Source organism: Glycine soja, chromosome 1 (genome assembly GCF_004193775.1).
Source record: "Glycine soja cultivar W05 chromosome 1, ASM419377v2, whole genome shotgun sequence".
NCBI classification, from domain to species: domain Eukaryota; kingdom Viridiplantae; phylum Streptophyta; class Magnoliopsida; order Fabales; family Fabaceae; genus Glycine; species Glycine soja.
Genome location: NC_041002.1, coordinates 53,351,093 through 53,421,291, shown reverse-complemented (window position 1 = coordinate 53,421,291; position 70,199 = coordinate 53,351,093). Strand labels below are relative to the sequence as shown.

General features: G+C 33.3%; 7 protein-coding genes and 1 pseudogene across 11 annotated transcripts; 5 read left to right on the top strand and 3 right to left on the bottom strand.

Annotated features, from left to right (window-relative positions):
• Positions 1-6,823: 6,823 nt before the first annotated feature.
• On the top strand, positions 6,824-8,136 carry LOC114405807 (annotated as a pseudogene).
• Positions 8,137-9,437: 1,301 nt separating this feature from the next.
• LOC114422484 lies at positions 9,438-15,806 on the top strand. The gene is made up of 10 exons (XM_028388867.1): positions 9,438-9,607; positions 10,337-10,559; positions 10,855-11,012; positions 11,228-11,373; positions 12,294-12,356; positions 12,445-12,537; positions 13,231-13,392; positions 13,492-13,595; positions 14,828-15,003; positions 15,132-15,806. Exons 1-10 carry the CDS (start codon positions 9,505-9,507, stop codon positions 15,377-15,379), a joined length of 1,476 nt encoding a protein of 491 aa, XP_028244668.1. The 5' UTR covers positions 9,438-9,504; the 3' UTR covers positions 15,380-15,806.
• Positions 15,807-19,417: 3,611 nt separating this feature from the next.
• On the top strand, positions 19,418-26,693 carry LOC114422471 (probable amino-acid acetyltransferase NAGS2, chloroplastic). 2 transcript variants are annotated; one of them, XM_028388847.1, is made up of 10 exons: positions 19,418-19,854; positions 22,189-22,276; positions 22,522-22,730; positions 22,845-22,996; positions 23,578-23,998; positions 24,357-24,454; positions 25,056-25,167; positions 25,271-25,430; positions 25,919-25,991; positions 26,343-26,693. In XM_028388847.1, exons 1-10 carry the CDS (start codon positions 19,507-19,509, stop codon positions 26,497-26,499), a joined length of 1,818 nt encoding a protein of 605 aa, XP_028244648.1. In that variant the 5' UTR covers positions 19,418-19,506; the 3' UTR covers positions 26,500-26,693. The 2 variants fall into 2 exon arrangements, with proteins under 2 accessions (XP_028244648.1, XP_028244656.1); XM_028388855.1 differs by lacking the exon at positions 19,418-19,854 and adding an exon at positions 21,537-22,053 and having other exon boundaries at positions 26,343-26,646.
• A 3,347-nt stretch (positions 26,694-30,040) lies between these two features.
• LOC114422465 (telomere repeat-binding factor 2-like) lies at positions 30,041-37,312 on the top strand. Its single transcript, XM_028388833.1, has 7 exons — positions 30,041-30,262; positions 30,983-31,257; positions 31,434-31,660; positions 32,166-32,250; positions 32,634-32,717; positions 33,171-33,520; positions 36,956-37,312. Coding segments are annotated over exons 2-7 (897 nt in total). The 5' UTR covers positions 30,041-30,262; positions 30,983-31,107; the 3' UTR covers positions 36,957-37,312.
• A 1,736-nt stretch (positions 37,313-39,048) lies between these two features.
• LOC114422446 (ADP-ribosylation factor-like protein 8a) lies at positions 39,049-42,218 on the bottom strand. Of its 3 annotated transcripts, none has more exons than XM_028388803.1 (6): positions 42,018-42,218; positions 41,109-41,190; positions 40,982-41,014; positions 40,742-40,863; positions 39,697-39,858; positions 39,049-39,537 (listed from the first exon to the last, which is right to left on the bottom strand). In XM_028388803.1, the coding sequence occupies exons 1-6, from the start codon at positions 42,053-42,055 to the stop codon at positions 39,420-39,422; spliced, it is 555 nt and encodes a 184-aa protein (XP_028244604.1). In that variant the 5' UTR covers positions 42,056-42,218; the 3' UTR covers positions 39,049-39,419. The 3 variants fall into 3 exon arrangements, with proteins under 3 accessions (XP_028244604.1, XP_028244622.1, XP_028244614.1); XM_028388821.1 differs by lacking the exon at positions 42,018-42,218 and adding an exon at positions 41,742-41,763; XM_028388813.1 differs by lacking the exon at positions 42,018-42,218 and adding an exon at positions 41,714-41,734.
• A 9,700-nt stretch (positions 42,219-51,918) lies between these two features.
• Positions 51,919-55,977, top strand: LOC114422440. The gene is made up of 3 exons (XM_028388790.1): positions 51,919-52,311; positions 52,841-53,456; positions 54,818-55,977. Exons 2-3 carry the CDS (start codon positions 52,902-52,904, stop codon positions 55,667-55,669), a joined length of 1,407 nt encoding a protein of 468 aa, XP_028244591.1. The 5' UTR covers positions 51,919-52,311; positions 52,841-52,901; the 3' UTR covers positions 55,670-55,977.
• Positions 55,978-58,279: 2,302 nt separating this feature from the next.
• On the bottom strand, positions 58,280-60,590 carry LOC114422433 (protein SHORT-ROOT-like). Its single transcript, XM_028388777.1, has one exon. It carries the CDS (start codon positions 59,993-59,995, stop codon positions 58,565-58,567), a length of 1,431 nt encoding a protein of 476 aa, XP_028244578.1. The 5' UTR covers positions 59,996-60,590; the 3' UTR covers positions 58,280-58,564.
• Positions 60,591-64,237: 3,647 nt separating this feature from the next.
• On the bottom strand, positions 64,238-68,965 carry LOC114422419 (peptidyl-prolyl cis-trans isomerase CYP65-like). 2 transcript variants are annotated; one of them, XR_003668687.1, is made up of 11 exons: positions 68,610-68,965; positions 68,464-68,526; positions 68,276-68,379; positions 67,538-67,629; positions 67,364-67,453; positions 67,190-67,265; positions 66,693-67,066; positions 65,696-65,952; positions 65,304-65,615; positions 64,726-64,836; positions 64,238-64,637 (listed from the first exon to the last, which is right to left on the bottom strand). XR_003668687.1 is itself a non-coding variant. In XM_028388762.1 (11 exons), the coding sequence occupies exons 1-11, from the start codon at positions 68,735-68,737 to the stop codon at positions 64,428-64,430; spliced, it is 1,794 nt and encodes a 597-aa protein (XP_028244563.1). In that variant the 5' UTR covers positions 68,738-68,964; the 3' UTR covers positions 64,238-64,427. The 2 variants fall into 2 exon arrangements, 1 of the variants encoding a protein (XP_028244563.1); XM_028388762.1 differs by having other exon boundaries at positions 65,327-65,615; positions 68,610-68,964.
• Positions 68,966-70,199: the final 1,234 nt, after the last annotated feature.

Sequence of the window (70,199 nt, the reverse complement as noted above, 5' to 3'; positions counted from 1 at the left end):
CTTTTAAAGGACCCCAATAGTTTTTCTTTGGTACATCTCTATCTCTTTTTGGTAAATGGAGTGTACATTTTCTTGGGTACATTGATTCACCAATTATTATTATTAGGGATGTAAGTTAGCTAAGTCGATGAATAATTGAAATTTTGGTTTGATTTGTGGGAAAAGAAATAGGTGTTTGGAATTTGACTTTTTTATTTTATGCGTATTTCACTTATTTATCTAAATGAGTTTAATTAAAAGTGTGAGCTTGATTTATTTTAAAAAAATTAAAGTTTGGACCCTTATTTAAATAGTTTATAACTTAATTATTTTTAAATTTGTGAAATTTTTTAAATTTTTTTTAAAATTTATCAATTTAGTATTTAAAAAATATTTTAATACTAGATAAATTTTTATATCAGTTTAGTACTAGATAATAATGTAACTAGCAAAATACTAGAAAGGATTCTACATATTGAAATATATGTTAAATGATAGTGTAGAATCTCTATACTGTTAAATCTTTTTATGATATATATATATATATATATATATATATATATATATATATAAACGAGTTATTTGTGAATTATTAATAATTGGTCTTTGCTCATTTAAATAATTTAACTCAAATTAAAGTTTGAGTTTGTTCATTTAATTAAAAAATAAGTTTGATGAAGCTTTTGAGAAGTTGAGCTTGAATAACTTGACTTTTTTATACCCTTAATCACAAAAACATAAATGTTGATTCACCTTTCTTTTGGATTAACTTCTACATTCACAAGTTTTGTCTGTACAAAACAAAATTTAAAAATTAGATGAAACAAAAGTATTATCAATTCACTAAGAAATGTGTTAGTAATCCACTTTTCATAAAACATGCTCTACCATTGTTTAGATATTATTAAAAATTATAAATTTATGAGCAAACTAACTTGTTGCCTGTAAACTCAACCCATTAAATAATAAGTGGAATAAAAAAAAGTGTTCAAAATAATGTGTTGATAGTTTTTTCATTTAGGAATCATTGATAGAAACAATTAATCCAAAGTAACTTTTTATGAATGCTTAGTATTGAATGAAGACATTGTTTTATATTTTGAGATTTTATCAAAATTATAGTTAGCTTACCAAATAAATACGACCGATTTTATTGTTTTCTTTCTATTTTTAAGTATATATTTTTTAATTATGATGGATTATATGACCAGGGAGGCATCACGTTACATTTTTTTTATTCATATAAATCAAAAACAAATAATAAAAACTTTTAATAATTCACATACTATTTAATTAAGTGAAGTAGACTCCCTTAATTAAAATTACATTTACATCAAAGAATTGACATTGGTCCATTTTTTGTTCACAAGAAAACACATCCATTTGTTGCTAATTTTAATTTACCATGTAATATAAGGTGTTTAATTCCAATTTTCAAGCATAGATTTCTACACAAAGAATAGAATATATTAAGGTTAGGTGAGCAACGGACAAAATATAATTAGGTTAGAACTTAGAAGGTTTCTTTTGAGGCCTTGGAAGGAAAAATTAACAATTCAATCCGATCTTAAACAAATTAACTCGGATTGACAAAAAAGAGTATCTAAACCTTATCCAAATCAACCAAACTAAATACTAAACAAAAAAAAAAAAAAACCATTCCACACATGCCACCCCTGCAAATTGAAGTTTTTGCTCGGTTGCTACATGCCTCAATCCCTCCGTGTAAGTTTTGTCCTTGGATTTTCTTTTCTTTTAATACAGTTTTCAAGTCCAAATTGTACAACGTGATACCATTTTTTTTGGAGAAAAATTCCAATCATCTCGTAACACTGTACACAGTCTTTCCTCGCATAACAATTGCTTGAATGTACAATTTTTCTTTATTTTCATTTTCAAGATGAGACTCTCGCTCTTCTTACTATCTCTATTACATACTCCGAAATTTAAAATTTTAAAGTTTGATATTTATCATCCGAATATAAAATTAATCGTATATCTTTTTCTTAACAGTTGAACTTTTGAAATTATTAAATGATTATAAGTAGGAGCATGTCTTTTTATTAAGCTTTCCAAGTCAGTGAAGTCACATAAGGAATAGAGTTATTACAAGATCTAAATTTGTGCGCCATTTATGACATACTTTTATTAGATGTGATGGCGGCTGCAAACAACTGAATAAAGTGGGTAGTAGTGTTTATCAAAAAGAAGAAAAATAAAATTGGCTAGTAGTGTATGTGTGTATGGTATGGACTCCTAAATCCTGATCCTAATTCTAATTAATTCGTACCAAATAAGAAATTGTGAAATGTACCGAAAAATCCTAATCAATTTCCGATCAACATCCAGTAGACGGATTAAAATCAACTTTTTTTCTTTACCTTGTTTCCTTTTAACTAAAAAAAACGATAAATGATAGATGAGCAATGTTTTTAAACAAAAATATTTTCTATTAAAAATATAATATTTTATTCATATGTAAATGCTTTATAATATTGACTTTTAATAAATATGTTGTGATTTTATTTTTGGTCGAGCCTTAAAAGTACATAATTATTATAATTTTTAAAGAAAACTTTAATATATATATATATATATATATATATATATATAAGGAAATGATATACTAATATGTAAGTTTGGATTCCTTAAATAAAGTCTTAAATTTTGAGTTTTGCAGCTAAAAATTAATTGAAAAAGAAAATTCCACTAAATGATCTCAATTTTTGCTGTTAATATTAATTATTGATAAAAATAATTAATAGTTCGTACTAATATAATGATATAAACAAAATTGAGGAAACAATTTTCCAATGTTAGCCATATTTACCATTATATTACTCAATTACATTTTATTAATTCTGTCAAAAAAATCAAATATTAAATAAAAAGCTCCTATTGTATACATCAAATTTGAAAACATTTAAAGTAATATAATTTTTTGAATGAATTTAGATATCTTCTAAATCAAGATAAAAATTAATCTCATTATTGAGCCAAGTTAGAGTATATAAGTGAGGGACAATTCTCACTTCTTGAGTTAGCTTTTGAGATTGGATTAGACCTAAACTCACATTCTAAAGATTCTAAGATATATTCACTCACCATGTTTTCCACATACCAAGTCTAAAAAGAGCTAGCCTTTGGGCCAAATTAGAGTATATAAGTGAGGGATAACCCTCACTCATTGAGCTAGCTTTTGGGGTTGAGTTAGGCCTAAACTCACATTCTAAAGATTCTAAGATGATATCATAGTATATCTAAGATTAATTTAAAGGATCACTCACCATGTTATCCACACACCAAGCCCAAAAATACTAGGCGTTGGCATATTAAAAAAAATCCAAATCTCATATCAAGCTAAAAATAAAGTTAAGATAAACTATTTAGTGAGGTGAAACTCTCACCTCTTGATCTAGCTTTTGGGGTTGAATTAGGTCAAAATATCACATTATAAGATTTTTTTTATGAGACTAATCTATTAAGATATTAAAATTTGAAACTAAACAACTCCTTTTTTTAAATAACTTTTTTTTTAAGTTAAAAACTGACTTATTTTTTTCTTATTGGTAGTTGTATAAATCCAGGCTCGAATGTGGGCCATCAATTGTCATCCCATAACCAAAAGGCACATGAAGGCTCCTCTTTCAAATCATCCGGTATTATTATTGGCAATTAACTAACTAACAATAAAGAATTATTGCCCGTAATTGAATTTCCCAGTTGGAGATACGCCAGCATTTTAAAATGAACATGTCTAGCATCGTGTCACGTTAGTGGAATAGTCTCTCTTGACTCGTCTGTAGATAATTATAAAACGTTTCTACACTACTCTTTGTAGCGTGTTTTTTTTTTTTATTCTAATCCCGCGTGCGAAAGTACGAAAATGGATAAAGAAATCAGACATCATTCCATGAAACATTTGTAAATAAATACGTACCGATCTAAATATATGCAAATCAATTTAAATAGCATATTTAAATTAAACAGCGAAAATTAAATATTACGAGCGTACTTCTAGCTATTGCAAATCAAACGCGAAGTAACGCATACACGAACCTGAAGGCAGTTTTGTTCTTCCAGACCCTTACTCACTCTGAATAGATGGTGTATTTTTTCTAAATAGAGGAGTGGATTTAGTGATACAAGACTGAGAGCACCTCATCCTATTTATAAAGTCTGTAGCTCAATCAACTTGTTATCAGAACGTGAAATAGAAGTTATCAGGTACGTGATTTGTTATTGAAGGTGGTTGCAAATATGTTGCAAAGATATGAGTTGAATGTGAATGGAAAATGGATCAGAAATAACAAAATTCCCAAAATAATGTAATGAGAATAAAACAAAATAGAACGTGGAATGTGACCCTGAAGGTGGATCATTCCAACAGCATTGCCCTGATATGGGTTTCCCATCTCTCCCTTGAGAATTACATCAGTGGCTCCTGACAGATACTCAATAGTAGGTTCAAAAGGTGTGACAAGAATGATTATAGTTGGATTTCACCAAATTTAACTTTTGTTTTTCCTGAATCGATTCAGAGTCACTTTTAGACTTATTTGGGTATCGGAAGGACAAATGATGAAACTCATACATGGAAAGTTATATGGGGTGCAATAATGTTTTGTATATGAAAGAAGAGAGATGGTGTGATATTTAATATGGATTCAGTGGATAGTTTTGTGGTGGTGCAACAAATTAAATTTTTGATTAGGTCATGGTTTTTTGGAGGGCCGATCCTGACAATCCAGAACTAAAAATGACTTAACTTTTTTTTAAAAAAAATTATAGTCTTACAATAAAACTTTTTTTTATTCTATGTTGTTTTTATAAATAATTGGAAGTTGATATTTTATTTTATGTCTTTTTTTATTCAAACTAAAACTAAAATGTGTCATGTAATTAAAAAATATCACTCTTTTAGTTAGTTTTCTAATATGTTGGAGTCATAAATTCATATTGAATAAATGATTAGCTCTGTATATCAACATGTAATTAATCTACAACAATAGACTTAAAGTATTTATTTTTTTAACAAGATAAAACACACACAAATTAAAATTATAAAAGAAAAAAATAAAACTAGTATACTAAAAGAACACAACATATGTAAGTTTTAATATAAAATGATATTTTGTTAATGATACATGATAATGATGAAGTCATAATTTTTTTATGGGACTAAATATAAAAAATAAATTAAATCATAAATATAATTAATATTTTAAAACATAAAAATTAAAGTTTTCAAAATAAGTCGAGTTTCACGCAAATTTACCCAAACTTAATAAAATTCAATAAAAGTGTAAATGAATTTAAAAAATATAGTATTGTTTTTTTAAATTAAATGTTTCTTACCTCTTGCATGAGATTGAAACTCATCTCCAGTTTCCTCTTTGTCATGCATGTTTTATACGTAGATGTTTACGTGTATGTAACTTCTTTAGAGATATAAAAATATCAAGCATTAACATAAAATTAAATTATATAAAAAATGATATATCCTTTTTATATTTGTTAAAATTATTTTATTTATTTACTAAAATAAAATATTTGTTTAATAAAATTACGTATCTATTTTTAAATACTTAAATACAATAATATCTTATTTAATATTTGGCTATGGACCATGAAATCTCATAACCAACTCTTTTTATTCCCATAAATATTGAATAACAACGATTTATTTGAATTAAATGTATTTTATTCGAAAAAGAATACTTGTAATTAAAACACAATATTTTTTTTATTTACATTCATGTATTTTGGAAATAACCGCTAAATTAAGTTCTTAGTTAGGTGAAAGAAGCATGACTGCTTTACCAATAATTGAAACGCAACGATGTGTTTCTATCAATGTAATTTTCATTAGAGATGTCCAAATATTCTTATCAACCGGCCTGGGTTTTTGTCTGAAAAGTTCACGTATTCATATGTACAGTGGAATAGCAATATTTCTGCATGTCTCGCGGGTTCATACTAGGGGCATTGTACAGGAAGGTGATCGAGCACCTTATTTTTGGACTTGGGTATATGTATAGTCAGCATTCACATAGATTTGCTGCTAGCAGATTTGTTTTGCGGGGTGGGATGCATATTTTTTGGGTGGGTGTTTTGTTTTCGAGATGGGAAGGTGTTCTGTTCCATTCTTTTGGTGGTTCGGTTGGCAGCCTTGGGTTAATTGGTATTAGATTACTCTGATTGTAATACGTATTAACACTGTTGCTCCAACTACTATTTAGTGTATTGAGACTTTATAGGTACTACTGGTATCAGTTCAATGAAATTGTTTTTGATGATTAAAAAAAAACTCAATAGTAGGTTTCTTATTTTCTTTAAATTTCATTTTCTTGTTTTTCATCCTGTAACAAAAAAAAACATTGTTCGAGCACATTGCTTTTACTATACTTTGGTGGGTTTTCTATTCCATTTTCAATGGAGTTGTGCGGAATTTGTTTGATTTTTTAAGGAGGGTCCCATAGTCAAATGAATCTTTATTCGCCAGAGTTGTGTTACCGATAGACAAGGGAACATGAAGCCCGAAAGAAAAAGCAACCCACCAAGTATTTGGCAGATTTTGTGTAAAAGGAATGAGCTGTGATGTGCTAGCCTCCAAACAATGAGAATAATTCTGTTAGGTTGTAATTTTGTTAGCAGTAGTGCTTTGCTAATAGTGCCCTAGTTTTTTCTTGTTAGTGCTTGTCGTATTGCTTTTTGTTTTGTCTTGTCTTGTAGCTATGACAACATCTATATATAGCTGTATTGAGGTCATGAATGATAAGCATAAAATTATTATCCTCATATCTTTCTTCTTATTCTTAGGAGGTCCCTTAGTCCTCAAAATAAAAGGAACATTTCTCGTTTTTCTAATAATTGGGTTTTTAAATTGAGCTTCATGGCTGATTCCACGTGCTCCAAATCCAGGACCACCTCGATGACATCATTACTAAACTCACTCCAACTCAACTCATCTTTGCAGGTACCCAAGTCTCCATGGCCTCCAAACTCTATGACCTTATCTTGAAAATGAATACCTTAGAGACCAGCCAACATTCTCCTTCTTCATCCACCATTATTCTGTCTTTAAGAGAGCTTTTGTGTGAAGGAAGAGCGCAACAAGTGAGCGTGGAAATGGCAGAGGAGCAAGCTAAATTTAGGAGTTACAATTTAATGACTCAGCAGAAAGAGATCTTCAAAACCAAAGCCCCTGGCAAGGTTTCCATGTACGTTTGCAGAGTCACTACCTACGACTTTAGCCATCTCGGTCACACTTGCGCTATCGTTTCCTTCGATAACCTCTTTGGTGCTGTTCTTCATTATGGCCATGCAGCAGCTCCTAATGGCAATACTTGGGAAGATAGAGACATGGCGTTGTTTGATATGGGAGCTGATTACCATTTCTATGGGTCTGACATTATAAAATTTTGTGCTAGATGCTCATAATGTCATTATATATGCAATGAAACCTAGAAAAAAATTAGGTTTATGTGCACATATTAATAGAAAAAAGTGATCTTGGAGTCATTGAAGAGGGGACACATTTTATTGGGTGATGTTGATGTCATGATGGCCGCACACTTAGGTGTTGCTTTTATGCCACATGGTCTGGGGCATTTCTTGGTATTGACACACATGACCCTAGAGGCTACTTAAAGGGCCTAGAAATAAGAAAGGAACCTGGATTAAAATCTCTGCGGACAATCATAGATCTCCGGGAAGGAATGGTTATCATTGTGAAGCCTGACTACTACTTCATTGATGCTTTGTTACTTGCTGCAACTATTAACAATCCCATTATCTCTTCCCTTGCGATCTTAGACACTCGTTGGGAAGACTTAAGGCATGGTCCGCGTTTCTGATGGCACTTCATGGAGGATCGGGCTCATTTGAAGGACTCATATCACCTCAAGGACAAGGTGTTTTTGTTTGACCAATGATGACAGGCAAGGGAACATGAGGCTCGAAAGGAAATGCAACCCACCCAAGTATTTGACAGATTTCGTGTGAAATGAATGAGCTATGATCTGCTAGCCTCCAGACAATGAGAATAATTATGTTAGGATATACTTTTGTTAGGAGCAGTGCTTTTGCTGTTAGTGCCCTAGTGTTTTCCCGTTAGTGCTTATCGTATTGCTTTTTGTTTTGCCTTGTCTTGTAGCTGTGACAATATCTATATACAATTGTATTAAGGTCATGAATGATAAGCATAAAATTATCATCCTCTTATCCTTATTCTTATTCTTAGAAGGTCCCTTAGTCCTCGAAATCTAAAGAGCATTTCTCGTTTCCTAACCATTACTTTCAAATTAACAGGTTAGTAATACACATACCTTTTACATTTTATGGATAGTTTTCCGTATTCAAGTTCATACCCATTGAGTAATAATTACCTTGACCACCATAAATATTTTTTACTACAAATACCCATAGAGTTTGAGTAAATAAGTTATTCCTAAACATGAGAACATTATTTCTTAAATATTTTCATGCAGTTTAACTTGTATTATTTAATATTTTATGTGATTGTTGAATAACATGACTAATGTAAACACAATATGCTCTTTATTTCATGGAAATGCATTTCTGTTGTGTATCTATGTTATGGGACACTGAAAATGTATTTATGTCAGATCTACCAAGAAATCATCGGTGGAAATACAAAATAATTATGAAAAATCATAACAAAATCATATTTTTATTGAATAAAAAAATTAAACCCCTATAAATATCTTCAATTGCAGGAAATAAAAGAAGTAAGTGGCTCGAAGATGCAAAAAACAAGGTACAATTTAGCTAAAAAAATGAAAGGAGATATAAATCAAAATGTAGTGTGCGTGATAGGGGGAAAGAAAAGAGAGGGAGGGGTGTAGGTGAGAAGGGGAAGAGAAGAGAGAGAGGGGTGTAGGGAGAGCGAAGGGAGAGTAAGTTATCTTTTCATGATTGTTAGAATCAGGTCAGTTCAATTGATAACTAATGACATATCTAGTCGATTTAAGTCTAAAAAATAATGTGCAATTGAACTGATCACGAATCGACAAAATTGACATTTGGACTGGATATAGCAGTTTGACAAAAATCCTTTCTTTTTGTTGATGGATTTTATTTGTTATTGTTAAACTTAAATATTATGATGTATTAGATTTTCTTTGATATATAACTTACTTTTTGTTATATGTTATGACTTATGACACTTTTAAGTAAAGTTTAATTTTGATTATTGTAAATTTATGTATATCATGATATTTTTTGTTTAATATATTATATGAAAAATTAAAAAAGAAGTATTTTATTGAAACCGGCTCGATGCAGTTCAACCCCTATTGAACCATTGAACAAGTATCTTAATCGGTCCCGTTTGGATAACATTAGTTTTTTTCCAAAAGTAAGGGCGAAAATAACATTTTAGTGACCGGGCCCCTGTTTGATTAACAAAATAAAATTGCAGAATTACCCTCATTTTTTGGCGGATTTTGAACGCGCGCCTTTTATTCGTGTCTTTACTTTTGAGTTCCAAAAAACCCTGAAATGGCGATGGCGGGCACTCACACTCGGCAATCTGCTTGGTTTCTTCGCCTGCTCTGTCTATGGGCTTCTGCAGTTCTCGTATTCGCTGATGAACGCTCCTTATGTATGCCTTCTTCTCCTTTCTCCTTAATTTCTTCTTTTTTTTTTGGATTCAAATATAGGGTTTGGTTGCGCTTTTTCTCCCTAGAGGGTTTGGTTACACATTTACTTGTTTCTCTTTCGACATTGTTTGTCTGTCGAAGCATAGGACAGGATAGTAAATGATAATACATCCATAACTGATGGGAAACGAAATCGTGGGAAGAAAGATACACTAAATTCGTTTAAGATATTTAAACTTCGTCTACAAGCTAATAATTCTCATTCTATGTTTCCCTTTCCAATAATGCTATAAAATATAAAAAATGTGGGAGGACTAACCTTAAGATGAAATGAAACATTATAGCCACATAATCACAAGAGTTCATAAGTTATGTAACATAAGGTTAACCATGGAGAAAATTATATTTTCAACATAAGTAACGTTAACCATGGAGAAAATTATATTTTGTGAGCTTGTGATTATCTGGCCATAACATTTCATCTTAAGGTTGGTCCTCCCACATTTTTTATGATTCGCACAAAGTTATGCTGGATGGAATAAATTTTTTTTTATTCTTTCAACATAAAAATCAATATCAATATTCTATGCAAATTGTTTGTTCAAGTAAGGGCACTGGTATATAGTATGAGATTGTGGTTTGGAATTTTGCATTGTTATGTATAACGTAATCTGGTCTCATAATTATGCATGTTGAAATTTCACTTATCGCGCTTCTTATTTCTTTTTCAGGTCTTACTCAAAATGCCACACTGCAGCTATCCCGTGGGTTGCCCATGGGAAATTCTCCTGGTTCTAAGCCTGGTGCTACTGTGGTTGTCGAAAGAGTTCATATACATGGACTGTCAAGGTTTAGAAACTTGGGGAAATTTGCACATTCCTTTAAAGTGAAGGTGTTGCCACTGCCTACAAACTCAATTGTTCGCCTGCCAAACATAGAGGTTTGTTTCCATAGGTGAGTATTTGCACTAGTGCATGCATCATCTATTATACATGTGTGTGCCATGGTCTATGAGTCTTCCTACCACCTTGCATCTTATTGTGTATTTAATTAATAAATATTTATTTCATTGGTGGGATTGATTCTATGAGTCTTCCTACCACCTTTCATCTTCCTACCACACTGCTTTATACATTTGGTTATGCAAGGGCTATCACTTTTGCTTTATAACTGATTGTCTTGTATCAAACTATAATTTAAAAAATAATCACTGTAATTGGTTTAATACATTTCTATATGTTCTGTTCAGGAATGTGTCTCTTGTAGCTGGGATGTGCCCACATGGGCAGTGGGAGAAAGTTACCAAAGTTTCTTGGGCTCGATCGATGTCTCCTTTTGACCACAAGATCTTAGACATAAGGACTACTGGTTCCACACTGGAAAATTTTGAGGTTTCTGTTGAAGAAGGTAAGTTCTCTTATGTGCATGTTTGTTTCAGCTTATTTTTGTTTGTTTCAAAATCTCTTTTAGGAAGCTGCACACAAAAAAAAATCAAGACATTCTAATCCAAACATGTATGTTGTATTTTTCATTGATGAGTTACAGTTTCTTGTAGCTCTATCGATCTCATTATAAGAACAGTGACATCAAGCACTAATAATGATTTTCCTCCTCCATTGCAGAATTTTTTGTCTATCGTATCATATTATTGACATTGGGTATTATTCTGTTGAGCTTGGCGTCCTTTATAAGCCAATCTTTAGCATTTTATTATAGCAGTGCAATGGCAATTGGGATAATTCTTGTCATATTGATTATTCTTTATCAGGTAACATATTTCTGTTCCTTAATTTTCAAATTTGGAATGTTTTACATCCAATCTTATATGCTGTTTATGATTAATCTTTTTGTTTGTCATGTAGTCAACCATACCTTCAATTTCAATTCTTCCTCTCAAGAAAACCATTCTTATGCATTGTTTGTAGATCTAATGCAGATTTATGTTTCTGTTCGTTCATCTTGGATGGTCTCAGTGGTATTTTCTCCCTACTCTAGAAAGTTGGATTCCTATCTCCCCATGGAACTGTTGGAGATTACACATTAGTAGTGATATGGCTAGAATAGTGTATACAAGTGGAGGACAACCTTCACCTCTTAAACCGCTTTTGTAGGGATGAGTTAGGCACAATGGTTCCTAACCTAGTGTCTGTTGTTGGGTTTAGCAAGTCACCTGTTATTGGGCTATTATAGCACCACCCTTAGGTGTCTAATTCATGCTAACTTCACATTTGAGATGTCCAATCCTCTTTGTTTGAGTGCATTGAAGATCACATATTGACTAGTGATATGGCCAAAATAGTGTAATAAGTGGAGACAATCCTTACATCTTGAGGTAGCTTTTTGGGGTTGAGTTAGGCTCTGACCCAAATTCTAAGAGGAACAATTTTGTGGAATCAAGGGTAAAAAAGCACCTGGGAGTGTTTTTTAATTGCTTAGGAAACTAAAATTCTCAACTTAATATTCCTGGGAAACTAAACATTCGCCCCCTATTAAACACCCCCTTAATGAAGGTAGATTGGGAGGAATATTTTGTTGAGTATCAAGTAAAACAAAAGAGTAGAACAAGTGAGGTTTGTACCTATCTAATTAATAATTTGATGTCTCAATTTGAAAGTAATTTTTGTATTAGATATCTGTGGAAAATTTTTTGTTGACATTAACATGGTATCTGCCTCTTATGATTGACAGGGAATGAAACTTCTTCCAACTGGTCGCAAGAGTTCCCTTGCTATATTTTTATATTCAACTGCTGTAAGTGCCACCCCAATGCACTTCTTTACACTTTTATGCTAGTAATGTGGATCATATAATTCATAATTTCAACCATATTTTAAATCAGGTTGGTTTTGGGACTTTTCTCCTCCGTTACATTCCTGGTCTAGTTCGTTCTGTACTCACAGAGTTAGGAATTGATGAAGACATGTATAATCCTGTATGTAAGTCACCTATATGTTTTCCACTAATTTGCTTAGACATCAGGCTGCTGATTAAAAAATAATTTCACTTATTCACATGTATTCTGAATAATGGTTGTGTTGATTCGGCTTATTTATTTTGTTGTAAATTTGACTGATTAGCTATCAGATAATGCATGGCCTAAAAAAAGGTCCACAAAAAGCAACCATGCAGGGTTTTCAGTTTCTGCATTTTTGTTAGTTCATCCCAAAACGTAAAGTTGTTGAAAAATGAAAACTTAGTTCCACTTGGGATGGATTTCAGTTTTAAGTAAAGAAAATTTGAAAAATAAACCCAGTTTCAGTTTTGAGTTTCAAGACACTTTGGATAGTGTATACAATGATTATGAGGGGAATAAATATATTATTGTCTGCAATATAAGTTGGATCTGTCTTGAATAAAAAAATTAGATAGTTAAAATGAACTTTAACTTTGGGATATTCAGCTATCGAACAGCTTCAACTTTAGAGTTGATCCCATTGTACATAATGAATAATTTTCTTTCTAGCAATTATCCATTAAATTGTAATTGCTTTTCTGGTTACTACTGTATTCATTACTTATTACTTATTAGTCATTATTTTTGCCTTTTCTTATCTATCTTATGTATTTATGTTTGTCCTGTGTACAAATATGTTAGAATGCTTAACTTTTGCAATGTCAACTGCAGTTGGCAATATTTCTGCTGACTTTTGTTGCAATAGCTGGAGCCTGGTTGGGGTTCTGGGTGGTCCACAAGCTTGTCTTGACCGAAGATGGATCAGTGGACGTAAGCACAGCTCAATTTGTTGCATGGGCTATAAGGATTTTGGCTGCCATTATGATTCTTCAGGTTTTTTTTTATTAATTTTATTTATTTCCACCTTGTTTCTGTTATGTTGTTGATGCTTAAGATAGGGGCATGATTGTAAATTTGATAAGATGTTTCTAGAGTTCTATGGATCCTCTGTTGGGAACGTTGGCATTATTATGTGGATCACTTGTCTCCTTATTGAAGAAAATGCATAGGTTGAGATTCCTTCGTCATTTACGCAGGTTGGTCCACTTCCTTGAATTTTAGAACTTATTAGTTTTCAACAATAAAGATTTCAATCGTTAGAGGTAAAGTAATGGGCGGGTTTTTTTAAACTTAAAAAAAAGCAACTTTGGGCTAAGCGTTTTTTATATAAGTGCTTTTTTATGAAGCAGATAGGATTTGCTTCTTAAAAAAAGCGTAAAACTGTTTATTTTATATAAAAAAGCACTTATTTTTTTAAAAAATATGCTTAAACAAACTAGCCCAATATCAAATTGGTTGATGGCAATTCAACCATTATGGGTGCATTTTGGGTAACTTAACTAAGCACTTATTGAATATTCAAATAAGTGTTTATGGTGTAAACAGTTGTGTATAAGTTGTTTTTATAATTGAAGAAGGTTAAACTATTTTTATGTAAGTTGTGAGTTATTTTCATACCTTATCCTAATGAGTTTATTGAAATAAGTTATAAACAACTTGTGGTCTTATCATAAGTTATTTTCATAAGGTCTCCCAAACATTTACATGAATGCTTATGTCATAAGCTTTAATAAGGTGTAAAATACTTCTAAATGCACCTAAATAATATCTTTCAGTTGCCAATTTGGGAAATTTTTATATCTTGTCAAGGCATAAAACCTTCATACTCCATTTGTGACCCCTGTAGCTGAAACATGTTTGTGTTATAAATTTTTAGAATGAGAAAGGTCTAATAGAGTAGAAATAAGGCAGACAATATACTGTGAGTCTGTGACAGAAGACAAAAGAGAGAAGAAAGAGGGTAACATGTACTGTGATAGAAGAAAAACATACGATAATGAGGAAATGCTTAGAAAATAATGAAGAACGAGATGGCCTCACTTGAGGCATGTGTGCTGTGACAAACAGGTTTAGGGCTTTACTTTTTAGACTGTCAGATTCTGAGTTTTTAATTTAACAGATGCATAACATCTACTGTGAGGGAGGTCAATAACTAGAGGGGGATGTATGGGACATTTCAAAATATTTGAGTGGTACTGAGTGCAATTTTCCCTTTCTAAAATTGTGTTGTTTTTTTTAATCTTCAATAGTGTTGAAAATTCTGCTAATAGAAACTATGTTTGTAGATTGTTTTGGGGGTTTACTGGTTTTTTTTATCCATAAGCTATTATGGCACTTTTTGATCGTGAGAGTTTCCTCTTATAACTATTAGTCCAATAATAATGTCCTTTTATTTTTAGTTTGTATTAATTGTGGAAGATTTTTGCAGGCGTTTGTTTAAATCACCCAAGAAAAACAGGAGATCCCAGGTTCCTGATTCATCACCTTTTGATGATTCTCATGATGAACTTATGTACAAGATGCAAAGTAAAGAGGACTCCCCACTTTTTCAGACACAACTGAGAGGCCCCCCTACCTTGTCTCCTTGCAAATCTCCTGCAACAGGTTTGCTCCCTCTCGCGTATCCTTTTACTGTGGAAGTGTCAACATCTTTTTTTCTACTGATTGATGAGTGTAGAAAAGGAAAGCATTGAGATAAGTGGTGCTTAACATGCTAAACTGGTAATTATCAGGTTTCACTAGGACACCGCCAAAATCACAGGAGGCATTATACCCGTCCATCATACACAACACACCGGAGAGAAAAAAATATTCAGCTGCAGAATGGGATGCGTTCACAAAGAAGTCCACTGAAAAAGCCTTGGAAGAACTTGTTACATCCCCTGATTTTGGTAAATGGCTGTCCACCAATGCTGATAGGATAAGTGTAACCCCCAACTCTAGAACTGATCGGCGGCATGGGTGGATGTTGTGGTCTTGAAGCACCCCTTACGTTCTTCACAATCATGACAGCTTGATCGAAGTAGGTGAGAAAATCCTACAGGGCTTCTTGCCAGTTGGTCTACAGAAGGTTCAAACAGAAGCGCAATGTAGATTAGAGAAATTTAATTAGTGTAAATTTGTTTGTGATAAGTAATGTTTTCTAGGGTGTACTGTAGATATTCATTCCCTGCGCCGGTGGTTCTCAGTTCTTGACAACTGGGAAGGGTCGGGGAAATGTTTTAATTTGTATCCGAGCATCCAACGCTGACAAGAGGTGGTTTAACCGGTGCATGACCATGATGTAGTCTTAATTTTCAAATCGACAAGATGTTGAAGTCTTTAATTTTTATTTATTTTTGTTAAACTTTGGTTCTGTCGCTTAGTATATCTAGCGTTGTTTTGGTAGTTTACTGTTTTGTTTCTCACATGCACTTTTTGGTTTTTAACATCATTTCTTAGGCCAGTTGGTTCAATCTGGCACTGTCAAATTTTAGATTTCATAGTCCTTCAGGTTTTGATAAAGCCCGATAACAAATTACATTATTTTGTTCGATCCAATAATATACTTGTTAGTGTAATATATGTAGAGATCTCAATACTAAAAACACTTCCTTTAATACCTATTATTTATTTATTTTTTATCTCTTTTCAATACCAATTATTTATTTTCTCGTAAACAATAATTTATTGAAATTACAGTTTTGTTACAACTTTTAATCCACACTTGTACCAGCGGGAGTTGAGTCTAGCGAAAGGAGTCGGTATCTTATAATATGATAAATTAATGTTCAAATTTTCACTAAAGAGATGTTCATATTTAATGTTCAAACGTTCGTACCTAAAAAATAATTACCTCCAAGGGAAAAGAACTGCGTAAACAAAATAGAATCTAGGCTAGAGAGCATAAAATTGTTTCCGTCATGTTTTTGGATCAACGATGGAGAGCAGTGTCATCTCTTCGTGGCAACAGGGTTGTACTAATTTTTTGGCAGTTAGTTATTTGTTATTTGAATCTTAGGAAAGCGACAGTGACATCTAATAGTCCAATAGTAGGTTGTGTTAGAATCGGACGAGGTCGTAATTTTAAATAAAATACTTAATTCATTGTAGGTAAATTTCATAATTAAATTAACAGCCAAACAATTTTATATCAATCCAAACTCACGTGAACTAATCAGTGTGTTATTTGAACAAGGACCTTTAATATTTTTCTTTAAAAACATTTTTTTTATAAATTTTATTATTATTTTATATATTTTATATTATCATGTCTGTTATTTTTATAGTATTATCCAAGTGTTGTAATGATTTTGGTTATATTTGTAACTGCATTAACATTTAAAGCACATCATCTTATTTTTAAAATAATCATTTATTTTTGTTGTTTTTAAAGAAAACTTTTAAAAGGAGAAAATCATAATTTTCAACAAAGTAATTCAAACACCAACCCTGCTATTATCATTCTGTTCTCTCACATCTGCCCCAACGCTTGAGGTCATGTCATGAGGCGTGACACTACGCCACTATCTCATCTTAAGTGGCCCTCGTAACTTTAGGATATATATATATATATATATATATATATATATATATATATATATATATATATTTGAGACATGTTAGTTTTTTATATTTGAGAAATGTTTGGCAGTACTCAATTTTTGTATATTTTATAAAAAATAGTATGAGATAAGACAAATAATGTAACTTGAAAAATATTAAAAAATAATATTATGAAAATGTTATATACATATAATATAACTCGATGTTTTTGTTTGATTCTTATACATAACTACAATAGCTTTTAAATTTACTTTGAGCTTATTAGAATTAAAATTATAAATAAAAAGTAGTGGAAAAGTTGTAATTGCACACCCTATTATCATTTTTACACCTTAAGGGAATCTTCCGTAATTATATTTTGTATAAAACTGTTACGAAAATTATAAAAAGTAATAAAAAATAAAGACGTGTAACATAAATAGTAGGATTTAGTTAACAAAAATTATTAAATTGAAATATAGAAATTAGTTGAAGGTTTAAAATAATAAAATCGATGACATTATATAAAATATAATTTATTGACTCGGGAACCTATTGTTAAAAACCGAAAAGTCAGCATCAGATATCCAGTATTGTGATGCCGGTGCACAAAAGAAAACACAGACCAGCCTACTGAGCAAGGTGTGTCCCTTCGAGGCTTTTATTCTTTAGTGATTTTTATAATAAAAAAACTTATTTACAATTTGAGTCCCTGAAATCGGGAATCCTATTTTTTGTCCTCTAAATTTAAATATTTTTTTAGTAATGAGTGTACGCTAAATGAAAAATAATACAACTTGTAATGATTTTAAAATTCAATTTTCTGTTTGATGAACACTCATAATAAAGACTAAAAAGAATAATTTTTAAAATTGAAAGATAAAAAACAAATTTAAATTTAAAAGACTAAAAAAACATCATCTCCTTAATTGAGTGATTAAAATAATAATTAAGCAAAAACTTGTATTTTATTTTTTAAACAAGGCAAAAGACTCACTTAAAGTACTGGGATTCATTTATAAAATTAATTTCTATTAATCATGTCATGGATGCTTTAATTTGTATAAATAACGGCTACCTATTGTTATTCTCACACACACAATTTGTTAAAGGATTATTGAATGATTGATGGTCCCTGACACGGAAGATACACGGGAGAAGGATTTGATCCTCTGCAGTTTGTAGAGGAACTGCAGGAGTTTTATCCATCCAATTTATTCTTTTAATATTTTTTTATTTATTTATAGAAATTAAAAATAATATTATAACATTATAATAATTCAATATTTTTTATTTAATCAGCAGAGTTTTAGCCATTGATATTCTACTAGTATTACATACTGTAATAGACTAAACGGAACCACTATTTAAAATTTAATTTAATAATTTTTATGGCTAGGATTACAAATGCACACTGCTCAAAAGAAACTGTAGACGATCGGATCCTATGGGAAACTTTTGCACGTTACTGTTTTCCCCAAATCAAACACGCAGTGTGATGTAGACATGTTTCACTCAACTTCAACTTCAACTTCCTACGCATAAAATAGTAAATGAGAATTTAAATATAAATATCAACACCAGACTTTTTTTCTTAAATTTGTTTTTCTTTTTTATAACTCTTTTACGTTGTTTCTCATTTTTATGGGACGTTATTTTTAATATTAATTATTTTTAGGAAGACATTATAAAATTGTTGTTTAGGTTATTTAAAAAAAATAATAATTTTATAAAATTAATCTTACATCATTATTAATTTATGGGTAAATAATTATTTTCGTCCATGAATATGTAAAGTGTCGATAAATTTATTTTTGAAAGATGAAAATTTAAATTTTAGACTCAAAAAGTGAAAAAAAATTGATAAATTTATCAGTCATCATTAATGAAATAACTTACGTGACATAAAAAGACAAAAATATCACAAAAATGATTGTTAAGATGACGACGGAATAGATTAGACTAAATGTCAAGAAGTTAACATTGAATCAAAGTATACTAAGTTACCATTGAACCAAAATATCAACAAGTTTTCATTGGACTAAAATGTCTGTAATTGTTTTCGACCAAAATGCCAATACTATTCAATTGAATCAAAATGTGAGTAAGTTATCATTAGATTAAAATGTTATTAATTTTCTTTGAACCAAAATGTTAGTATGTTTTTATTAGATTAATTTGTCAAATCCCAAAATTTATTTCATTTAAAAATAAAATATAAATATAATGTAATTTGATTAGTCCAATGATAACTTAGTGACATTTTGATCTAATTTATTTAGCAACCATGTTAATAATTATTTTTGTGATATTTTTCATTTTTTTTATGTCACGTAAACTCTTTGTTAATGATGCGGATGAAAATTAACGGATAAATCAATTTATCATATTTTTTTTTGTTTTGAGGATTAAAATTTATAGATTTTATTTTCTCTCATTAATATTACTCCTTTCCTTCCTTGATTAATTCATTTATAAAATCCCGGCCTTATTTAGTTTCTAAAACTCTAAATGTGCATGCTCTGTGTGAGTTAGCAAAAAGGAGAATCCCTCTCCTCTCGATCTAGCTTGTTGAGGAAGCACATGGCTGGTAGTAGTTCAAAGCCAGTGATATGTCCGCGAAGCCAGGGACAAACTTGGCTTTCCCATGGCCCCACTTCCAATTACCACTCCTTCAATCATCTTGTTTCAAGAGGAGGAATTGGAAGGCTCAGTCGTTGTTGTTGTACTTTCAATTTCAGGTTAAGAAAGAGCAAAACGGCTGCGTTTTCGGTCATGAGAAACTTTGGCGTGACGACGGAGGAAGACCATGAGTTCGTGAAGGCTCTCAGGGAATCCCAACCTTACGTTTCGGTCCACAGGGGCAGACTATTCGTTCTGCTCATATCCGCTGAACTTGTTGCTAGTCCTTACTTCAATCCCATTCTCAAGGTTACCACTTACCACCTCTCTCTCTCTCTACAAGCTTTTTTCTTTTTTACATAAGCAAATAACAACACATGCACAATGGCAGATCAGGTTTTCATTCCAATTCACCTAATTAAATATATTACCAACTTTTAACGGTCCTAATCAGTTCACTCCTTCTCAAATTCATGCTGGGTGGCAGAATTTGTTCCTTCTCAAACTACACCTCTCTCTCACTCTTGCCGACTCATGTCCGACCAAAAAAGAAGCAATGAGACCTGTTTGACTTGAAATATAAAAACAAATAACTAGTTTTCAATTTTGAAATTATTCGCTTCATTGCTTTATAAAGGATTTTTTTTTTGAGAAAAACAAAAATAAGATATTGCTGTTTCTGCTAAAGAAAAAAAAAACAATTACTTCAACTAAAAAATGAAACTAGCCTTGGCTTTATTCACCGGAGTTTTTTGCTACAGAGATGATAAACAGGTGTAACTTTTTTTTTTTATGTAGGAACCACGTGTCACTCTTGGTTTCACATGTTCAAGTTACGTGTCTTTAAGGCTTGTAGCCAAAAATAAAATAAAAAGGTGTAAATAAGAATCTTGATGAATAAAAAGGTGAAAGAATAACGAATAATCGTCGGATCAGGGTTCTCTACAGTTGCACAAAATCTAGACCATAAAAAAAATATACTTTTCACATAAAGAATATATTTAAAACTACATGCATCCGTTTGATGAAACTGCACCACCGAACCGTTCTTTTCTAAACTGTAGGTGAACTTAATCCATGATGGCCAGTGGCATTTTGATCCTCTGAGTTTTTATTGGAACTGCACGAATCTTATCCATCCAGTTTATTTTATTATTATGTTTAAAATCAATTTTTACGGTTAGATTTACAATTGTACTCTGTACCATTTCAAAAGAAATGGTAGACGATCCTGATACTGGTCACGGGTCAGTGACCTCTCCTTTTTTTTTTCTCCTATTATTGCTGTCAGAAATGACGTGACTTTACATCTTGTCAAAATGAGAAAATATCAAAAAAGTAAATTAACGAAAAAATTGAACCAAAAAAAACTTTTTTTTTCACAGTTAATGTCTATACTTATTAATTAAATAGAAATTTTCCTATCCAAAATATTCTACTGTTAGAACTGAATCCACATAAATTAGTTGTTATTTGTTAAAACTTAAAACATGTACCAGTCAATTAAATTTTAATCATGAAGATTTATGTTTAATATTTGTAAAATATATTTTTCCAAGTTTAAACAGAAAATAAGAAGAAATATGATATAATAAAAAACTTCAATTTTTTAATTATTTACGAAGTTTTTAAATACTTTCTTTTTCACTAATTTACGAAGTTTTTACAAGGATGCATATGCAGAATTTAATCAGAATGATTGATCAACATCGAATTAAAATACGTAGGACATGATAGCATAAATGTGGAGAAAGGATATTCGACCGGTATAGTTTTATGTAGAAAACTAAGGTATTTTTTATGGAGGTATTTTTTAAACTTTATCCTTACGTTTTAATGTTTTTATTAAATGAAAATATCAATTAAAGGAAAAAAAAACTACACTATTTATAGGTGATACATATACTGACTCTTGATTTATTCTTTTGAAGACGCACAAGTGATTTTCGACCTTACTTGTTTATATTTATATTTTCATTTTTAGAACTTAATATAAAAATGAAATAATGGAATGCTAGCATGGTTTGAATTTCATTCATAGTCGTAAAACATAGGAATAAACAAAAATTTCCCCATACAGCCATGAACTAGGCAAACAAATTTCTGGGCGTGGCGGCTAAAGTTTGTGAGTGGTCTCTGCCACCAACCCCGCACTGTGTGGGATCTTCAATGGCGCCTTCCTTATGTCTATCCCTTCCAAACACTTCCACCTTCTCTGATTTCAACAAACTACACTGTTTCTGTTTCCACCCAAAAAAACCGAACCGGCAATTTATGTCTGGTTGGGTCCCAGAAGCTCGGCCCGTGGCGGCCCATTTGGGTTACCGAAAGAAGCTTAATGCGTTGAGCCAAGATGGAGAGAGCTACCACGGGACGATGGAGGATAAGCAATTCGTGCGTTCGTTTCGCGAGGCCTGGCCTTACTTGTGGGCCTATCGTGGTAGCACCTTTGTTATCATTATTTCCGGTGAAATTGTTTCTGGTCCTTTCTTGGATCCCATTCTCAAGGCACGCACGTCTTTCATATTTTAACTTCACAATTTGCATGATTGCTTCCGACTATTATCTTTGATAGTACATTACTTAGCTATGGTTATGCAGTACTATGCATTTTAACGTGTTTTCTAATTCTGAGGACTGCAGGATATAGCTTTCCTTAATCACCTAGGTATCCGCTTTGTTCTTGTTCCGGGGACACATGTGCAGATAGACAAGCTTCTGAATGAGAGAGGTTCGTCACACTGTTTGCTTACTTAATTTTATTCCACCTGTGAAGACTATGGTTTTCAGCTGGGTCTGATATTAAACTGAGTTTGAAATAAAAGTAAAGGGAAGGTTGTTTCTGCAAATTCAGTATGCAAAATGAAGTTCATTCAAACTTATTTTGCAAACGCAGTCATGCACAATGAGTATTAATTTTTTACCTTGTAAAGTCTGATCTTGTTATCGTGTTTGACCTTGTTATTGTGTTTGTAGGGTGCCAGCCTAAGTATGTTGGTAGATATAGGATAACTGATGATGAATCTCTGGAAGCTGCGATGGAAGCAGCTGGAGGCATAAGATTGATGATAGAAGCAAAACTTTCTCCTGGACCTTCTATATGCAATATTCGTCGACATGGTGACAATAGTCGATGGCACGAAGTTGGTGTCAGTGTTGCCAGTGGTAACTTTCTTGCAGCCAAGGTTTGAATTTCGTGATCGTTCATTGCTATACAGTGACTAGGTCTTGTGAAATTGTCCCTCCCTTTACGTTTTTATCACCATGTTAGAGCATCTTGTTATTTTTATGTTTGGCAGAGAAGAGGGGTGGTCAATGGAATTGATTTTGGGTCAACTGGGGAAGTTAAAAAAGTAGACGTATCTCGCATGCGTGAGAGACTTGATGGTGGTTGTGTAGTTATATTAACCAACTTGGGCTACTCCAGCTCTGGAGAAGTATTAAATTGCAAGTATGCTTTGTAGCTTTATTCTGATGATTGCTCTCTACAACATAGTTTAACTGATTGCATGCTGACATACATGCCTGTTGTCTTGATGATTATTCAGTGAATCAGTCCCATATTAAGTATCCGAATTTCACCTAAAAATATGTACTTTTTCTAGGTTATTTTTTAAGAATTAGATTTGTAAAAGCAGCCTCATGAGCATTTTGATAGAAGTAAAAGCACAAAAGTAAATTGGTTGCTTAGGGAAAGAATAAAAGGAGTTTAATAGAAGGTTTTGTCATGTGAAATGTGGAGGAGCAAATACAGAGAAATTAGTGGTACAGACTTTTCAGTGGAGTTTGTGAATCAGAATACCACTAGTGTTACCAATGGGTTCCTCCCCCCCCCCTCCCTACTGTATTTTACTGTGTACTACCTTGAATATGATCTAATCTTCCAATAGAAAAAATAATAGTAATAAACAAATGGACAGCATAAACCATATGTGCATCACCTGCTTCTCTTGTTTGCTTGAACAGACACACGAGAGTCTGACAAATGCTTGAATCCTGGATATTCATAAATTTTATTTTATTTTTCTCCAGCACTTATGAAGTTGCCACAGCTTGTGCCTTGGCTATAGGGGCAGACAAATTAATATGCCTTATAGATGGTCCAATACTTGATGAGAGTGGACGCTTAATTCGTTTCTTGCCACTTCAAGAAGCAGACATGCTAATTCGTAAACGGGCTGAGCAAAGTGAAGCAGCTGCTAACTATGTGAAAGCTGTTGACGAAGAAGGTTTCAACTCTCTTGAGTATAACAATTTTAATGGAGCAGTCAAATCACCACCTATTGGACGTTTTACAGAATGGCATAATGCAACCTTCCATAATGGTGTTGGTTTTGAGAGTGGAAATGGCTTAGGGTCTGGTGAGCAAGGTTTTGCTATTGGAGGTCAAGAACGGCTAAGTCGAATGAATGGTTACCTGTCAGAATTGGCTGCTGCAGCTTTTGTTTGCAGAGTGAGTCCATGGTTTACCTTTATTTTTCATGACAAGTGTTTTAGTTGTGCCTTGTGCTTATTTTAAGTCTATATTGGCATACGAGCAATTGAGAGAACAAAAGCATTTTTCAAATCATGTCCAGACCAGGAGTATACATACGGTGTACATTTGTTTTTGCTACTATAAAATGTAGGGAAGGATTTTAGAGCTTTGACTCTCTTAAAAATATTGCTACTGTAAAGTGGTTGGTCTATAGAGACATTCAAAATTCTTTGAGAAGTTGCTGGTTGAAAACTTGAAATAGTGAATATGCTTGAAAATTTCAGTTGATGCATGTTTGAGTATGTTGCTAATAATGCCAATTGCCATTTGTCAGGGTGGTGTTCAAAGAGTTCACTTGCTGGATGGAACTATTAGTGGAGTTTTGTTGTTGGAATTGTTTAAAAGAGATGGGATGGGAACCATGGTGGCTAGGTAAGAAACCTTTGCAGAACCCTCTGGATTAAGTTTTTTTATGATTGTGAATTTTGTGCAAGGGTTACTATTTGGTTAGAGAAATAGGTGGTAAGGTTTGGGGCTATGACACTGTCCAACTATTTAAGTATAGATTAGTGGGCATCCTAGTGGATTTCCTGCTGGTGGCACCATACAGGTCACATATGTGAGATTTAGATTTATTTGCAACTCCTCATGGCTAGCTCATAGCTGATTAATGCATGGCTGTTTGTTGAGATTCTGATTGCAGAAGGCTGAAAATATGTGGGTTGGACCTGAGGCATTCTCCCTTTTTCCCTTTTATGAAACCATTGGTTACAAAATGATGGAAGGATTAGTTGAAATAACTTAGTGTTAAACACATGTTATAACTAGTTGCAACTTGATATATTTCTAAGTAGACATATTATACCACTACAAAATTCAATTAATACTAAAATCTATGATATACATGGGCTTCCTACACACCTAGCAATATACTATCTGCAGCATATGGTTCATGATGGTATTATACTCAATAAAGTTTTTCCCCCCCTTTCCGTTTATTTCATTTTCTTAACTGTCAATGAAATTTTTGCAGTGACCTTTATGAAGGCACTCGGACAGCAGGGGTAAAAGATATTTCTGGAATAAAACAACTTATTCAGCCTTTGGAGGCATCTGGCATATTGGTTAAGCGGACTGATGAAGAGGTTTGCTTAGCTATATCTTTTCGTGTGTTGTAGATACTTTGGCTTACATGACCATGGTAATTTATCAATATATCTAAATATTTTAACCATTCTCTGTTTATAGCTGTTAAAAACATTGGATTCGTTCATTGTTGTGGAAAGAGAAGGTCACATAATTGCTTGTGCTGCCCTTTTTCCTCACTTTGAGGAGAAGTGCGGAGAGGTTGCTTGTATTGCAGTATCTCCTGATTGCCGTGGCCAAGGACAGGGTGACAAATTGCTTGGTATGCTATTGCTTTTGTGCTTGATGATTCTTGTACTTGATGGGTAGTGATTGACTAATAATTTGTGGAAAGCCATGGATAGTTTTCGATGTTTATGCAGACCCATTTGATGTTAAACAACTTTAAACCTTGAGTTAGTAGAAATGTAAAGTCCATATTACGTATGCCTAAATTATGATCAAGACTTCAATCATTATTATTTTATATTAACAGTTTGGCCTAAATATATCAGAATAAATGTATTATTTGTAGTAATAACTATATCTGTTGAACTCTTAACACGAACATTTTTTTTTTAAAATTTAAAGTGTTAGAAAGTTTAACCATGTCTTTACGTGTCAAGTTGATGTGGTGTGTAGGCTTCAGTTTTTGATGTTATTGAGCAGCTCTGTAGCTGTATGATTTTAATTATTGACTGCTGTTGCTCTGCAATCCTGCTTGCCACATGTTTTCACAATATTTATTTAATTATTATATAATATATGCAGATTATATGGAGAAGAAAGCATCATCTCTTGGATTGAATATGCTTTTCCTTCTTACAACACGTACAGCAGATTGGTAAGTAACTTCCCTAATGCGTGTCATGTAAGCCTTGTCCACAATCAGTGCCATTTTTCACTATTAGTTACCGCATACTCACTCATTCTTGGACACAGATTATGGTTTTGGCAATTTAATGTTTAGCATGTCTTTGCATGTTTCTTCTTCCATTTCTAAAAAACTCTCTTTGTTGACAAAAATGTACCTTCAAGTGTAGTGGAATTGTTAAGCTGGTACGTTAATATGCATGGAATTCCTGAAAGAATTAGTTGCCAATTGTGATGCATACAAATTATGACCTACATTTTAGTGCTCTGTTATGTTCATGGCTGCATTTCTAAACAAAAAGAACTCCCAACTTTTTGACAGGTTTGTAAGGCGTGGATTTTCGGAATGTTCAATTGATTATCTTCCTGAAAAGAAAAGGAGAATGATCAATCTTTCCCGCAATTCTAAGTATTATATGAAGAAGCTTCTGCCAAATATTAGTGGAATTACTGTTGGTGTAAAATCTGCTTCAAGTTAGTACTATTTTATGTTGTTTCCACCTACCAGGAATGGAGGGTGATTGGAAGCAATATTATGAGGCACTTCTATAGATAATTACTTCGTAACAGTATGGCCTCTAGAATTATTACTATCTCTGGCAGGTCTTCCACGTGTAAGCATTAAGTTTCTAACTTTCTACTGTTAATATATTGTTAGTATTTAATTTCCTCATTTATGGGTTATGCCCTCTCTGATTTTACCCCAATTCAAATAATTAAGCAATATACTTTGTAATACTGGTTAAAATCTATCAAAAACTATAAAGTTACAAGTTTATTAAAAACTATAAAACTACAAGTGAGGTTGATTAGATAAAGAATGCGATTCACACAATTGTGCTTTGCAATTTGTAGGATAATTTATGAAAACAACTCACGACACTTTGATTTTGATTCTCGATTTTTTTTTTATCTAAAAGAGAATAATATTTTTGTTTTACCTTAAAATAAAACTTTCATTTCTTTTTGCCATATTCTTTTTCCGTCATTCTTTTTCTCTCTCGAACAAAGTAATTTTTGAAAAATGTTTTCAAAATTTTTAAATGTTAACTAAACGTGTTTTTCATAATATTCATAGAACAAAAACGCCTAAGAGTATGAACACGAAATTTGTATCTTGTATTGTATAAAATAAAATGTTGATGTGGATGTGGATTGGGTGTTGGATTTTTCTCTTTCTCCCTTTCATTTTTTTTTCTTAAGATAAATCTCTCTTGCTTTCATAAACCAATGAATATCAACTTTGGTTGTTTTTAATTTAGCCAGATTTTTTCTAATTACCTTTAGTATGAATTGGCGCCATTCTTTATTGAAATTTAATTATATATGCTTTGAAACAAATGCCTCTTAAAACATAAAGAATCTGAACTCTTTAACACATGAAATTTTGAAAAATACTAAGTAATGAAAAAGTCGTGAAAAAAAAAAACATTTTTAGGTTGACTAAAAGATGATGTTTTACTTTTCAACCATCTCAAATCCTTATTGAGTTGCAATTCTAGTAGAAGTAAATTACAACTTTCATCGCAAGTGTGTTTTGTCCGTCCTGGTAGGGGCCTTATGCACTTACCAGGTTCTCTTTCTAATAAAATTTTCTCTGTCAACAAAAAATAAAAAATAAAAGAGGAAACAATATTTGTAAAGTCTCAAGGTAATATACATCGATATACCCCAGTAAATATGGTTGTCGACAATAATTTTTTACACATCATTTTTATATAATTTTCTTTTTTGTCTCTATCTCCTATTCCTATTGTCATAAAAAAAACTTTTATTATCATCGCATTTATCACATTTTTTTCCTTTTCATTTTCTAAGAATGTATATGATTATGTTTGGTTGAAAAATTAATTGGTGGTTAAAACCTGAAACTTATGGCTAGAAGTAAAAAAAAAAATTATTAAATTATAAGTGTTTGATAAAATTGGTTGTTGAAATAATTAAAAAATTACAAAATAACAAAAAAATAATAAAATAATTTATTTAAAAAGGATAACTATAAAATTTGATAAATATATTAAGGATAAAAATAAAAAAAATACAAAAAGTTAAAAGTTAGCGTTTTAAAAAAATTGTATCAAATTCTCCATACCAAAGTACAATCATACTCTAAATAATTACGATGAGCTTACGTAATGCACAATTAACATGTCAATAAGACAGAATTTAGATCCTTTTGTATTATTGAGTAACATGATCATATCATGTTAAAAAGAGAAAAAAAATATTTTTTTATCAAAAATAATTAGCAAGCCCTACATTGCCTATAACCAACCATGTGAGTCCCTGTTTGTTAAAAATGATATATTTTTCTCCCTGACATGATAATAGTAGTAACATATTACGAAATAGAGAAGAAATTAATTTATTCCAAAAAATTTCTCATCTTCATTTTTTTTAAATCTACATAACAATATAAGAAGGTCCAAAATCGATATGATATAATTTTTAACTGTTTTAAAGCAAGAAAATTTCGTTTTAAAGAATAAATAAATAATTAGATATTTTTTAATCTCTAATTTTTTGATCAATAATTGTAACAAAAATTTTCTGATTAAATACTATCTAATTAAAAATATTTTATGAATATCCTATATGTTATTTATACCTAAAGAGAGAAAAAAAATATAATAAATTTATGATGCAATAGAAAAATAAAAAAAGAAGTTGAAGGAAGTTTAAAATAATGAGTATCTAATTCTTACCATGTAGAGTAGACCGGCCTTGGTTGTAAGCGTTGCTAGGTGTATTAGACATATTGCTTATGTATCCAGCAGGAGTCAAATATTTAATTTTCGTGTTATTAACACGACGCTCTAATCAATTGAATTAATATTTTAATTATATTATAAAATAAATAATGTTGTTATATATAATACTAAAAATTTTAATGTATATTTAATACACATTTAAATTTAAATAATAAATTTTGTAATAATTAATTTTAATATAATTCATACGGATTAATTAATTTGTATATTTTTAATTTATTAATAAATTAATTTTTAATAGTATTTTTTTATTTATAAAAATATTATTTTGATTTTTGTTTTTAAATAGTTATTTTTTTATTAAATAGTAATTGTTTTTTAATTGTAAATATATTATTTTGTTTTTGTTTGTAAATAGTTATTGTTTATTTTTTAAATAAAAATAGATTATTTTGAATTATGTTTTTAAATAGTAATTGTTTTTTAATTGTAAATATATTAATTTTATTTTTGTTTTTAAATAGTTATTGTTTCTTTTTTAACAATCATATTAACATATTTATAATTTTTAAAAAACAAAAATAAAATTAATATATTTACAATTGAAAAAAATTACTATTTAAAAACATAATTCAAAATAATCTATTTTGATTTAAAAATAAAAAATAGCTATTTACAAACAAAAAACAAAATAATATATTTACAATTAAAAAAATAATATTTTATAAAAAAATAACTATTATAAAAATCAAAATAATATTTTTATAAATAAAAAACATTTACTATTAAAAAAAAATAAAATTAATTTATTGATAAATTAAAAAAACATACGAATTAGCTAACCCGTATGAGTTATATCAAAATTAATTATCATAAAATTTATTATTTAAATTTACATGCGCATTAAATATAATTAGAAATTTTGGTGTTATATATAATAATATTATTTATTTTGTAATATAATTGATTTATTAGCTTAGTTTATTAGAGTGTTATGCTAATAATACGAAAGTCAGAAATTCAACTCATGTTTGGACCATTAATTTGTAAAACATATTTTTGAATTTTTTTTTTTAAAAAACACTTGTTGACATTTTTGGAATTTTATTTTAATGCTGGGTGCAGAAGCAATATGCCTGGTGCACCTAGCAACATCCATCGGTTGTTACTCTTTTATTGGGTTCGGTGGATCCAGATCCAGTCCAAAAGAAGGGAAAATACGAAACGCTCAAAAGCGATTTCGAGAAAATGAAGGGGTCCATTAGCAATTTCAAAAAACACTGAATTGCATGTTTCTCGGGAAAAACAGCATTAACACAAATAAACTAGAAAACATTTTTTTTCTCGTTATTCTCCGGTTCCTCGCAGGTACCAATTCCACATATCTGCGTGTAAATACTCCAACTTGTCCCAATTCACACCTTTGCCTCGCGATTCTCCGATGCGTTACACCTTTGTCCACCGATTCCTCTTTAATTTTCTTCCCTTTTTCCCCCAATTCAACTAAATTTTCTGCTATCTATATTCCCAGGTTAGTTAGTGTGCACGAATATAGTTTATGTATCGGTGATTATTTTCTCTGTTACTTTTATTAACTCGGATTTTGTTAATCGTGCCCTGTACGAGTTGAAGAGTAATCACTTTTCCTTGTCATTGTGTTTGTTCAATGAATGTAAAACGCGTGTGTGCTTAATGAATTTGAAACCGAAACATTAGCAGCAGTTGGGTTTTTTATTTAAGGCGATGCCAAAACCCTTATTGATAAATGATGATTCCGTACTGTTGTTAATGCTATGAGTTATAGTTGATTCTCCGACTCAATTTACATTACATGGAGATTTAGGTGTAAGTACATTAGGTGGTATTTGGCTGTGACCCTTTGTTGTATGTGTATGCTTTCAGTGCCTCGTTGCTTCTTCTTTTTTATTTTTTATTTTTAAGGCTTGATCTAATTGTATTGGCATTGCAACAATATCAGTAAATCATTTTTCTCCTTTTCTAGATGATTCTTACAACATATTTGGCCAGATAAATAACATGAAATAGTGATTTCTGGGCTATCTGGAGTTGCTCTCTTTTCAAATGTTGGATGTCTAGGAGATGAGATTGAAGTTAATTGGGAATTGAGGTTAACGTTTGATGATCAAGATTTTGGGTTTGAGCTTTAAAAAAAAAAATGAAGAGTAAAATGTGTTTAAAATTGTCTTGTTATTTTTATTTTTACTTCAATTTTTCATTCTCATGCTTGTAGGTAAGTAAAGTCAGATTTTTCTTGGTGGACGGACATGCAGAAGAAGGCTGCACTCAACTTCCAAGCTTTCCTCTAGAACAAAAGCAAAGATTATACTGTCATAAAAAGGTTTTGTACTTATTTTAATGGGTGCTCCTAAGCAGAAATGGACTGCAGAGGAAGAAGCAGCATTGAAAGCTGGAGTAGTCAAACACGGGGCTGGAAAATGGCGCACCATACTTACTGACCCAGAGTTCAGTTCCATTTTGCGCATGCGTTCAAATGTAGATCTCAAGGTAAGTCTTTTTATGGGCATAGCATGTTACTACTACTGCTCATGTCAAATGACCGTCTATTTATTGCATCACAAGAAATACATGTAGAGTTCTTTGCTTTGAGAAAATTGCCAAATTTAAGGCATACCAAGGTGTATCTGTATATAACTATATATGTGCTTTAAACTGTGAAACAGGACAAATGGAGGAACATAAATGTGACAGCAATATGGGGATCAAGGCAGAAAGCAAAGCTTGCTCTTAAAAAGAACCTACTACCATCCACCAAAATCGACAATAACCACATGGCCTTGAGTACTGTAGTTCAACGTGACAAAGAAGTTGCAAATCCCAAGCCTTTGGCAGTTTCTAGTGGGACATCTCCTAATTCAAAGGAAAAAATATCGAAGCTACAGAACTTCCAGTTAAATATATCTGCCATTTACTCTTGAGAAAATTAATGGTCTACTCTTCTCAGTTGGTTTAATCTTGTTTTTGAAAAGCAATTGAAGAAACGTTGTATAATTGTAGATTGTTCCTCCCTTGCTAGTAATTAGTTCTGAGATTGCATAAAGCAGTGCTCTAGTATACCATTTTTTTTAATGAATAGATAACTAAACTAAGTTGCTAGAAATTAATGCTATTTTCCACGTACCATGGGGAATCTTGCATCTTGATTCTTCATTTTTATTGAATTTTATTTATTTAAATTCATGATTACTCTGCACCAAACATGGCAAAGATAAACTGAAAATACAATTCATTATTCAGTGACCTATGTAGATGTTCCAATTGCACTCCCAAATAATTGCTAAATAGTTATCTTCTGTTGTTACTTCTGATGGCAACATTCTGTTAAATTTGTGGTAATTTGTGAGTGACAATATGCTTTTCAATGACAGCAGCTGTATGCTTTTTAATAATGACAGGTTGGATAATCTTATATTAGAGTCCATTATCAAGTTGAAGGAGCCAAGGGGTTCTGACCAGGCAGCAATTGCTGCATATATAGAGGTATTTGTACTTCAATTCCTTCACTTATGGCCATAGAATCTCAACATCTCTAGAAACAAATGATGATCAAGGTGTCGGTGCGTGTAAACTTCAATGCTACAAAGAATACTTAATTTCTTCTATTTTGGCCTCTTCTCTTTCTTGTTAATTGCTCGTGGGTGGATTTAGATTTAGAATTGAACAGTAAGTTGTTTTCATTTATTCCTCTACTATCAAATAATTTCTCTTTCCATATATAAGATGTTATGTATTGCTCATCTTTTTAAATATCCTGATAAGCTTACAGCATTATTAAATGCAGCAAATTCTAGAAATTTAATTTTTTAGGTGCTTGTCTGCACCATTGCATCAAAACTAATGTTGAAAAGTTTTCATCTCATTAGGATCAATACTGTTCTACGCCGACCCTCAGAAAGTTACTGTCAACAAAACTGAAGCACATGGTGGCTAGTGGAAAATTAATGAAGGTAATTTTACTGTTAGTTAATCCCTTAACAAGGCACATTGTTCTTGGCTTATTGGAACTTAGTTTCCCAATAATCAACATTTTTATCTGCAAACCTTTGTAATGAAGCATAGTCAGTCTGGATAAATTTTAGATCATGTATGACAGATACTTTACTGACAACATTTTTTATGTTATTTATTGAAGGTTATTGACAAAATATGATTTGCGACAAGAAAGTAATTGGTTATATGTGTGCACAGATGTGAATAGAAATATGTTCTCTTGTGGCAGTTGAACTATGCATATCTGGGCACGTTCTTTAGCAGGAGTGAAAAAACTATTTGAAATTTTGAATTGATAAAATTTTCCCATTTAATAAACTAATATTACTGTTAAATAAATATTGGGTATGCAATTAAACTCTATTTGGTCAATAGATCCTGAGTGTGACATATCTAACGAGTAATGACAGGTAAAGCATAAGTACAGGATTGCAACAAATTTAACAATATCTGAGAAAAGAAGATGCTCTTCCCTGTTACTCCTGGAAGGGAGGCCCAAAGATTCTCCAAAAGCAGAGAAGACTGGTGTCAACATCCTTTCAAAATCCGAAATTGATGCAGAGCTATCGAAAATGAAGGGTGTGACACCTCAAGAGGCTGCGGCGGCAGCTGCAAAAGCAGTTGCAGAGGCAGAAGCTGCCATTGCCGAGGCTGAGGCAGCAGCTAGGGAGGCAGATGCTGCAGAAGCCGAGGCAGAGGCTGCACGAGTGTTTGCAAAAGCAGCAATGAAAGCACTAAAATGCAAGACACTTCGTATTTGGTAAGCTTCCTCACCAAAAAAAAAAACAACTAATGCCTACAACTGATGTGAATAGATTCCTTTTCCCGTTTTGAATGATTTCAGCAAGTGGTTGTTTTTCCAATGTCTTTGCCCAATTTTCATCGAGCTAATCTCTTTTAACATTTGACAATGTCTACTATTAAAGATATAAAGGAATGCCATGGATGAACTCAAATGAAGAAGAAAAGATAGCTAGTGAAGAAAATTATTGGAATAGAAAGAATATTTGATCATAGAAAATGGTTCAGAATTATTATTACAGAATTATCATACAAAGTATCTTTCATTACTTATATACACTCTATAACTACCATAATAGAAAACTAACCACCTCTAACTAATTATAACAGGCTTAGTTAGTTAGGTAACTAACAACTAATAAACTTAGTTAGTTAGGATGGTTAATATCCCCCCCTCAAGCTAGAGAATGTATATCTGACATTCCCAGCTTGCACTGAAGAAAATTGAAGGCGCCTAGTGGAAGTGCTTTAGTATATGTCTGCAAGTTGTTGAGCAGAAGCAATGGGCAGCAACTTTATAAGGCCTGAATGCAGTTTCTCTCGCACAATGTGACGGTCTATCTCAATATGTTTCATGCGTTCATGAAAGACAGGATTAGCAACAATGTGAAGAGCGGAATGTGGCAAAACAAAAGAGCTGGTTGAATGTAAACAATCCCAAAATCATTAAGCAAGTGGGTTAACCATTGTAATTCTCATGTAGCACTGGCTAGTGCCCGATACTCAGCCTCGGAAGAACTTTTAGAGACTGTGGCCTGCTTTTTGGATTTCCAAGAAATAAGGGAATTACCAAGATAAACTTAGTAGTCAGTGATAGATCGCCTGGTATCAATGCATCCTGCCCAGTCAGAGTCACTAAATGCTTTGAGCTGCAATATGCTGGAAGCAGAGAAAAATATACCAGAACTTGGTGCTGCTTTCAAGTATCTAAGAATCCTATAGGCTGCTTGTTGATGAGCTGAAGAAGGATGAGCTACAAATTGACTTAAGTGTTGCACCACATATGTGATATCGGGCCTTGTATTGGTGAGGTAAATAAGGTGACCAATGAGCCTATGATATGATGAAACTGTTGTATCATCTAGTGGAGTTCCAGATTGTTGGTGTAGTCTTACAACATAATCAATTGGAGTAGAGACAGGTTTGCTTCCTAACATGCCTGCATCATGCAATATATCAAGAACATATTTTCTTTGACAAATATTGATCCCTTGTTTACTACGAGCCACTTCAAGTCCAAGAAAAAATTTTAAGTCACCAAGGTCTTTGATTTTAAAAACTTCATCCAGAAGCTGAGTGATGGACTTAATCTCTAGAAGATCATTGCTTGACAAGACAATATCATCTACATAAACCAGTAAAGCAGTAAAAGATTGAAGATGCTGCTTAATAAACAAAGAATGATCAGAAGAGCACTATCTATAGCCATGTGAAATGAGGAAAGTAGACAATCGAGCATACCACTGTCTACTGGCTTGTCAAAGATCTTTGTAATCTACAAACTTGATTAGATTTTGTTGAGTGCATACTAGGAGGCAAAGTCATGTAAACTTCTTCATTAAGGTCTCCATACAAAAAGGCGTTATTCAAATCTAATTGCTTTAAATGCCAGTTGTTAACAACAGCTAATGCAAGTAACAATCTCACAGTAGTTATCTTAGCCATTGGGGAAAAAGTATCAAGGTAGTCTTGACCCTCAATCTGAGTATACTCCTTGGCTACTAACCTAGCCTTATATCTTTCCACTGACCCATCAGCCTTGTGTTTGACTTTATAAACCCATTTACAGCCAATAGCAGATTTGTTAGGAGGGAGGTCAGTCAAAATCCAAGTATGATTAGCCTCTAAAGCCTCAATTTCAGCATTCATTGCTTTGATCCATTTGTCTGATTGGGAAGCTTCTTTAAATGACTTAGGTTCTGTCTCAGAGAAGAAGTTAGGTGGAAAACCATTTTTCTTATAACATGTTTCTACTGTGTGATTGTCTCTACTACAGTAACTGCAAGAATTAGATAATCTTGTATTAGCAGCAGCATTAGCTAAACTCAGATTGCCAAGTGCATCAGAACTTGCAAATTGCCTTTCTTGTTGTGCCATATAAGAGAAAGCTTTGTTAATCGATTGCAAGGGATCCATCATGAGTATGTTTGATCTAACATGATTGTATTGATCATTGAGACCACGCATAAACTCCATTATTCTATCTTGATCTTTCCTTTTCTTTACTTCAACAAGAGCATCACAGCCACATTTAGAAGCACATGTACACACAGGATCGGCTCGATAACTCTCAAGCTCATCCCAAATTGTTCTTAGCTTTGTAAAATAATCAGTAATATTCATGTCTCCTTGTTTAATTGAAGTTAATTTATGTTGTAAATCAGAAATTCGAAGCAAATCACCTTGTGAGTATCGGGCTTTCAAATCTTTCCAGATTTCAACCGCGTTGTCCATCCATAAGATGCTTTGACGAATGGAAGTTGCAACTGAGTGTACAACCCCCCAAACCACCATGTTATTTGCTCTTTTCCAAGTTGCGTACAATCTATGATTCGAGGTTGGTCAAGGAAGGGAACCATCAACAAATTCCACTTTATTCTTCGCACTCAAGGCCGTGAGAGCTGATCTGCTCCAAGAATTGTAATTCGTTGGATCTAGAAGAGGTGAAACTAATGCGATTGCTGGATTTTCACTAGGGTGCAAGTAGTAAGGGCTATGAACACTGAGAGATTCATCTTGAAGAATCAACAAAGTACAAAGAGAAAGAGGAAGGATATAGCGCAGCAGAGTTCTTCAATTGAAGAGCTCTGATACCATATTAAAGATATAAAGAAATGCCATGAATGAACTCAAATGAAGAAGAAAAGATAGCTAGTGAAGAAAATTATTGGAATAGAAAGAATATTTGATCATAGAAATTATTATTACAGAAGTATCATACAAAGTATCTTTCATTACTTATATACTCTCTATAACTACCATAACAGAAAACTAACAACCTCTAACTAACCTCTAACTAATTATAACAGACTTAGTTAGTTAGGTAACTAACAACTAACAAACTTAGTTAGTTAGGATGGTTAATATCTACTCTGCAGTTCTATTTCATCATTCCCTATTGCCTATCCCATTGTTCCAGAATAACACGTGACAAGATCTTAGTTAAAATTCTTGTTTTATGGCTTAGTTTCTAATTACTATAGATCCCAACCTTTGTTGTAATATTTGCCAACCAGAACCCTGTCTCTCGTGAAAATACCACAGTTTTTTTAATTAATGCGGGTGAAAGGTTTTCTCTAAGCTTTAATTAGTGCCACATCACTCTTGTTCCTCCAGAGTATTGGTTTCTGTCAGTTCTTTTAGCTAACCGTTTTATCTTTGCAAATTTGTGCAGATGGTGTCAGCTTCTGCGTTGCTGACATGAGGAGTATTTGAGATCATAATTCTGCTGCTAGACTTCCTGCATGTATTCAATTACTGTACATAATTTAGGCTTGTAAATTTGGAATATGCGGGATTGATCTATGAAATGTTTTGTCAGGAGTCATTATGAGCGTATTATTTATTTATTTATTTTGACCTTATTTTTAAGAAAGACAATGAGGCGAGAGTACAAAGTATTAGTGGAAGAGTGGAATCAGTGATCGAGTGTTATGATGGAATGTGTGATAGACATCCTCTATTAGTAAATGGAAGAATACAATTTTTATTAGAGTTCCAATGGCAATGCTGAGTGTCACTTTCTCGTGATTCATATTTACTCGGACTATGTTGTAATTATACTGAATTCTTTTTGAGATTTGTAAAAATTAAACTTAGATAAGTGGCATTCAGATGTTTGGGCAAATATTATTTACATTTGCCACTTTAATTTGGAAATATAATTGAGGAAAAACTGAGGATCACAAAAAGGTCCAATTCTAGAATACTTTTTAGCATATGGTTATTAGACTCGAAACGACCTAGTTCAATCAATCCATTGATTCGAGACTCGGATGCCCAACCGGTTTGATTCGCATGTTGAAACCTATGAAGTTTGAACACAGGATACCACATGGACATGAAAATTTCAACATAACTAATATCTAAAATATAAGATACCAGAACATTACATACACATGCAAAAAGAGACACTATGATGAAATGAAATGGATAACATATAATAAAATATTTAAAAAATAGTATATTCATCCTTTTAAATTAACCTTTTATTTTTTTTCGAAGTGTATGTGTTATGTAAAGTTGTCCACTTAAGTGTCTAAGCAAACAAAATCATTTTTAAATTGAAAACATGTCGAATAAATATCGATGTTAAAAACATGTCTGACATGACGACGCTTCAAACAAGAGAAATGTCTCGACTAGACTCAGCAGTCTTGCGTTTAAACCGATAACTTCGCTGGATCATGCATTTTTTTTTCTCTATCGCAAAAATGTCAAAACAACATTGTTTCAAAGAGAGACTTGAGAATGGTAAAAAGTACAATTATATTGTGTAAAATAATAAAGGATAAAATTTATAAGTTTTTTAAAAGTTACAGATAAAATGTACTAAATTAATTTGTTGAGGATATGATTCACCAAATTTTTTTTAAAAATATAAATAAAAATACAATTAAGCCTATTTTTTTATTTACCGCATCATATATATCCTTTAGTGCATTATTAAAAAAGTTTACAACCTTGCACTAGTTTTGAATTGAACGATGCACTTATTATAAGCACTACTTACTCTACAATCAGGTACAGTTATGATGTATGGAGTTAATATAAAACATGCTTTTGAGCTAAACAAAATGCATAGACGTCAAGTACTTTCCATAAAAAATGTGGGGAAGCTGTAATGTTTAGTTTACGGCCATTTTGAAACCCGATTCTAAATTTTGACCAAAATAATAATATTATTATATAATCATATTATCATATGCGGGTCATTTGCTTTTATGATTCTGTCAGATTTTACAACCATTGTGGAAAAATTTATCATGATATGTTGAAATAGGTATTAGATGTATCTTTTTAATGCCCATAAAATTTGTAAGTTCTTCAATTTTTTGTTTTGAACCTTGATATCTTTCAATTGATATTCAAAGACTAATTAAGACACAGAGATCCATATTGAGTTCGGAAAACAATGATATCATACGAATTTTATGGGTATATTTCAATTTATCACTCGTAAAAAAACAATTTCTCAATAAATTGGTATAAAGGCGAATATACACCACTTTTAAGTCATTTGTAATTGATGAGTTTCTGAATTCAGAAACTAATTCATACATTAAAACAATTTAAAAACGTCTACATTAATAAAAAGTTTGAAAATTTGAAATTCTACGATATGAAATTTTGGTATATCTTCGTTTTTATATGAAATCATTTGAGTCTTTCACATGCAAAGATAAATAATAATAAAAAAACCCAACTGACTAACCCTTCCACATAAAGAAATAAACAAAAAGTGACAGCACAAAGAACGCAGCTGAATTTGTTCATGTTTGGCAAACTCATGGAATTAGCGTAAGGACACGCGCTACTGGGTCCTTCGAAAGAATCTAATATCCAATCTAATTTACAACGATAAAAAGATCAGTTCTCATGGCAGTTCAGTGAATTTTTAATGATATAGCTACTCCTATGACACACGATATAATTTGCTCATAAAGTAACCCTTCACATGTATGTCATCCCGTTTAATTCCCTATCGGACAAGAATGATATGATATTATATTACAAAGCATCTGACAAAAGGGATGAATAAATCAATCAGCAAACGAGTTAGACATGCAAATGCCTCTAGTAAATCCAGAAAATGTTACCCGTAAATTGCATTAGAATTCAAAACAGAAAGTAGGTTCTCAGCTCTTTGATTTGGAATGCTTTACAAGCCAGTCAATAACAGAGTCGATGTTGGTCGAGTTTTTGCATGAGATCATGAAGCAGCAAACTTCCCTGTCAGTAATTGACTTCAAATCCCTGCACACCAGAAAACACTGTTCAGCACCAAAATAATATAAAACACAGAATGGAAGGAGAAAATGTAATTCTTAAACAATTTGATTCTGTAAATTTTTTACAGTAAGTTTACTTGTTAAGGCTCCAAGGCAATCAGAATAAAAGTGATATAGGGCTTACATTTGGTCGGTCAGTGCTTGTTTAGACAGAGCCTCCGCTTTGTCAATCTTGTTCCCCAATACCAGCAAAGGGATGCCACTCAATGAAGGTTTGCTCAGCAAATCATGAAGCTCACTTCTTGATATGCTAATGTTATCTGGATCGGCCGCATCAACAACATAACTGCAGAAGAGATTTGATTATGAGAACTTGCCAAGTTTCATACATTCAACTAGTGATTGCTAGCTTAAGGTGTAAATGTAGAGGGAGAAAAGGCTTCAATTCAGAAAAGGGCACATGGTCCAATTACACAGGTGCCACTGGTTCTAAGAGGCAGAGAATTCTCAGCAGCATCACAATTTTTAAAACGAACAGTGAAAATTGCTTTGGAATATAAATAACTAAGTCTTTTCAGAACTAGGCAGCAGCAAAGCATACAGAGTGAAAGTTTCAACTTTTTAACTTGTGGTCCGCACAACTCAACCATTGAAGGATAATCAAGTCTGCTTAAAGTTTCAAGAAGCTGTAACCTACTCACTTCCTTGCTGTGCAAATTGTTTTAATCATGATACACAATATTTAATTACAACTTATGGCCAAGACATATTGCTTGTAGAAGGCATTAATGAAATTAAATTGTACAGGCAACACTGCCAGGGATACATGAAGAACTTTGTTTGGGTTCATGGAAGAAAAAATAATAACTAAACTACAAATTAGCAGTTATAATTAAACAGGACTTAATCTGGGGGTACTACAAAGACAAATAAAGTATGCACTTTGATTAGAAAGAACAGATTTAGGGCTTTGGATAGACCTCAAATTGATCACTAGGCAAGATTCAAAACCATGTGGACAACATGATCGTCGTACAAAGTTGATAGCCAACACAATTCTACAAATATACATATAAATTTGTGTACATGTATGCATCGATCAGTTAAACCTGTATCAGTATATGCATCTAAAATATACTGCTATGAGAAACACGTATATGCACATGTTCATGTCTGTAGGTAGAGAAGAATCTTCAAAGTCAAAAGAAGATAAGAAGTTTGTTACATACACAATAGCAGAAACGGCACGACAGTAACGTTCCCACATGCTGCGGAACCTAGGTTGTCCTCCAAGATCCCATAACTTTATTGTAACATTCCCTTTTGTCACTTTCCTCATATTGAATCCCACCTGGAATCAGATAACAATAAATTGATCAGAATATTATTGCCCCTGATAGATAGAAAAGCCCATAAAATTGAATAAAGGAGAAAGCAATAATTAAAAGCATTTGGTGAAGTGAACTTACAGTTGGAATCATGTCCTCACTATATCCACCAGTCTATATAAACAACATAAAAGAAAATATCTGTCAGCGAGTCAATCCCAAAATTAAACAATTAAGTTGCTAAGTGAAAGCCAATTATTGAACTTACAGCAACTACATTTACAAGGGAAGTCTTCCCAGCATTCTGAAGTCCTATTAGAGATAACTCCATTTCCTGCTTGAAGAAAAGGCTGCAATCAAATTTGCAACATAGTAAGCTCATGCGCTCCAAGAAAGTGATCAACTAAGTCCAGATAATGCATAGGCATAAACATATATACAATTCAATTTCCCAAGTGTAACCTAAAACTGAAAATTTGTGTTATAAAAAAAGAAGGCAGGTTCGATTAGTGCAATCAAAAGCCATTCAAAACAGAATTAAGCTTTATTCACACAGACAAATTTGTGAGTGTTGGACAAAAAATCTAATTGGGTGATTTCCTTCCATCTCAATTGCTTCCGTCTTTTTTCACCATTTCCTTCAGCTTATTTCATTAATACCAACAAAACTCCATACTCAGTTCGTGAAGGGGGGGGACTTGATTCTTAAACAGAAATCCTCTTTGAATACAAATTTCATATCCAGTAGTTCCAGGTACTTATTCAAAATTCGGAAGGCAATAAATTCAGAATTAAAAAGAACTCATTTGAAATCAAACATTCATGAACGATATCAGAGGACGATGCATTTACAAATCGTGAAACATTACTCACAAAACAGATAAATATTTGCATTAAACACCTTCACAAGTATTGAAAGTCAACGCACGAAAACATTATACCACAAACAAACCCTCTTTCTAAACTATAAAAAAAAAAAAAAAAAATCCCTCACAGCATAACATACAGAATACACATTTCAAACCATCCACGGCATTCAAATTAAAATTAAAAAATGTACAACAATAACACACTATTACCATAAACTTTTTTTATTTCATCTTAAGGCGATGTATAAAGCAAAGACCCGGTCAATGTGAAAAAAAAAACTAAATTATTTTGGTTGAATGAAGCTTACCTGCGTAGCCAATTGAGAAAAGCTTCCCACAATCCCATTGTCTTTTCTTCAGCTCAATAATTCTGATCACAAAATTATTATTAAAAGAAAGAAAGAAATCAGATCTACGATTCCCCTCTTCCAACACAAAGCGAGAGATGCAATCCAATTCACTTTTCTCTCTTCCTCTCCTCCCTCCTTTCCCACTCTTTATAGCACTCTTATATATCAATTACAAAACACAAATTATCTTTAAATATATATTTAGGATTTTGTCAGATCCAACGGTCGAGATACTCCGCTCAATCATACCCGTTGATCACGGAGAGTCCCATAATTATGCCAAAACGTAGCGACGCAGAAGATCACTCCTCAGTTATGATCTTTATTTTGACTGACCTGTGATGGATCGCCACGAATCACTACCGCTGGATCATACCGAAGTTGATTGGGAGTAAGTGGAGGCATTCACCCAATCTCAGTTATGGCGCGTGGAAAACACAAACCAGTAGAAACTAAGCATGTGAATACGTGGAAGAGCGTGTAAATGTTTCATATACGGAAGGCAATAGTAAAAGGGAGTGAAGACGCCTCCGACAGCGAAATTATGAGTATCTTAATAACCAATCAAGGCAGGTTGCAAGCGTGACAAATGTGAGCTGGATAATGCTTAAAATAAATATAAAAAAAACTATACGAAAATATTATCTCCACATTTTCAGATATTATTATTATTATTTTTTTTTTGTCGTGATGTAGTACAAAATATTTATAAATTTCACTGGAATGTGTACTCACATTAAGATATACTAATTATCAATTTTTTTATTTTATTGTTGAATCTATTAATAAAATATTTATTTATTCTGTATCCAAGTGAATGTATTATTTGACCTATTAAAAATATAAGTCACATTTATTTGTGGAAAAATATACCTTAATTTTTTAATTTTATTAAATATTATAATTACTTAAATAATTTAATTATATGAATATTTTTAAAATAAATTTTAAATTTGTCACATTATTAATTAAAATTAATTATTTGCCTACTTTTTATTGATCCTGATAAATTATTTTTCCCCTTTATGTACTGAACTGAATGGGATATTATCTCTCTTTTATTTATCTTACAAATTTACATCTCTATAATTTCTCTCTTCTCAGCCGATAATATTATTATTTGATTCCCATCTTTGAAAGCCTACACATGTCTCCCTTACAAAGACTATTTTGCAGCAAGAGTTGAAATATTTTTTTTCTCTTATTAATCTAGTCTTGCTACATTGAAGTCTTTTCTTTCAGAAAAATGTTTTTAATCCATCACAGTTTTGCCGACACATAAGAATAATAGAATGGAATATAGTACGTATAATTCTTGTACAATTAGTATATTTGATGGAAAGAGAAAGATAATATGAAAATAAATTTATAAAATAAATAGGACAAAAATAAGTTATATATTCTTATCCAAGTGATGCTGTCCCTTTGTATTACTCACTTAAATTTTGAAATATATATCTATATATATATATATATATATATTAAATGTATGCATATTTAATTAATTAATTGATATCACAAATGGTATTTAATACTTTCAAAGTACTGATTAAGGGAGTAAATTAAATAGAGATAATATTAAAAAAAATTTATTTTATAATATTAATTTTTAAAACTTTTATTTTTTAAATCATTTAAAACATTTAATAAAATATATTTACAACTTTTTAATTAATATCCTTAAAAGACTTAGTTTGACCCAATTAATATCCGTGACTACCCAACGAAGGACTATATCTTTCCCATTTTGACGAGGAGCGGGTATATGTGAAATGGAGGACATGCAAGCATTACTTTTCCTTTTTTTTTTGTTACGTGGGTGAGGCACAAGCCCCCAACTAAAATCCGCGAGAGAAAATTAAACCAGCTGAATCAGCAAACAAAAGTAATACACAAAAAATTTCATGAATTTATAAATTCAACTATAAATTAAACCCTCTATGATGTATATAGTTCGAGCTAGGTAAAAAAAAAAGACGACCGAAGATAGAGGCAGCAAAAAGTGGGAAATAAAAAAGGGCGATGCTTAAGCTTACGGTAAAGACATGGATACTGGAACATAGCATGCATGGAGTAAACAATTAAAAGTGGTCAATATCTTGCATTTAGCGAACCAACTATTTCGGCTTCTGATTCGTTAATTACCTCCATCTCTAACATTACCATTTCTCTTTCCTTCACCATAACAAAATTTTTTGCACTAAACCATGCCACAAGCTATTCTTAACTTACCTAATAAGTCACACTTCTCACTCAAAAAGTTGTCACAATTTTGAGACACCAAATGTCATCTTTTCTCCTCTGCTAAAAAAATAATCACAAAACCGACTCTACCATGCTCAAGTCAACAAACCGCTTCTTAATTCTTCCTTTGTTCTTGTTCCTCGTTTCCATTCCTGTGTTTCAACAAAAATGTTTAGCCTCAGGGTCCCCCGTTCGTGAAAGGAACTTTAGTAGACCCGATCCTTTGAGACATTTCAAAGAGTACAATGGAGATTTTGATGTTCGAAACAAACATTATGTGGCTGTGAGTAGTTAATAGTTTCTCACTTCAACCAATTTTTTCCTACTCTATTTCTTAAACTGTACTATATTTATTTTCACTCTAGACTTAGAAAACAAATTATATATATGCTTACTACACTTTCTTTCTGATCCTTTTCAGTCTGCGGCATTTACAGGAGTCCACGGCTACGCATTTCCATGCGTCTGGTTGCTGTGTAGGTTGGCCTTGGCCATTTCCATCATAGTGAAGTGTCTATGCAGTGGCTCTGCTTCATTACCTTGTTTGGACAATTACTATCTCCACATTTCCTTCCTACTTCTCTTCTTCACCTCTCTCGCCATGTAAGTCCCTATTTCCTACACGGCGCCAAAAACTTGTTGACTCGTTGGCAAGTGTACCAAATCGTTACAAGTAGTAAAGTTCTCGGAAGTCCGAGTGTCGAATCCACAGGGACTTTGTTTGTACTTAGATTAATGCAAATCCAATTTAAAACCAAGAGATAAGAATTTAAAATAAAAGATAAAGAAAGATAGAAGATAAAGTAAAGAAAAGATAAGATATTTAAAGATAAACTTAGAAGAGAAAAGAAAAGATAAGATAAAAGAATTAAAGATAAAATTAAAAGATAAAGAAAAAGATAAAAGATAAAAAAAATAAAAGATTTAGATAAAAGATAAATTCAAGATAAAATAGTGTTAGGAACTGACTTGCCTTGTCTGCCTAGGATGTATGAGTTTATGATTTTTTCGTTACCAATTCAGGTGATTCTATCTTACCCACATCTATTCATTTACTTGCCCCTGATGCCTCACGATGACAAGCCTATTTTACCTATCTATCTCCCAAATGCCTTTGCAAAGACTCAATAGATAAAATGCATGAAGTTCTAATTCTAGATGTTTGCTTTGACGCATGGGCATAATGCAATCACTCTATGCCTAGCAATGCTTTTATTATGATATCTTTTCTTCTTGTTCTATTAGAAGTTATCCTCTCCTGAGCGTCTAACCCCTAAAACTAACTAATGCATGCATATCTTCTTTAAATCTTATTTAGAAGTTACCCTCTCCCGAGCATCTAACCCCTAACAGAATATAAATATGACTATGCAAGATAAAAACAGAAAAGAAAATAGGAAAGAAAAACCTGGTATTGCATTGATAAATAGTGAAGAGTACATCATACATCACATTGGCTTCTAGGCCTGCCAGACCCTAACTAAGGGTTTAGCCACTCATGGCCATGAGGACTTTACAATGAGAGGAGGGGTGAAAGAAAGGGAGTAAATGAAACCCCGAGGAGAGGGGGTTCTGTTGTGGTTGTCCTGTCCCTTGGACTCGCTCTCTATTTATAGCTGCTGAAGTGGGCTTTGGGCCTTCGTAGGCGCGCTTAGCGCGACACCCCGCGCTTAGCACGTGTACTTCCTAGCCCGCTTAGCCCGTGACGCGCGTATTGGGTTGGACCTTCTTCAAATTTTCTTCTTTTCTTCAATTTTTCTGCCCTTTTTGCTTGTTACACCTCCAATTTTTATATCTACACCCAAAAATTCAATTTAATTAATTTTCTAACTTTTAATCACAAATAACTGCTAAATAATTAATTTCTTGCCGATATTTGACTAATTTTCTACTATCAAAATACAATTATTTAGCAGTTATCAAAATCCCCCAAATTAAACTTTGCTTGTCCCCAAGCAAATAAAATTATTTCATTCTTAAGCAAAAAATTTCTCAAGTAAGTTCCAAGCATTCCAACACTCTCCATGACTTCAATTCCTTGATCCTCTGACTGGCCTCTTTGCATCTGTCATGATCTTAAAATAAAAGCATAAACACAAGAGCAGAAACAGGTCAATTATCTGGAATTCCAACAGGTCCGGCTTGCCTTACTTCCTTACAAAGCTGGTGTTTCTCTCTGCTCACAAGTGTCTGGTCAAGTGTTTGCAATTTTAACAACCTGTAAATAAAACTCAAGAGTTTTGTACTTCATCTCGGTTAAGGTTAGCCTTAATTACCTTCGGTGGATCACTAAGGACTTTTATGGCTTGTAATGGGGTCTGGCTAACAAAGAATCATGGTTTTTCTTGGAAATTCAAAATATAAGATTATAAGAGAGCATGCATTCCAAAAAATTTGATTTCTTGCCAAGACCTATTTCCCACTTTTAGCCCCTTTTGCCTTTAGCACTTTCCACTGACACCTCTCTTTTTCATTCTTGCCCTTTCTATTTATTATATATATATATATATATATATATATATATTATTTTATTTTTCTTTTTTCTCTTTTTTTTTCTTTTTTCAATAATAAGCATAATGACAATGGGCTCACAATTATTTAGAGGTGTTCTAGTGTGTGCTATTTCCTTGGCTACTTTACCCATTTGTTTAAAATCCCCCAAATTAAGACCTTATTATCATTTGGAACCCTACTGCTCTCTTAGAATCCTACACAAGGTCAGGAATATCAATTTCTTGGCTTAGGGTTCTACTCAGAATAAATCATTATAATTCTTTTGGCTCAATATGGGTGCAAGGGATAAAATTACGTTGGGTTGGCTTTTTGGCTGAGTGGGTAAAATAAAACAAACATGGCCTTGATCATATCCACCTTAAGTAACTAATTTTAACAGTCCAAGAATGATGCAAAACTAAAAGTTTAAAAATAGACGTTTTCTCTCACAGTTAAGGTCACACTCTCACCGGGATAAACTTAGTATTAGCGTACCAGATGTGTCTTCATTCCATCAAGCTAACCTTTCCTTTTCCGTGAATCATGTTTCATTCCTTGACCTGAGTTTTGCTTCCAAGACCAGTGTTTTCCAATGACTAGTAGCCTTTCAAGTGTTGGACCTTTCAGAACAAACTCAGAATTGCCATTTCTCAAGTTATCATGCAATTTATTTATTCACACATAAATTTAAACTACTGAAATTAAATTGCTGGAATCAAAATGCATAAAATCAAAATAAAGAAATAACACAACTATCCTAAAAGAAACAAAATGCGATTAACTAAAAGAGAGATAAAGTAAGAAATCTTGGGTTGCCTCCCAGTAAGCGCTTCTTTAACGTCATTAGCTTGACGACTCAAATGCCTTCAAGGTGGCATGAAGGTCACGTAGAACACATCTTCCTTGCATTTTCGCCTCTTAGTTAGAGACGCCATGAAACTCGTGTATTCTGGAAGTACCTTCCACATTATTGCAAGAGAAGTGGTAACGATCAAGGAAAGAATGACACTTAAGGCTTTCTCATGTTTTCCATGCCTTTCTTCCTTGACAATCAGTTGATGAGGGGTATTGACTTGGAGAATACTTTCTTGTTGAATTTCTACTTGTGAGTGCTTCTCCCATTGTTGTGCTTTCTCCTCATTTCTTTCTCTTTCTTCCTTCTTTTCTCCTTCCTTATCACACACATCTTCCTCAGTTTTCTTTTCTTCCTCTTCTCTCTCAGTGAAAATTACCTTGCAATCCTCTTTGGGCTTCATCTCAGTATTTACCGTAAAGGTTTCAGTGGGCTTTTCAGCAATTGACTCAGCTAGTTGGCCTATTTGTATCTCCAGGTTTCTGATGGCTGCATTTGTGCTCTTTTGGTGTGATCTCGTCTCCTGGATGAATGCCTTTGTCTCTTGAGTGTTTGCCCTTGTTTCTTGGATGAAGCTTAATAGCTTTTCCTCTATACTGATAGGCGGCTTCTCTCGATGACTTGGACCCTGGCTAGGATGCTGATAGGGTGAACCCCTTTGGTTGAAGTTATTACTTGGATAATATCTCCAATCGTGGTCCTGCAAAAAATTATCGCTCTGATAGAATCCTGGTGGTCCTCTTTGATGGAATCCTTGATGATTATGACTGCCCATGTAGTTAACTTCATTGGATGCATCATCTTGGACCATGCATAAGCCTGACGCATGTGTTCCTCCACATATGTGACATCCCCTTACCTGCATAATAGAAGAGTGAGAAGGACTTACCGCTTGTAGTTGCTGTGGAAGCTTGTTGAGGGTCTCTGTCAGGGCTTCTAATTGTTGGGACAACAACTTCTTTTGAGCCAAGATTGCATCTTGAGTGGTGAGTTCTAGAAGGCTTCTCTTTGTTGGTGCATATGTGTGATCACGAAGAATGGCGTGATCACTAGCTGCCATGTTTTCTATGAGTTCCATTGCCTCCTCCGGTGTCTTTAGCTTGATCTTCCCTCCTGCGGATGCATCTAGTAATTGCTTTGATTATGGTCGCAGGCCATCTATGAAGATGCTTAGTTGCACCGGTTCACTGTACCCATGTGTAGGCGTCTTCCTGAGTAACCCATGAAAGCGATCGAGTGCCTCGCTGAGGGATTCATCTGGAAATTGATGGAATGAAGAAATTTCCATCTTCCCTTCAGTGGTCTTTGACTCTGGGAAATACTTCTTCAAGAACTTCTCCACTACCTCGTCCCATGTCCGCAGGCTATTCCCCTTAAATGAGCGAAGCCATATTTTTGCTTCCCCTGCTAGTGAAAAAGAGAAAAGATTGAGGCGTGTTGCATTTTCAGGAACTCCAGCTATCTTCACCATGTTGCAAATGTCGATGTATGTGGCCAGGTGTGCGTATGGATCTTCACTTGGTAGGCCGTGAAATAGATTCCCTTGAATCAGCTGGATCAAGGAATATGGATATGAGAAGTTGGCCGCCTGCACCTCTGGTCTGGCTATGTTGGTGAAGTATTGAGGTATAATAGGACTAGAGTAATCCTCTAGCGTCATCCTCTTTGGACGATCTTCTGCCATGCTGCGTTCTTTAAAGAAGGAATGTGCACTGTTCACAAAAGAAACAACTACCGTGCACGTTATCACAGAATAAAAATTAAACTTAAATATCTTTTTTTTTTAATTTTTAATTTTTAATTTTTTTTAAAAAAAAGAATAAAGAGAAAAAATTGAAAAATAAAATGAAGCAACTAAAAAAAATAATAGAAAAAAGAAAGTAAAAATAAAAAATAAAAGTGAAAACTAATTGCTTAAAAATTGGAATATACAAATAATCAAGTACGAAAAACAAAGTCCCCGGCAACGGCGCCAAAAACTTGTTGACTCGTTGGCAAGTGTACCAAATCGTTACAAGTAGTAAAGTTCTCGGAAGTCCGAGTGTCGAATCCACAGGGACTTTGTTTGTACTTAGATTAATGCAAATCCAATTTAAAACCAAGAGATAAGAATTTAAAATAAAAGATAAAGAAAGATAGAAGATAAAGTAAAGAAAAGATAAGATATTTAAAGATAAACTTAGAAGAGAAAAGAAAAGATAAGATAAAAGAATTAAAGATAAAATTAAAAGATAAAGAAAAAGATAAAAGATAAAAAAAATAAAAGATTTAGATAAAAGATAAATTCAAGATAAAATAGTGTTAGGAACTGACTTGCCTTGTCTGCCTAGGATGTATGAGTTTATGATTTTTTCGTTACCAATTCAGGTGATTCTATCTTACCCACATCTATTCATTTACTTGCCCCTGATGCCTCACGATGACAAGTCTATTTTACCTATCTATCTCCCAAATGCCTTTGCAAAGACTCAATAGATAAAATGCATGAAGTTCTAATTCTAGATGTTTACTAAACACTGTTGCATGTACGTCTAATACTTATGGTAGAGGTATCAACTTTTGCTAATTTAGATGGTAATAAATTTGATATTAAGCAAAATTTTAGATTTAAATATTGTTTAGTACACGAAATATTTTTTTTTTCCTTTTAAGTGGATTCATCTTACTAAACTTAGAGGTTTTTTTGGGTAATATTGTCTTTTTAAAAAAAATTATCTAGTATAAAAGATTTGATTGCTCATTTTTAGTATACTTTTCTCACTCAATCACATTTTTCTTCTTTATAAAACTTAAACTCGAGACGTGTTTAAGAAAATATTGTCTGAAGGTGTATATTTTTTTACATACAAATTAATAATAAGTGATTATTAAAATACATTATTATTGCCATTAAAATTCCAGTTGATTTTTCTATATATGGAGTGTGTTTTGAAATTCATAAAACTACAAAGCAAAATTGTAATCAATTCCCAAAAAAGAAAAGCTTAGAGTGTCTTTGTTTATTTATAAGTGATTCATGTAAGGGATTTAAGATTCCTTACCAAAGGATGTTGTAGTATTCACTCATGCTACAACTTGGTTAAAGGCTTAATGTTATTCATTAGTATGTAAAATGCCAATTTTTAGCTTTTTAATTATTAGTAGCTTATAAGCTTCAGCTAATTTATTAGTTAATTTGATAAGACATACCCAATTGTAAGGATCTTTCATTTTATAGCTTATTTGTTTAAGATATGTGTCATTGTTATTAGAATAATTTGTCGTCATAAATAAATCTTTCAAATTTTTTCAATAAAAAATGAGTGATTAAAATGAACCCATAAATATTGAATCAACCATAGATAAGGAAGAAAAAAAATATCATAATTAGTAGTCGTTACAATTTAAATGATTAACAACAAAATTATTAATATTATGATTATTATCAAAGATTAATCAACAAGTGAAATGACTTAGGCTTTTTTTTTTTTAAAAAAAAAAAAGTCAAATGACCTACACAATTTCACGTGGAATGTGCGTTTCCAACCAATACTAAAAAGTCATTATGAGACAGTCATACATTTTTTAATTACGAGAATGAAACAACATTGAAAATAGTATATGTACTGTGATTTATTACTAACGGTCTCCTAATGAACAAGTTACAATACTTTCGGGAGAAATTCGTGTCTAAATTCCCTGAACACCAGTATCATTTAATCTAAGGTCATCCCCCAAAGTGGAAAAATAATCACTTGTGGGTAGTTTGACTAATTTCACCCATTGTATTTTTATTTTTAAAAAAAACCTAGCAGTACTATTTTATGTTGCTTCGCAAGACTTCACTTAAATCTAAATCAAAGCAAAGGAAGCCCATATCAGAGTAATAAGAAAGCGAGTCTCTTTTTTAAATTTTCTGTAACAACTAATTAATGCTTAACACCTATGTTAATGCTATTTTCACATAACAACGTCTCAGCATAACAAATTTTAAACCCAAAGTCCATTTTATTGACCATTAGTTGTATTTCATAATTGGATTAAGAGTAATAAAATCTGATTAAGAAGGAAAGAAAATCGTGTTATCGTGTTATCACACCACATAAAAGTTAAAAGAAGAGTTGTGTTAGATCGCCAATCATTATCACCGTTTGCCCCAAGATTATTATTAAATAAAGTGGATTGAAATGCCGAGGTGTCGCTAAATGTCGTGGTCTTATTGGGCATGAAACCGTAAAAATCTAGTTTATCACGAACATAGGCATAGCATAGAAGCGTTCCGTATCTGAGACAAGTCAACAGAACAGAACATAGAAAGAAAGGAGAAAAAGGAGTAGCAAATAGAACAAACAAGTTAAAGAGATGGTCACATTTATGGTAAAAGAGATGTTCTAAAACTATTTAATTTGGCTGGGGTCGGTACCAAAACAAAAGCCACAGTGAAGACACCTTTGGACTTTGGTTGCAAATCTCTGTCATAACCTCAAACTCAGATCCAAACTGCATTGGAACTTAACTACCCTTACCCAACATCATCTCATTCATTTCTCTCTCTTTCTTCGTTTTTGGACTTAGCTTAGTTCGGTGACCCCCAAAAGCCATCAACGAAACCGCATGTCGGGGAATTCTTCTCATTCCATAGTTCGAGTGGTACCAGATGAGACTCTTCACTTTTGTTCAGAGGTTGCTAATCATTCCGTTGCTTTTATTATTATGCACCTATTAGGTTTTGGTTCTTCTTAGAGTCTGCATAGTATTTTGGTGTGAGATGTGTTGTGGGATTGCTTAATGGATCTGACACATGAGGGTTGGACCTGAAGATTAAGATGAAGATTTGATGGTAGTTATTAATATTTAGCTACCCAGTAGGGTAAAGATAGTGGTTTCAATTACCTCTGGCAAACCTGGAAGGGTGGGTAATTTATTATAACCAATCAAGCGTTGAAACTGGTTTCACTTTAATTTTGTGATTGCAATATGTGTAAAATTCATGAAACTGAAAAGGAGATAAAATGGTGCCCACCAGGGGATAATATTCATAAACTGATTTTGATTTATGAAATTCTTAGCGTGTAGGGGATAAAGTGAGAAACCCAATTAGTCAATATTTAGTGTCATCATTAGCAGTTTCATTTTAAGCTGATTTTGGTTTATGAAATTCTTAGCATGTTGGGAAATTATGTTTGTGACTTCTATTTGGTCATGTTATCAGGTTTCCATAGGTTGCATTTGGTTAATTGCAGCATTCTCTTGAAGATAAAAAGGAAGAGAAAATGAGGATGAGGAACAAATACAGGAAACCAACAACTTTACGTTGCAATGCAGGGAGCAGATGTTCAACGTCTGTTGTGGTATTGAGCTTGTTAGGATGCTTATATTTGCTTCATTTTTATACCCTTATTCATCACAGAGATAGAAATGGTGAAGAGTCTCTATTGCGTATTAGTAATCATCCCCAATTCCGTGAACTTCAAGAAGTGGAAGAGGAAGATGTTCAAATCCCCCCACCAAGGGGAAAGAGGTCCCCTCGGGCAGCAAAACGCAGACCTAAACGGACAACCACGCTGATTGATGAATTCTTGGACGAAAATTCCCAACTTAGACATGTGTTTTTTCCTGGTAAAAAAATAGCTATAGATCCAATGCAGACTGCTGTGAACGAAAGTTATTACTACTACCCTGGGAGAATTTGGTTAGATACCGATGGAAATCCTATTCAAGCCCATGGAGGGGGCATTATATATGATAAAAGATCAAGAACATACTATTGGTATGGTGAATATAAAGATGGCCCTACCTACCAAATTCACAAGAAAGGAGCTGCTCGGGTAATTCATTTTGTTTGTAAGTTAATAATTGTCATCATTGCTGTAGGACTTCATGTAGCTTAATTTTGACTATTATAATTTATAAACATTTAATGGTTGTGAAAATGGCTGCCATCTTTTCATATAAGTGCAATGTTTACATGGTTTCATCTTTTGCTTATTTTGAAAAAGAAAAATCATAAGACTACCTGGTTAGCAAGAACTCAGTAGATTAGAGATGCATGCTTGATTCTCATATCTGCATTATCCTTCTTTGCATCCTATAGCTTATTTAGAGATGCATTTAATTTGTGTTAAATTATTGAAGGTACTGCATCTTCGAATCTATTTTAAGCAATTTCTGCATCTTTAGGTTCTGAACATTCTTAATATCATCCTGAATAGTTGAATTCTTTGGCAGAGAAATGTAATATGTTTCAAAGGTCTCATTTTGTCTTTAATATGCTAAAATTTGGCATAAAATTTCCATATTATTGTTAGTCTATGAAAAAGGGATATATAATTGACCTTCCATTTGGACAGATGGAGATATTAGCAATGTCTTAACCTTCTGCTACCACTGAAATTGCATAAGTTCATTGTTGTTTTCACCCTTCCGATGCTCAGAAATCCAATGGCTATTTGTTGAAAGCCTCTTAGAAATCCACTGATTATAAGGTCTTATCACTGAACAATTTTTTTTTCTGCAATTTGGTAATCCTAGAAAGTTTCTCCTAAATAGTCCAATTTCTCCTAGTTATTAAGTGAGCCAGAGAAATTTACATTTCTTCTGTATTCAAAAACAAAGAAATGAAATGATCCTGACTTTTTACCTTCTACACGGGTGTTCTTGCTTACCTCATCCAGTTGGTTAGACTTTAAGTGATGGCAAGAGTCAGGGAAATTTCTTTTACATGACTCAGCATGTTAATGGACATATCCATCTGGTGAGCTAGCAAGTTTACAAGTGGAGTGGCTGAGGGAAATTTTTTGTATCAGTGTCTGAATAACTTGAGCAAAATATTGTATCACTAGTGAGCTTGCATGTAGAATGTTTTATTTTCCATGCCCAAATAGATACTGATGATATGGTTAGAGAGCACAAGGTATTTTATGAAAAGTAAACTTGTTTCTCTTTAAATTAGTATGTTCTTTTAATTACTTGCATATTTTGAAACAATAACTTTCCATACTCTTGCAGTTAAAGTAATGGTTTTGCTCCATGTTATGAGCCCATTATCTTGCTGTGGTAACCTCGTGTTCCAGTAGCTACCAAAGGAATACTTTTTTCTTTAATATATATTTTTCTACCAACCTTGCATATTTACTTAGATCCATAACATTGTCTCTGAACTAAGTTGTTATATCTCTTTATCCACCAGGTGGACATTATTGGAGTTGGTTGCTATTCTTCTAAGGATTTGTGGACCTGGAAACACAAGGGGATTGTATTAGCGGCAGAGGAAACAGATGAAACCCATGACCTGCACATGTCTAATGTGCTTGAGCGACCAAAAGTGATTTACAATGAGAGGACTGGAAAGTATGTGATGTGGATGCATATTGATGATGCCAACTATACCAAAGCGGCTGTTGGAGTAGCAGTCAGTGACACACCTGATGGGCCATTTGATTATCTTGGTAGCCAAAGACCCCATGGATATGAAAGCAGGGATATGACAGTTTTCAAAGACGACGATGGTGTGGCATATCTAATCTACTCCTCTGAAGACAATAGTGAACTGCACATGGGACCCCTTACTGAAGATTATCTCAACGTGACATCTGTCATGAGAAGGATTCTGGTGGGACAGCATAGAGAAGCACCAGCTTTGTTCAAGTATCAGGGCACATATTACATGATCACGTCAGCCTGCACTGGATGGGTCCCAAATGAGGCATTGGCTCATGCAGCTGAGTCTATTTTGGGGCCTTGGGAAACAGTTGGAAATCCCTGTATTGGAGGAAACAAAATGTTTAGGCTTACAACCTTCTTTGCTCAGAGCACTTTTGTGCTTCCTCTACCTGGCTTCCCGGGTTCATTTATTTTCATGGCCGATCGGTGGAATCCGGCCGACTTAAAAGACTCCAGATATGTATGGTTGCCTTTGATAGTAGCAGGACCTGTTGATCAGCCTCTTGAGTACAGTTTTGAATTTCCATTGTGGTCAAGAGTGTCTATCTATTGGCACCGAAAATGGAGACTGCCTCACGGCTGGAACGGCTTCAAATAATGTAGCTTCCCTTTGTACATTGTAATATACAAAGATTTGGTATACGGTTATATATCTTACCGTGTTGCATGCCAAGCACTAGTTGAGAAAGCTCACTGCTTGAGGAATCGGACATAGAAACCTAAGTCTCAATAGTATGCCACCTTTAATTTAGGATAAGCTGAGATTAGTTTGAGGGAGCGCGTGCAAACCGAGAAAGATTATCCACTTGATTGGAATTTTTCTAATAATCCAGCATTGTTTGTCAGTTGTGTAACGACATCATGTAATTAATTGTTAGCTATGTAAATGATTCTTTCATGTGTGTACTTTTTTACTATTCTACTCTCTAGTCTACGTTGGTACCTTGGCTACCTGCTTGGAATTGCTTCACGTGCATAGATGTGGAGGTGATAAATTGGTTATTTAATGGCATCATGTCTCATGAGCTTACTAACCCATCAACTTGGGATCCAATTCGGTTTCTTCGGATCGGGAAGAAATTTTGGATGAAAATAGAACCATCTGGTCCATCTCTCAATCGTTTTGCGGATGGATGAGGTAAACTTGTGTGCCTACTATGCGGCAAATAATAATAAGCGCCACATGAAGGCCGAATTTTGGGCCCAGTTCTGTAGCGATTCTAATAACTGGCCCTAACCTGTTACTCTATCATCTGGTGTGGGCTCTGAAATTGGATAAAACCACCATCTCAGGCTAGCCCAAAGGTAGCGGAAAAAAAAAAAGTCTAGGAGGCACTGTGGATACCATAAATCCATTTAACTTTAATTACAAGTTTGGTGCTCATTTTCTTTCTTATTCAGGAGGGAGAGGAACTATAGATAGATACCGTAATTGTGTTTAATTTTAATTGCAAGATTGGTCTTCATTTTCTCTCTTATTCATTATTTTTACTAGCTTTTCCTATTATGTAATCAGAAAAATATTGTCTTCCATTATTGTCGGAAGGAGGAACATTTTTAAGAAGGAAACGGATGAATACGGAGAGACAGGGATCCTGTAGTACTATGGGTTTGAAATTAATACACTGGAGTTAGCATTCTACATGAACTTGGCCCCATTAAAATATAAATACATCAGCTTGTCGTTGTCATTGCTATAGAAAAGGATACAAAAGCTTAAACCTGCAGAAGAAGGTATGGGCCAGCATCAAAGTCCTTTAATAAAAAACCAAAAGCAAGCAGCTATAAATGTTTTGAATTTAAATCAAGGGTGGGAAAAGATGCAAAAAGAGTGGAGTGTGGATATGTTAACGTGGAGGGGGCAAGTCTCATCAGAAGTTCAAGATGTGCAACCCTAAAAAGATGAACCCACTATTCATATTATTTCCTTTTCATTGTTTATGTACTTACCAATTTATTGGCTTTCTTAGGAAAAAGGAGTCTCTTATGAGTCCCCCCTTATCTTTCTTTCCTCCATGAAAGAGCTCAGGGTTTTGTGGGGGCCATACAGAGGGTAAAGTTAAAACAGGTGCCATACACAAAGATGATAGATATAGTTTTATGCTCATAAGAGAGAGAGAGAGAGAGAGTGTGGGAGAAATTAAAAAAGAACAAGACCATTTCAAAGACAGCGTGTGCTGGCCACTAAAACCTTTAGCCCACTAATGACTATACATCTATACGCCTTTTAATGATATTCCCAAGCATTTACTCAACTTGGTGGCCGTCCTAAGATTCTATTGCCCATAAACTAGATAACGACCTCATTTTATGTACGTTTATGAATGTTCATCTACTTTTTCCTTAAACTTGTAATATAGTTAAAGCTGATATCATCTTCATACGCCAAAATACTAAATCCTATTTCTTTTGGACCTAATTGAGAGTACGAATTAAATTGTAATGGTAGGGTCGGTTAGGCAAAACTACTGTTGATGATCTTAAATATATTGTAAAATACAAGATTGTCAGAGCATTGTCTTTCTTAATTATGTTTTATGCCTTGATGATGGTTAGTTAGTTAACGTACAAACAATTATGCTTCTATCTCTGGTCAAATCTGGACCTGAACCAAGCTTTAGATAATATATATATATATTTCAAATGATCAACTACCACCCACTTGAACCTACAAATTTGGAATGCGACAATTAGTTATATTTTAGCCTAATAAACTAAGAATATGTTATTAAAACCAAAATAAAATAACAAATACTTGAGAGAATATACATGGAATTTCCCAATCATTGACAATTCATTAATATTTTTCTTAGCTGTTGAAAAGGTCACGCAAGAAGAAAAAAAATAGCTGGAAATGGTCCCAGATTTAAGGAGATAAGTAAAATAAAAAAGAAGAAAAAATAAATGTATGTGATGATCAGTCAACAACTGTAATTTCTTTTTTTTTAATGAAGAAAAAACAAGTTCAACATAACACTAGGATATATATAACTCATTTAAATGTATCTTTTTTATATAGTTAAAACTAAATTCAATGATTTTTTTTTATCATTGCATAATATCAATGAATCTTTTTCCCAATCCATATATAACAGTGTTCAAGTGAAACCAAAGCCGTTGCAATTAATTCATACATAGATATAAACCGAAATGTCAAAACTTCATAAAGCCATATAAACTATATATACAATACTTCATAAACCAAAAGTATAAAAAAACGAAATCTGAAAAAAAAAGTTAGCAATGAAAATCAATTTACTTGATGATGATTCCTTTTTGAATAATACAGGCAAATCCCCTTCCTCCTATCATCCTCATACCCTCCAATTAATCCCATTGTCTTACGTACCAAACTTGAAAGTTGAAACAGCAAAAGAAAAACCATTAATTAATTACCTTAAAAGAAAAAAGAAAAAAAAGAAGGCTCGGCGTTGGGCACGTGGGAATCAGTCCCTCAACTCCTTACTCACGTCAAGTCATTCTCCTCTAGTCTCTACGTCAAGGCCCTCCATGCACTGGCCCACACCACCGGCTGCTCCTTCCACGTCAGGAATATTCCGGCGTCGGAGCACTGTGTCATTGCCCACCCCTCCCTATACCTCCTCAGCAACGCCTTCACATCATCGCAAACCTCTTCGCTAAACGCCACCGTATTTAACCCCCCTCCATGCATCCTCCTCGCCCACCGCGCCGCCGTCTCTCGCCGCTCCACCGACTCCGCCGCCGAACACGCCACTAGGTCCACCACCGCCTTCCCCGCCGCCCTCTCCAGCAACAACCTCTCGTTGCTCGTCCGCGGAAAACTCTCGTCCAACGCCTCAAAGTAAACCCTAAACCACCTCAAACACTCTTCGAACCCTTTCACAAACTCAAACCCCTCCAATCCCACGTCCAAATCAGCCTCCTCCTCCACCAGCGTGACGATCCTCGGTTTCAACCTCCTCAAGGAAGATATCACCGCGTCACGGTGGTTCCCCACGGCGGCGATCGAATGCAAGGTGTTGACGCAGTTAATCGCCAAGGCCTCGTCTTCTTTAATGTCCAACATGCTGAAATCCAAGTCAGAGAGTTGACCTACGTGATGAACGACGTTGAATTTAAAGGGCACGCCCATGAGTCTGGCGAATTTCTCCATTCTGGCGCCGATTTCCTTCATGAGTTTCTGAGCGGTGGCGTCAGCGGTGACGACGGAGGTTAAACGGAGGTGCGGAGTGTCGTCATTTCGAGTGGCCAAGGCTTCGAAGAGGGTTGGCCATTGGGTGCAATAGGTGTTGCTGATGTCAATTATGTGTAGTTTGGGCTCGCCTTCCAAGGCTTCCAAGATGGCGCCATTGGACGCCACGTGGCCGAAGGTTGTCCAGGGACTCACCTCCTGGAACTTGAGCACCGTCTTGCGGGTCGATTCGAAGGAGCATGTTTTCTCCGAGGCCGAAGCTAAGGTTCGGTAGGTTCGGTCCCCGGCTTGGGAGATGCGGCTGAAGAAGGCTTGGAGGAAGTACGAGGCCAGTTTCTGGTCGGTGTCGCCGTAGGGGGAGCTTAGCTCGTTTAGCATCCACATGAGTTGTTGGAGGCGCGTGGTGTTCTTGTCGGCCACGGCCCGTGCGGTTTCGAGGAGGATGTCCTGGGCCCACTTGCCGGAGAATTCAAAGTCGCAGGGAGTGGGGGAGAAGGAGTGGTGGATGGTGGTAGTGGAGGGAGGGTGGGGTTGATAGGGACAATAGTGCTTGGAAGAAGACGAGGATAGGTCTTCTTCATCCATGAAAAAGTTGAAGCATTCTTCGTCTTCTTGTGGGTAGGGATAGTTTTGTTGTTGTCTGGAGGATCGAGAGCTGCTGCTTGTGGTGGAGTTGTTGAGGGATTGATCGTGATCGGGTTGGTGTTGGTGTTGGAAACTACTCACTACCCTAAACAACGTGGTATCCATTTAGGTTTATTAACCTTTGACTCGCATGGGATGGCCACGTCCCAGCGCAAGCAAGCAAAGAATGAAAATGGACGTAACGTGTTTTTAACGGTGGGAATCGGCCTGTCGCGGTGGAATTGGAAATTTCGAATGGGATCACTTTATTCTATTCCATTATACTTACCTTACTACTATATATGTAGTACAAAATTAATTATATATGTCGGTTAAATTTTTGAGGTGGAAATAAAGAAAAATGTAATCGAGTTGTGTAGTGTAGCGGTAATTGATTTAAATTGTGGTATGCTAGCTATCTTCTCCTTTTTGTGGAATCGATGTGCGGGGGGAAGGGAAGTGGGGTTGGGTTTCTTTTCTAGGTTATTCTTTTATTGGAGGGTGGCTTCTTTATTGAAAAATAAAAATAATATATATGGATGGCTATGGAGAGAGGAGAGGGGATTGACTGAGAAGTGTGAATGACTTGGTAGTAATGTAATGTAGTGTATAGGGGTTGTGGCCTAGCTGATGCTTAGAATAGAATGCTGTCTGACAAAAGATGAAAAATAACAAAGTGTGAGCAAAAAAGGTTGGGAGAAGAGATCCTTTTCATTGTTTGAGAGAGAAATTTACAAGTATTTGATGAGTGGGAGCAGGCGTGCCAAACTGCCAATTGGGTATAGAGAGAGAGAGAGAAGAGTAAAGCTGCCGGCGTGAATCATCTTCATCAAACCCACTATCTACTTCTCTCATCAGCAAAACGCACTCATGCTCCTTGTTGCCTCCTAATCCCTCTCCAAACACTGCCAAAATTCCCACCAACTTTTTTCTTTTTCTATACACCATTTTACATAATCCCACACATCATTATGTCATTTCTAACATTAATATTGTTATCTTCTAATACCAAAATGCACTCCTTCTCTAATTTCTAGGGCATGCCTTCTTACTTTATCTGCTCTAGCTCGTGTTAATTGGATCGATATAATTGGATTATAACTTATAGGTATACGCACTAATCACCACCCAAACTCTAGTCTAGGCCATTTCTTTTAACTTTAAAGAACAACCCAGTTAACCATTTCTCTCATCATCCTTTGTCCTAGTCCTCAAATATTTATATATATACTGATGGCTAACAAAAACTCTGCTTAACTTTTCGTTGGTCTCACTCAGCCTACAGCCCCTTAATCCTTGTTAGATTAGAATAAATTACTTCCCCATTTGTGGCCCAAGCTACCCTCATTACAAATTGACGTCCCAATTAATTATTTTATAAACCACGTCTGCGATTATCGTATATATTGTTCGGAGGGTGGCTTCGGTATGTCCACGTTTGCTTCTTTAATTTAATTACACATTATAATTATCATTATTAGACAACGCGTTTGCCGTGTAAATGTGTAACTAGTTTTTCTTAATTATACCAATTGATTATTGAGTGAAGGTAATCTTGTTCGAAAAGGTGCACGGGTTCTTTAATTTGTTTTTCTTCTTCAATCATTAGGAAAAATTCACTTTATATATTGATCTCTTAGCTTATTTACATCATTTTATAGTAGGCTTCCAAGTTGTACGCTATTTATTTCTTCTTCTAAGCCATTAATCCCCGATAAGATGAGACAAGTTATTAGTCATGCATGCTGAAATCCATAGATATAAATGGGAAAATGAGTTTCAACAAGCTTTTCCTTTTTCTTTTTTTTTCCTCTCCCTTTTCTTCTTTTCCCTAGTTGACGTGGTGGACTGGTTGGTGGGAGAGTGATCCATATAGTTTTTGCTTTCATCCTCAACCATGAGAGTGAGAACTTCCAAATTTGCACCAATCACCAGAAATATATATATATATATATAAATTTGAGATATATATATCTCAAATTTTTTAAATGAAGTGTTGAATTTTTGTCAACATATTTTTAATAAGAAGTATCAACTGATTTTGTTGATGATTATTTTTTTATCAATAAATCTCAAATTCAACACTTCATTTAAAACAACAACATGATGGTTATAGTTGTTGAATTTAACAACAAAAATATTAACAGCTGAATACCCTCCTCTGCGCTGCCAACAAATAAAATAACAAAGCAAATAAAACAAGGCATAGACGTGTACCGCTTAATTGGCGGCTTTTATCCTTTCTTTTCCTTTTGTTAAGGTGAGCCTCATATCCATTTTGTTTATTTTAATAACTGTTACATTTGTAAGAAAGAAAGGCTATAGTTGGTATGTCACTGCCTCAATTATAATACTAGTTCATTTTCGTTTGGACTGTAGCGCGCGCATATATATATATATAAAGTTGTCATTATACGTCATTTTCATAAATTGTAATTTACTTCTTTCTTTTTTATAAGTATATTAAGTATAAAATTAAACCTTATAAATAGAGCAAATGAGGTAAAAGAAAAAAGAAAGCTCTATTTATAAAGTGATGTTATTTTACTTTACTCTTTAAAAAATAGCAGCTGTTCTTTTTATTCTTTTGAAAGATGAATTTCATGGTGTATTGATATTGTTCTGTTGTTGCATGAGTGTAACACATGCGGCGCACTCTGCACCGCTGTTTTCAAATCTCATTAACAAAGAGAAAACAAGGTATGAAATGTGACAATTACTACTCAAGGAACCCGTGCAACGCACGGGCATTGTTCTAAATATCTTACAATCATTCGCCATGGACACATTTTCCATCTCAGCAGCCTAAGCCTTATCACTGTCGTTGTTATATTCACTCCATTTCTTTTTTGTTTCTATTGTTCCAATTTCTTTTCTTTTTATTTTCTTACTTTCTATTTCACTCTTAATGAAAAGTCAAGACAGATGATCATAATCGATATTTTCTACGGTGCAGCGATTTGTCTCTCTGTTTCATCATTAAGTAAAGGTGCATGCATTAAGAAACAAACTAAATTAATGAGATTTATCACAATCCAGCTCAGTAATAGCATAAATTTTTAACTGTAGTGAAACTCCCTTTCCTAAACTTTACAATCTTTCTATGTCGAGTAGCAAATCTAAGATCATGATTGTAAAGTTATCCTTCTAGCTTTGTAGATTTTGAAACATGACATTTTATGGTTTGTCGAACGTGTTGGACTGATTATATTTGTGATATTTGGTACAAGTTAGTAAAATGTACTATTCCTTTGATTTAAAATTAATATCTGAATAATTTAAATGTTATGACATTTTTTTTAAAATTATAATACATTTCTAGGAACATGAATCTAATGGAATTTTCAATTATTATTATTAAGAAATTTAAAAATTAACCTAACTTCTTTTTTTCAAATATTCACTAATAGAATGCCTAATTACATTGCTCATAAATCAACCACAATAATTACATTTTGAAACCCCAAATTACCCAACCTTCCATTGCTTCAAAGTAAGATAGCAATGATGCTTTAACTCAATTTAATAAAAAAAATTATAATATATTTCTAGGAACATGAATCAAATGGAATTTTAAATTATTACTATTAAGAAATTTAAAAATTAACCAAATTTTTTTTTCAAATATTCACTAATAGAATGCCTAATTGCATTGCTCATAAATCGACCACAATATAATTTGAAACCCTAAATTACCCAACCTTCCATAGCTTACAAGTGATTGCAAAGTGAGATAGCAATGATGCTTAAACTCAATTTAATAAAATATCTTGTAAAATTAATTCATTTTAAGTTTATGAAGAATACACCTTTTTAACTTCATGTCGGAGGCACAAAATCTTGATGTTGAGATGAATGGAGAAATCTCGTACGAATCTGGCATGAAACTTACTGCTAAGCTAACAAATAGTTTTCCTTCCCCCCTCACTTTACATTTGTTCCCTATAGTATGCATAATGCATAAATTCCTTATTTTCCATTTTAAATGTAGTGTCATTTTCTGTACTCTGAGTTGTACATCCCCTGTATACGATGCCAAAGTGTGACCAGAAATCCATCACTAAAGTCAGTGAAAAAACTAGCTAGGCTCACTGACTTGAAGTGCCCTTGGGAATGACACCCAAGGCTGAAGTTAGCATTCACGCCAGACAACTGATTACTGAACAGGAATAAGAGAAATTCCCTGCAGCCAAAAGTTGATCGGATTCATAACGCCCCAGAAAGCGAGGAACAGAGCAATTAAAAGATGTACATAGGGAAACTTTGCCTTGGAATAGAGACGTAAAATTTCTAATGCTATTGGAAAAAACCCATAAGCAAATTATGAAATTCTGACAAAGCAGCAACGGAACATGAGTGCAACCTGTGTGAGAGGGATAGGCAAAGCACAATTGAGACAATGATTCTATTCTCTCATCCAATAATACGCTGTATCGTACAAATCCTGAATGGCGTGCAAAAAAATTTCCTCACTATCCCGTCAATTTCCCCAATGCAAATTATAATAATCTACAAGAAAAGTTTACACTTTTTTACAAATTGTACGAAATTGGGATTGTTACCATGCAGAAAAATCTTTAAATTCACTGCTGGCAACTCCCACTTTTCTTTTCTTTACTACAACGTCTGTACCGGTGTTGTCAACAGTAGCAGATTTAGCTTGAGTGCTCCTAGCTTTTAAGTACTTGCCAACGCCACCACCAGCCCCCGTACCTCCAGAAACAGACGTTGCAGCGCCAGGATTGCTATACCATGAGCCTACCTTATCCTGAAAGATAATGAGGCAAAGTTAACAAAAGCATTGCAGAAGTGGGGGGAAAAACAGCACGAGATATCTCAAATATTCTGGAACATACATTATCTTCATCCTCTGCATTCTTCTCTTTGGCATTATCCTGCTCTTCTCCCTCATCTGGTTCTGTGTAAGGATTGACAAAAATCGTGACACTTGTTATCTTGATTTCCTCCTGCAAGATAAAAAAATGTAGTGGCTAGTATTGCATGCTTGATAATGGTTAATGGATCATTAGAAAACATAAAATATTCCAGCAAGCATTGTTGTTTATTACGTCAACTCTTCAAACCAGTGAAAACTTGACACAATTAACAAACATGCTCTTGAGGCACAGTGAAACACAAAAAAGTACTACTATACTGTACTCGAGTTAGTCTTAACCTGAATGAAAGTGCAAAGCATTGCAATCTTAATCCCACAATGAAAAATTGATGCACAAAACCCAAAGTCAAGACTAGACAGATGTAAGGGTAAAGAATATATTTATGCAGAAGATAACAAAATATGTACAACGAAAGAAGAATCTACTTTTTTAAAGCAATCCATATTTTGTGATCATATGTTTGTAATTACACAGGTTGAAACATGGTGCAATTCAGAAGAATAAAACCTAAAAAGGGGGACAATGTATTGCTTAACAGTGAAAAGAAAATATGAATCACCAGAGGCCGGTCATCATCATCAACAGGAACCTTTTCCATTGCCGCTAGGGTAGTCAAGCCACCCACAACTCCTCCAAAAACTGTATGTTTGAAGTTTAGATGATTTGCAGACTTGTACAAGATGAAAAACTGGGAACCATTAGTGTGTGGGCCACTGTTTGCCATGCTTACCACACCCCTTCCGGAGTGAATTAATTTGGAGTTGAGTTCATCTTTAAAAGGCTTTCCCCATATAGATTCACCTCCTCGACCGGTACCAGTAGGATCACCACCCTGTATCATAAAATTCCTGCATAACATGGATTTTAAGACAATAAATCTATGGCTTAATTTACTCCAGGGAGAAAGATAAAGAGGATGTCATTATACCTAATGTTTCTATGAAAAGCAACTCCATTATAATATCCACGTTCACAAAGAGTGATGAAGTTCTCGCATGCCCTGGGGGTTATATCACAATGCAGCTCAATGTTCAAATCACCATGTGTTGTATGCAGTTGTACATATCCCTTCTTTTTTGGATTCTTCTCAACTTTCACATACTCAAATTCATTTTTTGTAACTGGATCAAATGATGTTGAAGTGAAAGACCGGGAAGCAGCACCAGTCGTGAAACGGCTTTTTACCTGAAATAGGCAACTTCATTTTTTATTTTTTTTGAACGGCCAAAAATATCATATAATATATTAGAATAGTACCAGAGGTACTACAAAGATACAAAAGAAAGCCATAGGCAACTTCATTAGAAGTTGATAATACATGTCAAAGTGACTATACATCCCTATCTTCTGTAAGAGATGTAATATAAAGCCATTCATGTGTCTTAGCCTAACAGTTTAAGCCTTTAGGTAAAGATACATGAAATGATGAAACTTCATTAGAAGTTGATAATGCATAGAATAGTGATTGCAGCCCGCTCTTCTGTTAAAGATGTAAATATAAAATCATTCATGTGTTTTTACCTAACAGCTTAAGCTTTTGGGTAAAAACAGATGAATGGTTTTGGTTTTATATTACATCTTACACATCGGCCAGGAACAAAAATGGCCAAAGTAGTCTATAAGTTTATCCAAAAGTTATTTGGTTGAGGAGGGGATTAAGCTTGGCTTGTCATAAGACTTAGACAATCTTCCCCCCTTGAGCTAGGTTGGGATGAGTTAGGTCCAATCTCTTGTCATTTCTAGTATAGATAATATAAAATCACTGATGTGACTCTTCCACCTATAATGTTGTTAAGTAAGGACACATTAATGGTTTTTATATTACATTCCTGACATCTTCATATAGTACATAGAAAGGATCATTTAATTATGCATGTGCTCCCAATATGTATTGGTGAAAATGAGGTTACATTTAGAAAACTCACCATCTTTGCATTCACTGGTGCCCTGTCACCAGCCACATGCATAGCTATTCTAGCTGCAGTTTTATCACCTGCTGAGGCTTTAGCAGCAGCTGCACTTCTTCCATGTACTGAAGCAGATGCAGCATCAACAACACTAAATGCCTGAGGAGCTTTGGCCTCTTTATTTGGATTTGATTTGGAATCTTCTTCAACACGTGACCTTGCAGCTAAGATGGCAGCAAGTGCAGCAGCCCTTTCTTTTTGTGCCTTGCCACCGCCTCCCCCATGCAATGCAGTTTCCTTCCCTTTCTCAGTTCCAAGCTCCTTAAGCATTTGCTTTATATCACCCGACATGTTTATATTATAGGTTGGATCTGAACTCATTTTCTGTAGTTCTGAAGGGAGAAAAAACTGAATGTGTCATAGTTAATATTAAGAACAACAACAAAAGCAGCAACATCAAGATTCAAGACCAATATGAGATTTATAGCTGTCAAAAGATGAATGAGCTAGCATACCTTCATCATCAACTTTCAAACTATTTTTAACATGATCAAAATCCAGAAGAACCTTGCTGTCAAGTGCATTAGGATTCTGCACATAGAACACAGACAAACACCAACACTTGATAGATATTAAGCCAATGAAAGATGAAGGAATGGAAAAAATGTTCTTGTGCAAATCCAACTTACTTGAATGGTTATAAGGTCATCCTTAGTGAATGGCTCATCAGTGAGGAGCTCCTTCCAGTTTTTTGTCTTAATGTTTAACTCTTTAACAGCCTAATTCCCATAACTTAGATAAATATAAATACCATCTACATAAGAAATTAGCATTATTAACACTAAGGATCCTGAAAAACGAACCTCATAGCAGAACACGTTTCCTGTGGTCTTCACTGCCACAATATGTGTAAATTCAGTGAAAACTTTGTTTAGCACTGGACAATGATATTCTCCTGCGGAATGACAAAGAAAGGCTAGTCAACACAAAACAACTGGCAAACTGAAGATTATATATTTTACTAAAAATTAAAAAAGTCAGAAAGTGTATTAAAAATTAAGATAGTTAGACAGTAATGTAAAAATGATTAAGAGAGGGTAAAAAATGTAGCGTATTCAAAAAGTAGGGAGAAAAATGGAAGATACAAAAATAAGCTACAAGTTTATAATCTATTTAAACTAACTCGTTAGGAATCAAGAATAGAAATGGGAAAGACAGATTTTATTGAATTGAATGGAAAGAACAGAACAAGGAAAGATATCTCTCCTCCAAGGGTTTCCCCTTCACAAAGATCTTGTGCTCAATTTACAATCAGATTGGTTCTCTAGCCAACTCTGCCTACATAGTTCATCCATATGTAATCTTGCAAATTAAGAAATAAAGTTATCAATTCTTCTACTAAATTACAATAATAATTAGGGTAAACAATTCAAAAGATGGAACCGTTTTTCAATGCAACCAAAAGCATTCCTTCAACCACCAGCAGAACAGAAGAAGCCACTGTTGACTGAACCATTTTGGCAAAATATTACAGTATACACATTAGCTTTTTAAGTTTTCAGCAATAACAAAATGATTAGAAAGAAAAAAAAGATGATAACCTTCTGAATTCTTGTGGAAAGTTAGTGGAATGAGATCCTGATGCTTGAGAGGAGCTCCATTGACTGGATGTTTGCCATATTTTACAATATAGGGAGTTATATTCCTGAAGCCAAATATATCAATCAAATAATTAGCAACAAAAGAGAAAAGTTATAATCGAAACTAAACGGATCGCAGAGAAACTCACATATTATCGAAAACACTGCCATCAGGTGTGCAGACCGGTTCTTCAAACGGCGTAAACGTAAGCCTATAGAAAAAAAATGAACGAATGAAGGAATGAATGAATGAGTTAAAAATGAATGAAAAAGAAAGTGAGTGGAGGTATCGTACGAGCAGCAATAGAAGGGAAGACGTTTGAAGGGAGTGCGATTTTCTTTGGATTTAGCGCCTCCCCACTCCGTTGCCCACTCCGTTTTGGTGATGAACATTCTGTCTTTGCTGTGCTGCTTCTTCCCCATTGCTAGGGTTTTTCTTAATCACTACCCTGATGTTCGTAGTTCGTAGTTGCAGTTGCAGTTAATATGAGATTGAGCTTCGCTTTGCGGCGATTTTTCAGAAACAGATTCCGCCACTCCTCTCTCTTGACCGCCTTACCAGGACAAGACTCCGCGATTTGCTTAACACCGCCGTGAAGAAGTAGTCGTTCCTGGACCGGGTTCACTTTTGGTGGGTACTGTTACGAAAATAAAACGGGCCTTGGAGTTTTATGTAACAAAACTTATTATCATAGTTATTTATTGAAAAAAAAAGCTGAAAATTTTAAAAATTAAATATTTTCCTATATTATAAAATTGAATGCTCATTTTTGGAGAGAACTTTATTTACTTTCTTAGGAAAAAAAATTGGTTACATCTTTACTCTCTCAATTAACTCACTTTTTATATTTTGTTTCTTTTCTAATTAAATAATAATTTTCACGCGAGAGTAAATAAGTTTTTAAAATTTTACATATTTTTCAAATTAAAATTATTATAACGAGTATGTTATAATCTTTAAATTTAAACTTAATTATAGTATAATTTTATTATAAATTATAACAATTGCTATTATTTTTAATTTTTGTATCTTACTATCTTTAAAATTAAATTAAATGCTATTTTATTCTAAGTTATGACCATTTTTAAAATATTATTGTTATAAATATACTATTATCTTTAAATTTGAATTAAATTTGATGGTTTTTTTATATTTTGATATTAATTTGATGCATTTAATTAATATAATGAAGTGATTTTATTCTTAAAAAATAATAAAGTGGTTTTATTTTATATAGTTAAATAGACATATGTAAAAAAAAAAAAAAGTTTCCCATGCATTTGGTGTGATTAAAATACTAGTTATTATAGATTATTTGATTTTTCCTATTAGCTTTTATATTAGAAATTAAAATATACATATTAAAGAATAAGAATTAAACTCTCTTCACTTTTTAATTATATATTTTTAATATTTTGTTTCTTTTCTCTTTTAGATGTGTATATCACATACTACAAGTAGCAAAAAAAACCCTCAATAATCTAAAACATTTTTTGTATTTTTATATTTATATACACATATATGATATTTTTAATTGTTTCTATAAACAAAATTGTTTCTATCTTTCGACTTATCCTATTTTATCTTTGTTTTTAAATTTTGTCAAGAAAAATCTCTTTAATTGTTCCTATATTGATAATATATCTCACGTTTATTAGAAGTGGATTACTTTCTCAACTTGGTCAAATTTGTTTCTTCTGATCATTTCTTGCATAACTTTTTGGGTCTACCTAGTCATTATTTGTATTTTTTTTTTATAGATAATAAAGACTGGTTGATTCACTGCTGGACAGATGTCATTTAAGGCAGAGAAAGCACCACACATTCAATAACAAACATCTATTTTGCTAAAAGATATACTAGAATCTTACGTCCTTTTCCCTA

Excerpts from the sequence above, each read along its gene's own strand:
- LOC114422440 (XM_028388790.1), top strand. The coding sequence starts at position 52,902 with ATGAGGATGAGGAACAAATACAGGAAACCAACAACTTTACGTTGCAAT. Across the intron at positions 53,457-54,817 it reads ACAAGAAAGGAGCTGCTCGG|GTGGACATTATTGGAGTTGG; the intron begins GTAATTCATTTT and ends TTTATCCACCAG.
- LOC114422484 (XM_028388867.1), top strand. The coding sequence starts at position 9,505 with ATGGCGATGGCGGGCACTCACACTCGGCAATCTGCTTGGTTTCTTCGC. Across the intron at positions 9,608-10,336 it reads CGCTGATGAACGCTCCTTAT|GTCTTACTCAAAATGCCACA; the intron begins GTATGCCTTCTT and ends TTTCTTTTTCAG. Across the intron at positions 13,393-13,491 it reads CTGCCATTATGATTCTTCAG|AGTTCTATGGATCCTCTGTT; the intron begins GTTTTTTTTTAT and ends AGATGTTTCTAG.
- LOC114422471 (XM_028388847.1), top strand. The coding sequence starts at position 19,507 with ATGGCTGGTAGTAGTTCAAAGCCAGTGATATGTCCGCGAAGCCAGGGA. Across the intron at positions 19,855-22,188 it reads ACTTCAATCCCATTCTCAAG|GATATAGCTTTCCTTAATCA; the intron begins GTTACCACTTAC and ends TGAGGACTGCAG. Across the intron at positions 24,455-25,055 it reads ATGGGAACCATGGTGGCTAG|TGACCTTTATGAAGGCACTC; the intron begins GTAAGAAACCTT and ends AAATTTTTGCAG.
- LOC114422433 (XM_028388777.1), bottom strand. The coding sequence starts at position 59,995 with ATGGATACCACGTTGTTTAGGGTAGTGAGTAGTTTCCAACACCAACAC.
- LOC114422465 (XM_028388833.1), top strand. The coding sequence starts at position 31,108 with ATGGGTGCTCCTAAGCAGAAATGGACTGCAGAGGAAGAAGCAGCATTG. Across the intron at positions 31,661-32,165 it reads TCGAAGCTACAGAACTTCCA|GTTGGATAATCTTATATTAG; the intron begins GTTAAATATATC and ends TAATAATGACAG. Across the intron at positions 32,718-33,170 it reads CTAGTGGAAAATTAATGAAG|GTAAAGCATAAGTACAGGAT; the intron begins GTAATTTTACTG and ends GAGTAATGACAG.
- LOC114422446 (XM_028388803.1), bottom strand. The coding sequence starts at position 42,055 with ATGGGATTGTGGGAAGCTTTTCTCAATTGGCTACGCAG. Across the intron at positions 39,859-40,741 it reads CGTGCCGTTTCTGCTATTGT|TTATGTTGTTGATGCGGCCG; the intron begins GTATGTAACAAA and ends TCTCTTCTGCAG. Across the intron at positions 39,538-39,696 it reads CAAGCACTGACCGACCAAAT|GGATTTGAAGTCAATTACTG; the intron begins GTAAGCCCTATA and ends TCTGGTGTGCAG.
- LOC114422419 (XM_028388762.1), bottom strand. The coding sequence starts at position 68,737 with ATGGGGAAGAAGCAGCACAGCAAAGACAGAATGTTCATCACCAAAACG. Across the intron at positions 65,953-66,692 it reads CACCAGTGAATGCAAAGATG|GTAAAAAGCCGTTTCACGAC; the intron begins GTGAGTTTTCTA and ends TGCCTATTTCAG. Across the intron at positions 64,638-64,725 it reads ATGCAGAGGATGAAGATAAT|GATAAGGTAGGCTCATGGTA; the intron begins GTATGTTCCAGA and ends ATTATCTTTCAG.